Source organism: Anabas testudineus, chromosome 5, assembly GCF_900324465.2.
Source record: "Anabas testudineus chromosome 5, fAnaTes1.2, whole genome shotgun sequence".
NCBI lineage: Eukaryota > Metazoa > Chordata > Actinopteri > Anabantiformes > Anabantidae > Anabas > Anabas testudineus.
Window position 1 is genome coordinate 1,607,384 of NC_046614.1, and position 56,943 is coordinate 1,664,326.

General features: G+C 40.5%; 2 protein-coding genes across 5 annotated transcripts; both read right to left on the reverse strand.

Annotated features, from left to right (window-relative positions):
* Window positions 1-3,672: 3,672 nt before the first annotated feature.
* On the reverse strand, window positions 3,673-35,634 carry phf2 (PHD finger protein 2). 3 transcript variants are annotated; one of them, XM_026344609.1, is made up of 22 exons: window positions 35,282-35,628; window positions 22,261-22,346; window positions 21,981-22,095; window positions 21,579-21,739; window positions 19,509-19,650; window positions 19,200-19,386; window positions 18,887-19,049; window positions 17,969-18,056; window positions 17,522-17,628; window positions 15,330-15,421; window positions 15,150-15,239; window positions 14,435-14,788; window positions 14,220-14,336; window positions 11,958-12,073; window positions 11,564-11,742; window positions 10,793-10,860; window positions 9,604-9,770; window positions 8,424-8,719; window positions 7,485-7,580; window positions 7,287-7,396; window positions 6,885-7,200; window positions 3,673-5,980 (listed from the first exon to the last, which is right to left on the reverse strand). In XM_026344609.1, the coding sequence occupies exons 1-22, from the start codon at window positions 35,377-35,379 to the stop codon at window positions 5,892-5,894; spliced, it is 3,237 nt and encodes a 1,078-aa protein (XP_026200394.1). In that variant the 5' UTR covers window positions 35,380-35,628; the 3' UTR covers window positions 3,673-5,891. The 3 variants fall into 3 exon arrangements, with proteins under 3 accessions (XP_026200394.1, XP_026200393.1, XP_026200395.1); XM_026344608.1 differs by having other exon boundaries at window positions 8,424-8,740; window positions 35,282-35,627; XM_026344610.1 differs by lacking the exons at window positions 3,673-5,980; window positions 6,885-7,200; window positions 7,287-7,396; window positions 7,485-7,580 and adding an exon at window positions 7,616-7,850 and having other exon boundaries at window positions 8,424-8,740; window positions 35,282-35,634.
* A 1,802-nt stretch (window positions 35,635-37,436) lies between these two features.
* Window positions 37,437-54,053, reverse strand: LOC113151718 (constitutive coactivator of PPAR-gamma-like protein 1). Of its 2 annotated transcripts, XM_026344611.1 has the most exons (17): window positions 53,319-54,050; window positions 52,189-52,435; window positions 52,015-52,097; window positions 50,692-50,820; window positions 49,753-49,843; window positions 49,377-49,465; window positions 49,031-49,281; window positions 47,276-47,369; window positions 46,980-47,189; window positions 45,714-45,885; window positions 43,267-43,516; window positions 42,979-43,093; window positions 42,099-42,308; window positions 41,010-41,208; window positions 40,663-40,795; window positions 40,465-40,561; window positions 37,437-38,985 (listed from the first exon to the last, which is right to left on the reverse strand). In XM_026344611.1, exons 1-17 carry the CDS (start codon window positions 53,790-53,792, stop codon window positions 38,674-38,676), a joined length of 3,156 nt encoding a protein of 1,051 aa, XP_026200396.1. In that variant the 5' UTR covers window positions 53,793-54,050; the 3' UTR covers window positions 37,437-38,673. The 2 variants fall into 2 exon arrangements, with proteins under 2 accessions (XP_026200396.1, XP_026200397.1); XM_026344612.1 differs by lacking the exons at window positions 37,437-38,985; window positions 40,465-40,561; window positions 40,663-40,795; ... (2 more) ...; window positions 42,979-43,093; window positions 45,714-45,885 and having other exon boundaries at window positions 43,301-43,516; window positions 53,319-54,053.
* Window positions 54,054-56,943: the final 2,890 nt, after the last annotated feature.

Here is a 56,943-nt window from a genome sequence, read left to right on the forward strand (position 1 = left end):
TTTTAAGTTTTAGCTTCCTCTCTCTCCATTACTGAGGAAACTTTCAAAACCTCCACATTAACCACTTATACACTTGTTGGTGCAGCAGTGTAGCCTGGAAGTTAAGCAGCTTTCCAGGCAGCTGTGACTCTGAGACGCTATCTGCTGACTCCAGTGCAAACATGCACCTTTTAAAGCCTTATGATAAGATTTTACATATATTTCTGTTGATACCTTTTGGAAGGCTCAACAAAACACACAAGAAAGAGTGTGGTTATGTGTGTGTAAGTGTGTCTGTTTATGTCAGCTGAAGCCAAAAGTCTCTCTGCACTTCTACCGTGAAACACCAGCAGAGAAGTTCCTGTCAGCTGACAGAGCAGTTAATCCACACAGAGGGGAGCAGTTCCAAACAACTGCAGAGAAACACAAGCTTCAAGTTTGCCACTTATCATCATCATCGCTCGAAAACAGGCAGCGTAGGACTATTTGTGAGGAGATCGCTTGGGGGGGCCCAGTTACACAGTCACTGCTCCCTGTAGCTTTACCAATCTGTTGGCAGAGGAATCACCACGTATTATTGCTAATGACAGCCCTGAACTTGGAAGAAAGGGACGAATAAAAGGCCAAAGTAATGGGGTTGGGAGGCGCGGGGCGTCTTTTAGCAACTTGCATCATTGCGCGGCCACACAAAGGCAAAGCTTAACCTGACATTCCTGCGTAATTAAGACATCTCTCACATGGCACGTTTCTCTCGAGCCACCTGGGACTTCCATACAGAACCGGAGGGGTTCTCAAAGCAACTGAGGGCAGCCCATTTCACATCTGTGATCACTAAAGTGCGTGCAGCATGGCCATGAATGCAGTTAGACTGTAACACTCTGCAGGCATTGTTTTTCATACACTGACGTTTAAATTGTGATCCCACTTGCCCTTTTGAGGGGACCGACTGCAACGGTGGAACTGACAAAAAAATAAGGAAGGAGGTGAGAAACGTGAGGGTATGAAACTGTAATAAGTAAAAAAAAAAAGTTGTATGTATTTTTCAGAATATTTTGTAAATAAAGCTTACAGCACTAAGCACACTTTCAATTCATGTAAACTTGTTTCAGGAATTTCTAAAGTAAATTCAAACATTTCTTTGACAAATTTAATCTGTATTGACCAGAGATTAAAATGATTATTATTATTGTTGTTGTTGTTGTTGTTGTTGGCCATATTGTGTTTTGGAAATGATTGTTGTCTAAGCCTCAGATATTTTTTCAGCTTTTCTTTAAATAGAACTTTGTTTCTTACAACAAGTTAAAACAACAAGTGCATTAAGAACGTTTGGACATCAGTTCTAGTCAACTTCAATACAGACAAATTAATCTGTATTGAAAAGATCTTAGCACCAGTCTATGTTAGAAAACTATCTCCAAAAAGCAGTGAAAAGGAAAAATATTAGTTTTATTGTAATTATTTTACCCGTAGCTAAGTTGCCTTCCAACATTTAACTGCAAATTCCACTTTTTAAAATGAAAGAAAATCCACTGAACTCTGCAGTGGCTCTGTCCCACCTTCATCCCAGTATAACCTTCATTCCTTTCATGTCAGTTTGTGAAAATGATCCTAAGAGGACAAATTATGTGATTGTTTCATTTGCTGATGTCGGACCACTTTGTGTTCTTGTGTTAACAATTAGCTAACAATAACAGATCACTTTGATGATAACCAGGGTGGAAACGGGGTCATGACCTTTAACAGCCGCATGGCTTCACTGCAGCTGTGGATTTCGTTGGCACACAAACACACACACACACACAGATCTGATGGAAAAATTAAATAAAACATCAGAGTGGGGCAAATGCAGATTCCTATGAAGATCACTGCACACGTTTTATTTTGGTGAAATCAATTGTGTCCAGATGTGTTGTCAGGCCAGGACTAAAACAATGGGGAACAAGGGACATAATGAATGAAGGCTTCATGTCATTTCTTAATTTATGCAATCAGCCTTCAGTTGCCCAAAGTAAGAGCTAATTGATTTGTTTTTATTGGAGACACTCATTTTAAATGTGCTGTAACTAATTTTCTTAAAATCCTACTGATGTTCACATCCTGTCTTCAAAACTAGTTTTCCTTTCTTTTCTTTTTCTTCTAATTATGCTGATCAAATCTGGATGTAATAGACATAGAAAAACAAGACTCTGGACATAAGCTGTATATTAAAAGCTTACTAAATGGTAAAACTGTGGAGGAATTTGTGGTCTGCCTCAACTTTATTCCATTAAGTTGATTTAAAACCATTGAATTAAGTTAATGATTTATGGAGGACAAAAAATGACTGAAGTATAAGTAAATAAATATACAAATGTATTAAATATAAATAAGACAACTCAATAAATAATGTAGAAATAAAATAATTAATAAATAGTTATATATTGAATAAACAAAAATGTTTTTGTCAAATAAATTAATACATGCTGAAAGAAATACATTCAAAAATTAAAAAAATGTGATTTGTTTATTTTTACTATGCAATAGATCTACATTCCTATGTTTCTTTTTTTTTTATTTATCTATTAACTTAAACAATAATTTCTTTATTTCTTTTTTCATTTTTCTGTGCCTGTATCGTAATTGGGCAGGTGGTCCTAAGCCCAATCTAAAGCAATATTGGTCAGTTAGAATTATTTCCTGAATGTAAAGTCAGTCCAGCCTGCTCTCTGAGTGTGGCTGGATATTGTAGAACCTCAATGCTGCTTTAGATGTGTGTTAGAACCTTCTACCAAATTAGAATACACATACAGAAAAACATAAATATAGAATATATATAATATAGAGCAGAATATGGAAATTCACAAATAAATCTATTATTAACAAGGGAATGTTGAAACTAATAAATATAGGTGTGTTTTATTGTAGAAATACAATAAAACACATTTATTTACTTATTTATTTATGAAATCATTTTAGAATATACTTATCTATTTAATTGCATGCATTACTTGTATGCGAGATTGTTTGTGGTAATTATTTTATCCGTATTTATTATTTTATTCTTTGTTATCTGGATGTAACCTTTGCATTATTTTTGCATTATTTACTTACTGTTTTAGCTAAAAAATAATTTTTTATATGACTTTCTATATTTAATTTTAAATCATTTTTACTTAAGTCATTTTTTGTCCTCCATAAATGTTGTACTCCATCTAGTGGCATACATTTGCTGTTGCTTGGATGTCAGACTGGATGCATGAGGGCACGTTTAAGAACAATCTCATGAGACGGTAAACGTAACAAATGTATTTCTGTGTGCATTATGTTTTAAACTTAGCCAACACTGCTCAGGACAGTGAAAGGGCATCCTCAAGTAAAAAGAGTCTGACTACTTAAGAGCACTTTTAAGTTAATTCCTTTTTAATGGTGTTGACTTTGGCTTAGTTTTAATTAATGACTTGGCTGAAGCAGCTGCTAAAAGCTCTGGGAGGCAAGATCCCAAACTTGAGTCCAGAAGCTGAAGTCCGGGCTCGACTCTCTGTTACCAAACCCACAGCCAGATCAGTTTGTGATCAGGTGGTGCTGGATATGACGTATTTTCTTCAAAGCAGGGCAATGGGAAACAAGGAAATTTAACAATTAACAACAACAACAAAAAGTGAGCGCCACAGATGCAGTCACATTTCAAGTGGGAGAGGAACACATTACAAAGTAGGTTTTCCACAGTAACTGTATTGCAAAAGTAAACAAGGCGGACAATCATATCATTCAACAACAATATGTTTGTTCCTCAGAGTTTGCCATTTGTCGATGTCTTAAAAAAGTGAGCCATGATCTCAAACAGAATCGTCTACATACAGAAAAATATAGATTCAGGTCAAAAAGGATTGTAAATACTTACTAGTACTGTAAATAACAGTAAGGGAAGACAGCTACAACAGGTATCATTCACTGTCCTGGCACAGTGGATGCATTTAATAGGCCGGACATAAAAAAATAAATCACAACAAAGCAACACACGTATTGTACAAATAAAAACCTGAAAAAATGTCCCACAGACACAGCTTGATCGTCTCAATTCCGAGAGATGGACGCATGGTTTACATCTGTGACTCAAACACTGCTGCTATAGAGTGTAGCACATGTTTAAAATGTCCTGACCAAAGTAAAAGGACATGAGATAGAGAGGCATGGACACAGCTGCTTAGAACTATAATATTAACAATAATGATAATATGTCCCATTGGAAATGTTCACCATGATGCCACGATAACATTGACATGAAGTGAAGACAGGATGAAGAAAAAGAAACTGTTGCTAATGTCGATGTTTGTGATGCCCCCCCCCCCGACCAAATAAAAAGAATAGAAAAAAAGAAGAAAAGAAAATCATCTGCTAAGGGCAATTTCACAAGTTGATGAAATATTCAAAAAACAAAACCTCTTAAGAATTGTACAAGTATAAAAAAGCTACAAACATTAATAAATTACATCACTGACACATAAACACTTCACAAGGTGCTAGTAAAATAAGTCTGAAACCCTTCAGGATACTAGAACTCGAACAAGAGGCTGGTCATAGAAACTTTAAGTGTCTTTTTTTTTGTTTTGTTTCTTTCTTACTTTTATATAATTTTTCCTCAAAGCTTCGTCTCTTGTTCAAAACAAAATCACGATACAATTAGCTTTGTGTATGTAAGGCCATATGACAATAAAATGTGTTTTTTCTTCAGTTGTTTTCCAGGCAACACCTTTAAATCTAGGGGGAAACTTAGATAAAAGTAATCTCTGCAATTAAAGAAGAAACAAATAAAAAGAAATTCAAAGTTAAAAAATGAGGACTATATTGTATATCCATATATATATATATATATATATATATATATTTATTCAATTATTCATAATTAGCAAAACTGGTAAAAATGTAGAATTAAGCTTTAATGGGAAAAGATACAAAAAGTATTAATTTAAAAGTCTATGTACAAGCTACATTCTACATACTGTACTGTGTCAAGCTGTAAAAATGCAGAGATGAAGATGTTGGTGCTGCCTGTGAAAGCAAAAGAAGAGTGAAAGTATCCCCATGTAACTGCAGACCGGTCATGGATGAGGCTTATCATTAGCTACAGGTCCCACGTAGTGTCAGAAATCCTATGCTTCTCATGTCCAAACACAGCGGGCCTTCGTTACTGTTCAGTCCTACAGTATCTCGTGTTGAACCGAGACATCTGGACACTGCCGCTGTCTGACACACACATCGTTCCATATGATTCATGTTTGTGCTTTACAGTTAGTCCATGAAGTCTTGTTTCCTATCTATGACTCGGCACAAATAAATACACATCAGCGCTGATAGTGCTCTGCAAAGCTAAGTGTTAACATAAAGAGATAAAATGCTCCAATCAACTCATCGTACTCTATGATACATGGAGAATCTTGGCTGGAGAGGGCAGCAAAGAGGTGATTTTTACGTTTCAACTCGCGACCACCAGCGCGGCAATGATAAGCTGCATCCATATAAGTTGGAATTGACATGTAAAAATCCCCAAACCCTAACCCAAGCGCACATGCAACTGTATACATGCAAGGGATACTTTCGAAAATCTTGGAATGACTGCAATGTACTTCTACTTGATGTTTTCGCGACCCCTGATAAACTGACAGCTGTAGTAAAATGAGACATGTTCTCTTAAAAAATATTTATAGTAGGTTCTGTACACTTTAATATCTGAAAGTTATAAAGTATAAGTAGAGGCAAAAACCTATTTGAGTGATGTTCTTCTTAGAAATTGAAAAATGCATGATTTTCTTCTCCCATTTTGTTTCAGTTTTCTTTCCCATTGTTGGCTTTCATCATTGAATGGGGAGAGGGAGGGGGAGATCGGGAGGGGACCCAGCTCATGAATTCCCAGTCCTACAACGGTCCACTGCATGCTACAGGAGAAGCTTTCCATTTCGATGGATCTTTAAAATCTTTCCAAGTCTTTGTTTGGCTGTTGCCATGCCTTTCTTTAGCCGCTTAGCTGTGAAAAGAACAAGAAAAGACAGGAGATAAGACGGGACGTCCAGCTGGAGAGGTAGGTCTCAGTAATGATACAGCGATACAACCCCGCTTCCAAAAAATTTGGGACGCTGCGTAAAATGTAAATAAAATCAGAAAGCAATGATTTGCAAATCATTTCAAAGCTCGACTTGATTGAAAAATTGTACAAAGACAACATATCAAATGTTGAAACAGAGAAATTTGAGAAAGTTGTGTAATACTAAAGAAAACAGTTGGTGGAACATCTCACAGCTAATTAGGTTAATTGGCAATGGGTCAATATCATGACTGAGTATTAAAATAAAGCATCCCAGAGAGGCTGAGGTGAGGTGTATCAAAATCCACTCATAAAAATACTGCTTCAAACTCCACAGTGTACTTTTAAGAAGAAAAATAATCACAGTCATTTGTGTTAATTCCTTTAGTCTAATAGATTATTTAAAATACATTCAATAGAATAGATGAAGTATGTTTAGGTTACTTCATTTCTGCCTGTACAAGTTAAAGGCCATCTATAAATGAAATGAATGTGACTGCACCTTCAAATTAAGGTGAAGGTGGGACACTGGTTCATTTATCTGAAGAGGTAAGTTGTCTGTATATAAACGTAAGAAAGCCAAAGAAAATACAAAGTCTATTCTACTTCACCAATGAAAGCTTATTCAGCAGTTGCCAAATGAATATTTGTCAATGATTAGTACCAAATGTGATTATTATAGTCATGCTGCTAGCGTGGCTAAGAAAAACACCCACAAGGGCTCTAGATGTGATGCTGTTAACCTTAGTCTAACAGAATGAATGTACTGCTTTTTATGCACAGACTAAGACTTATCTATCTTCCAACCAGGCCAACCAGTCTAACTGTTGCTTTCAGGGAGACTCACCTTTGGCGTCCGCTGACCCCACACGGTCCCCCTTCGCCATGCTGCTGCTGTTGGTGCTAGTGGAGTTGGTGCTGTTGTTGGGAGAAGACATGGACGGTCGCCTCTGGCTGAGGAACACCCCTGGTGCCATGGGCTGTGGTCCTGATGGGGACTTAACGGTTCCAGTGTTGAACTCGTGATCTGTCAGACTGCCATCTTGGGAGTCCAGATTGTGCTCCGGCGAGCTACTGTCCTGAGAGATTTTGGGGGGCTCCTCAATTACTATTGCCTTCTTTTTGGTGCTTTTCTTCTTTTTCTTGGTTTTCTGTTGCTCCTCCTATTAACACACATTTCCACTGAGTAATACCTTCCGGGATATGTATTATTATTATTTATTATGTATTGTTAAGTCTATTTACAAACCTGATGAGAAAGCTTTGCTGCTGCTGCAGCCAGTCCAGTTTCTATGGAGGCCACTCGTGCTCCTTCCCTCGATGGCCGCTCCTGTCGAGGAACTGAGGGTCCTACACGAGCTGCAATGAGATTATCGTAAAGGTTTAGAACTCACTGTGAGGTGCACACATAAGAACAATAATGTAAGTATTGTAACAAAGTATGTACCGGTCGGGCTGTATGGAGTGTCGTCACTACTTTTCCGCTTTTTCGATCTAGATTTGAAAACAGGATTATCCTCTTCGGACTCCAGTGAGGGGTAAACTAAAACCGAAAGATGTAACAGATTAGGAACACATCATACATGTAAGGTTTTTAGTGACAACATGTACAAAATCAGATATCACTAGCCAAATTACTGTCACACATAAAGCAGAAAATGTGACTTAAGTGCACTTATTTCTGTTTTCCCTGCAAGTCCAGTGGTGGAAGTTTCCAATGACAGTGTCCAGGACAGCTGGGAGGCAGCTGTTAACTGCTCCATTCTCTCTGCCTGCTCCCAGCGTGGCCATTCCAATCTAGACGTTTTATTATCTGATAATTAGACGATCAAGATAAAAAATGGCCTGTTTACAAAAGAAGAAAAGAATGTGTGCGAGAAATGCTTCTCGCTGGCCTCAGGATTTCAGAGCGAGAATGTTCGTGCTACGAACAACTAATTAGACGCTAATTAGCAGTTCAAAAAGAATGTGAAATAACAATTCAGAACTTGTGTTAATGGCTTATTAACAAGCTGGGAGGGCCCGAACAGCTGCGTTTGGACGGGGTTCACAAAGAAAATGTTTCACAAATTGGAGAGACACAAAAGGGCGAATTTGGAAAGGATGCACGAAAAATAAACACAAACCCTATCATGTGCTCCTAATGAAGAGCTGCAGACCCAATTTAGAATTAAAGACCCACATGTTGATTCATCAGGGGTCAATCTGTTTTAACCAGCACCTGTTAGCAACAGTGAGAACCAGGCATGACAGATAATTATTTTCTCATTCATTTGCTCAAAAAATAACCCCGTGACACCAGCCTGGCCTCCGTGAGCCTCCAGTCATCTGGCATGTTCTGAAATTCGAATAAACACAGGAACAAGAGGAATGAGTTGCCGCTTACCGTAATCGGAGTCCTTGAAACATGCATCCATGTGATCCTGGTCGTCATCGTAATCCAGACTTTCCACGCTGCTGCTCTTCCTGGGTTTTTTTGGGAGCCGCTTGGTGGGCCGCTTGCTGTTATTGCTGCCGCCGCTCCCACCTCCTCCTCTGGCCTTTTTGCCAACCTGCGTGCCGTGCGAGTTGCTCTTTGACTGGCTGTTGTTTTTAGACTGGGTGTTGCTCCACGGCTGCTGCAAGCTGTCTGAAGACGACAGGTTGGCCATGGACAGCATGCCCTGAATGGCCTCCTGTGTGCTGGGAGACGCAGGTGGCTGACTGTAAGTACGTCAATAAGAAATACACAACAACACAGCCATTACACAGAGGAGAAGAGTGACTGAGAGGAATCATTCAAAAAGACTCTGAAGTGGATTTGAATGTCGGCTGTTGTGTTATTAGGCATCATTATCATTTGCCATCTGCAGAATATTACAAACTGTAAATATTCTGCACTGACCTGCGATTACTTTAAGTCACATAAAACGTATTTACTTTAAGAAGCAGTTACAAAAATCATTCCACATACCTATTAAGCTATTAGCTGCTGAGCTGCAACAATAAGCAAAGGAACTATCATACGCTGCTATAATAATCCGCGGTCTCTTCATTTCCTGCTTTCACAAAACTCCTGCTTCAAAGCACCACGACAATTTGAGAAATCAACATATTTTAGCCAATGTTTTCCTTCTTTCTTTCATTGCTCATTTGTAGCTTTCAATGTGGTGGAAATAGACCATCAAGAGCTGAACCAAACAGCAAACAGCATAAGGGAAGAGCCTGGAGCCACGCAGTGTTTGATAGATTTAACGCCGGGTGGAGACAAACATTGACTTAACACAAACTGTTGACAGACTCTGCGTAAATTGTTGCTTCGGTTGCTAGTTGATTTTTCAGCTAGAAGCAAAATTCTAAAATTCAGCTTTTCCATCCAATTATATTGCCGCTTTGCAGGGCCATTTGTTTGTCAGCAGGTCGCCCCATTAGGAGCGTAAGGCCTAAAATTCATTTAGCGAGAGGAAAAAAGGTCCAGTGGGAGCCATTTAGAAAAGTAATGCTGTAACCCGAGCGTGTTTAGATGTGAACGTTTCACTGGAGTTTATGGAAATGGAGTGAAGAAGCAGTAGGAGGGATCAGTCTACCTGTTGGTGCTGTAGTCAATCCCACCCACTTGCTTGCTCGCCTGCAGAAGGTCGAGAATCCCCGCCGAGTTGCTGCTCTTTTTCTTCACCTTGGAGTTGCGACTTTTGACCTCAGGCTTGGCCTCTGTATCTATGTGCAAAGTCTCTTCATCTGAGGAGTCCACACTCTGATATTGGAGAAAGTGGACAGAGTAGCTCTGAATGAATCTGAATGGGATTTCTCCAGAGTTATTTCAGTCTCTGCCTATAAACGCTTAATTTCTGCACACAGTTTTCCTGCAGTTTCATTGTTTTTAATCAAAGACCTTGGCCAGAATAATGCACCTGAGGCACTTCACAAATGATATCCACATTTAGATACTTTCTACACTATCATTCTGATGTTTGGGGTCACTTACAGGTGTCTTTGTTTTTGTATGAAAAATATATTTTATAACCTTAAATTAATCAAAAATACAATGTGGCCATTGTTGTCAATGACTATTGTAGGTGGAAACAGCTGCTTTTTAATGGAACAGCTACATAGGCAAACAGAGGTCCATCATCAGCAAACAAAAGTACAGTGTTCCAGTGGCACAGCATGTTTATTAATGCAAGTTCAATTAAAAAAAAAAAAAATTGATTAATAAAAAATTCTGTTGCAACTATGTTAAGCTAAAAACACGTCTTGATGGACATATGGAAAATAAGGACATTTCTAAGTGAACCCAAGCTTTTTAGCAGTACTCTTTTGTACAATGTATACTTTGACAGCCCCTGAGGATGTAGATCCTTTGGTTAGTTGCCCGCAATACCCATTTAGTAATCCAGCCCTGGATCTGGCTGAAATTAACCATAAGACTCCAGTTTGTTTGAAAATTGATTCAAAGCTTGATGAAAATATCCAGTGAAGCATCAGATCAAGGTTATGATATGGTTTCCAGTGACCTCTCATTAGTCAACATACAAGCATCTGGTATTAGTCTGTTTCTTCCCCTTTTTCTGTTCACACCACAGTTATGTCTCTCATCACTATGTGGTGGTCTTTCTCTGAATTACCCAGAATGCATTTTTCATGTTTCTTTTTTTTTTTTTGAGCTTTAAAGGAGCACTGCAGCATGTTCTGGCCTATGTGGATTTTCTGTGCACAAGCAAGGGGAAGTAGTTTTCTAGGTCAGTAATCAAAAGTAAGTAGTAAACATGTACATACCTTGGTCACCATAGGTTGGAACTTTGTTTTTTTGGCTGGCTGAATGGGTTCTCTGATGTCTGACAAAACTGGAAAAGTATGACAATGACAGTACCAATCACTGAGCAGCAGCAAACTCAAGTTGTTAATCTGAATATTCTTTTATTGTTCATAGTAGTGCTGAAAGATAAAATCATTGGTACTCATAATAAAACAATTACTTAGCTAAAACTACACTATGTGACTTTTTTCTGATATTTTGTTGTAGTAGAAATATTCACCCAAACTGATCTTACTGTAAAAAGGTGATGTCAAAATCTTTTATGACCCAGACTTATGGAAAAGGCTAGCAGGAATATCTTGTGTTATTAGATTGAGGCTCGCCCTTCTAACCAATCATACATGGGGTCATTATTTCTGCCTGAATGGTGTGTTTAGTAGGTTCTTCATTATTCTAATTTCATAAGAATAATACATATTCCCATACATTTCATACTGTAGCTTTAATTAATCAGATGGATTCAAACAGGCATTCAGCAATTTGGTTTATTTGTGTACCAAAATGTGCCAAATGCTTGACACATCGATATTAACAAATTACTTTACACTAAGATATACTTTGAAGTATTTAGACAACAGAATATTGGCTTAGAGAAAAAGTAAGACGACATTAATTATTTGAGCTGTGATTGAATAGCAGTCACACTTTGCAAAACTCAATAGTACTGTCACATTTCAGTCTAGAAATAAATAAAATGGAAACACTAAATGAAATACATCCAAAATACTCACAGGAAAGATCTCTCTTAACTGTGTTCTTTTTCCGTCTGATGGGGAATTCGTCAATCTTCAGCTCCCCCTCATCTGAGACGTACTCATACTCGTCTCTCACTGGCTTGGTTTTGTCCTCCTTTAGGTTTTGTAATGATCCAAAAACACTTGAGTTGGTCTGAGGTTTCAACATCTTGGAGCTGGAGAGGAAACCGCAGGACAATAAAGGGGTGATACGAGGCTCAGCCAGACTCTCACAGTGAGAAGTCCTTGAATTAGCTCTAATGGATATGGTGCCGATAGCTACATAGCTCTATAATCACCATAATACAGCGTATGAGAAGGTTAACATGCTCTCTTCTTGAAAGGCTTTCATTAAACGTTTATATAGCAATCACAGCCATCCCATACATACCCAAGCATTTTCTTGTGGGACATAGTAAAGCTGAATCTGTCTTTATTGCCTGAAAGCGGTGTTCTGTCAAATTTGCACTCCTCCTCCATTTTCAGCAAGGAATCCGGTTTACTATTCTGTAACGTTAGAAAGGAAATGAAGTCAGAAAAGTGATGTTAAACTAGAGATTAATAATGCATTAATAATGGCTGAAGAGGTCACCGACAATTATTAGCCAACAGTGTAGTTTCTCTCAGGTCTGCTACGTATTTTAGCTTCTTTTAGCTCATTGTTTTTGTTGCATAAACAGGACATTATTAAAAATGTGAGGGCCATAACAGATTTCTGAGGTGACAGTATGTCAGCATTGTGTTTACAGCTTCTTTCTGCAGCACCTGAATGTTGTAAGTTGACCCTTCATTATAACGGCTTTGCTTATTTACACTAAACCAAGCAAAGCTGCCAGAATGTCAACGCAGTGTTCTTTTTACACAGCCAGTGGTAGAGGCTTGACGTGCGACACACACCTCGTTCTGCTTTCAAAACAGTTATGGTTAAACTGAATATTGATGTGCTTTTGGTCAGCAGGCACATTTACAACATGGTTCAAACCTTGTGTCACTGTGCGTCGTTACAACATGTTCATGTGAGCTGCACTGTAATGTTCAAAATCAGACATTTTGATTTTAAAAGAAAAGCTGATTTTAAAACTTTTTTGTTATAAATCACTGTGGCCATTGGAGAGGCATGTAAACAGAGATGTAAAGACTTCCATCATCAGCAAAGTTGACCATGAAGGTATTTTAAGAACAACATATCGAATTAAAACATTAAAGCCGTTCATTCATTCATTTCCGTGTTTTTTTGTCCCATAGAGCATACACACTCACAACAACCTCCTGTCATGATTCTCTGTACTCCACACACAACTGAGCATAACATTAAAAACATTTAAAAAACTACAACTCATCATCTAGACTTGCCAAATGATATTGGACTGAATGGATTAAATTCTGCTTTTTGGGACAGCACAGTGCATCACATGATAAGGGTTAGGGTTAGGGTTAGGGTTAGGGTTACAGTAACAAGGTTTGACCACTGTGCCACAGTGAGCAGGTAGACCATGAAATTAGTTATTTTAGTGTAAAAATGTTACATATATATATATATGTTATAAATATATAGTGTAGAAACATTATGGAACTGTCTTCTCAAATCTCTAATCCTCTAATGTCCAATCTGCAGAAAACCAAAAACTATCTCCCTTTTCTTAAAGTCTCTGCAAAATGATATTACCAATTTCTAACCCTGCAAATTTGACGAATGGGAGCTTTAGAGTCAACATAAAACCCTTACTAGAATAAGGAAACATATTTCTCAAATGGCCCGGAATAATTCAAATAAATCCAGTCAAACTAGGTGCTAGTACTTGGTAAATGAGACACATGTTTATTGTCTTTAACACACTAAAATAACAGCTCTGTAAAAACAGAGGGGAGTAATTTGATGAGGATAAAACACCTGACTGTTAAACAGGCCTGGATCATCCTGATGTTAATTTCTACACATCAGATTCAGTTATGACATGTTCTGAACCAATTTAAACCAAATCAGATCTACTGAGAGGAATGCACAACGGCTGCCATGCACATCACCACTGAGCAGACAGGGCAATTAACTGAAATCTAAGAATGTACATTTTCAAATATTCACCCTTCAACAATTTTCTTTCTTAAATTAAAGGCATGTGATACAACAGAAACCTAAAACAAAATTTTCAGTATATGATTTTTCTTCATATTTTTAAATTGACACTAATAAAGCAGCAAAGACCTAACTGCCCTGCGCACTGTGCACAGAGGAACTGTGAACTTGTACAAGAATCAACTGTGATCACGAATGGGGATGTGGTCTCGAGTGACCTTGGTTAAAATCTAACAGGGTCTCTACTGCATCTGCAAATGTTTTGCACAATGTGAAGGAGCAGTTGGATGGAGATCCTTGGAGGGGACTGCAAAACATTCCACAGCAGTTTGGCATTGACTTTTCCACGAAACTAAAGCCATCTAATGTCTTCCGTTCAACAAAATTACTGAGCACTTTTGTTCTGCGAAAGCCTCCCGCTGTTGTTCAGCAATAATGACAACATATGTAAATAGGAGAAATGTGGTGGATATGTAGGCGGCGTAAATCCATTGGCTGAACTCTTAGCAGATTGTAATTCCATTCACTCTAGCATTAGTTTCACATCTTCACAAAACACCTCAGCTGAAATGATCGTACCTTGTATTTCCATTTTGCTTCAGTCTTGTTCTTATTCTGCTCTCTGATTTCAAACTTCTCCACGTTGTTCTGCTTTGATACCTCCTTCTCTGACATACCCAAGACGTTCTTAACAGCCTGAAAATATTTGAACAACGGGTCAAAGTAGGTTACTTGGGTGAAAGTTAAGGTTAAAAACAGTCACTTATGCTACAGCAACATCATCATCCGCTCACCTTTGTCTTTTTTGATTGATCCATTTTACTCAAGATGTCCTTTGCGTGTGACTCGAGAGCTGCAAAGCTAGAGGGTTTGGGAGGTGGTGATGACTCTTTCACCTTCTTCGCTTTTTTCTTTCCACCTTCCTTGACCTTAGGCACCTTCGGAGGCTTGGGGGCCTTGGGCATCTTTGGAGGTTTGGGAGGCTTGGGAGGCTTAGGAGGTTTGGAAGCCTTCTTCCTGGCCTTCTCCCTGCTGGGTGAGGGGACATGGGCCGGGGAAACGGGCTCTTCTGGCTCGGAGTGGGTGGACGGTGCTTCCTCCACTGGCACTTTAATGCTGGGCTCACTCTTGATGGCTTTTGTTGCATTCTGGAAATATGATTTAGTAAACAGCAATGATGAATGAGGTTTCATTCGACTTGAATAGAGAAGACTGACAAATAGATATTATTATTAGATTATTATGAAACTATGGATGAAATAAACTACATAACTTGGTTTTAAAATGTGGTTCAAGTCAGGTCAGCTTCACACAAGTGAACAGCTGAGACACATCACCCTTCACACCTGTACACGTACTGTATGTGATTCTGTTTTCTGTTGATTTTAACATAAATCTTGTCCAATCACTAGTGGACAGTGTTAAGTGTAAATGATTACTAAGATGATTGTGCTCCGACGTGTGAATCGCAACGTGAACAGGCTCTTTGAGACGGGTTGATCAAAATACCTCTGACAGTCTGATCTCTTTGGCAAGATCCTTAATTAGCTGTGATGGTTTCATGTTCTCTGGAAGCTCATCTTCATGTTCCAAGAGGGCCTGTCAGGAGAAGGACAAACTACACTGTCTTTACGTTGAACACATCAGATGGACAAGTCCCACTGGAAACATATCAGAATATGTCCCTACCTGCTTCTTTGTCCAAGCTCTGAAGGCTCCATTGATGATTTTGGCACCATGTATCAGGTATGGAGCTGGTTGCTTATTTGCTTTATGTAAACCTACAGAAGGACAAATTCAAATGTTATAATTGAATGACTTTTAAAGTTTAAGTGGAGTCTGCTAACTTTAACTAACTAAAAGTTTACAGAGAACATGTTTGGTGCAGCAGAGATTTAGAGGATGTCAGTGAATAAGTATCTTACAAACATCAGAACAGATGAGCTGACTCTTCAGTCTGTGTTGTTCTAGCGAGACACCACACAGAGTTATTGCAGTCATCAGGAGGAGGTCTCTGTCAACAGTGTGACTGTGTGTTTAGACAAACTGTCCTGTTACCTCAATTTACCAGAGCTAAGTCCTGAAACAGCCCATGGACGAGTCAAAGGTCTCCACAAACACAATCAACACGATCCTGCTCTGGATCACTATCCATCAGATAAAATGGCAGTTACTCAATAGATGGCAATAGGTTTGAAATCAAACAATCAAGATGTGGTCTTGAGATGTTTTGCCTTGAGTTCTCCCTGCAGCAAGTGAAATTCAGCTCCGTTGGATCCAGGTCAGATGACTGACCTGGCCTCTGCAGCATATTCAACTTCTAGAGTTGCTTTTGCAGTATCCTTCATCTCATTGTCCATCTACACAGTGAAGCAGCACACTGGGTTGAAAACTTTTGGCAAATACTAATCTGGTCTTCCTGGTTTTGAGACTGACCAATGTTTTACATCTTGTGGTAAACCCTTTGCATTTACTGTGGTACAGTCTTCTTTTGATTGTCGACACTCTTACCCACTGGAGGGTCTTCTTGATCTGGCCAAACACTGTGAAAAGGTTTTACTTCACCGGGAAAATGAATTCTCGTGTGTGTTTTTAGTGGTCTTCCAGGCTGTTTGATGTTCCTGGGCTCACCAGGAACAACACGCCAAGTAGCTGATTTGACCACGCCTTGTGTTTATGCGGTCTGATCTGATGGAGTTGCTTTGATTTCGCAGCTCAATGATTGCTTGTTCACTGGCAGTGACAGCTCCTTGGATTTCATATTGACAGTCAACAATGACGAATTCCAAATGCTAATGCAACACTTGTAATCATCTCTAGACCTGGAACTAGGTGACTTTAAGATTTTATTGAAATCCATTGTTTCATGAGACAAATGTAATTTTTAATAAATTATTTTAACTGTCGGTGCCATCTGTCTGACAAACTATGTAACGACACTAATCATTTCTTCCTGAATTTAATTTTTCTTTATTTGTTGACATATGCTGCCATTTGCATCCACAACAAGCTAAAACTGGACCAGCTCAATTGTAAACACATTGATACAGCCCTTTAAATAAACCTAAGTCTGAGTCCTTATAAAATGATTTCCTAGATTGTTCCACCAGACTGCATCTCCTGATGACTTGCTGCGCTCAGCTATTTTAGTTCTAACTTTTGGCAGAGTCTCGTCAGTCTAGATTGAATTGCTGCAACTGCAGCCATGATTTATGTGAAATTATGCAAACTCGGTTTTAATGTAGATTTCCTCTTTAATTTAACTTTAATCTGAGCAGCCCTTTCAAGTGAAGTTGATTTACAACCAAAACAGGACATTTTTAATAAGGCCAAGACAAAACAGCAGCAGCAGCAGTGAACTGAGTCTCTTTCCTGCAACGGAAAAGCTGACCTGGCCTCGCCGTTGAAAAGAATAATGGTATATTTCTGGCAAAGCCTTGTGGCTTAGAAGTAGTATGCACCGCACACAATAGCAATCTGGCTTTAACACTCACACAGAAAATGGTGGAAACATAAACAATTGGCCCAAGCCAGCTGAGGGGAGTTTAAACACAGGCTTGTAATGGAGCAAGTGATTCTAGCTGGGCCAAATCTTTTGAAGCTAATCATCTGTGAACTCGGCGATCCACCGATTTAATGACTGAAATAATATTAGAGCATCCAGCTCCTCATCTGTGCAGCAGACATGCAACCGTACTCTGAGTGTGCGGCACGGGGAAAAAAAAAAGAAAGAGGCATATCTGACAGTGTTTGTGTTTTCTCTGCTTTCGTGCATTCTTCTGGTGCAATGGCGAGTTAAATTAGGAAGTTAGCTTACATTCAAATACCACATAGTAGAGCAAAAGTTAAATGTGTAAACACAAAGTGATCTAAGAGTTCACCTTTGAATCGCTCGAGGAGATGTCGTCCCACATACCAGCACGCCGTCTCAAAGTTGGGGAAGGGGGTGAGAGTTTTAACCTTTAGCCGCTTCTCGATTTCATACGCTCTGAAGGGAATAAACCAAAGTGGTTCAGCTAAACATCATCATGTATTACCAATAGGTTTATGCAATTCACAAGGTATTTCCAAATGTGAAGAATTCATAAACAGATTGGTGGAATTTGGAGCTAAAAACAAGTCCTACAGTAAATGAGGACCCAGTGGAAATCAGAAGAGTAAGATCATCCAAGTCACAGTAAATCCCCCCAAATTAGGACATGACTGTCTGCAGGAGGCAGTGTGCATTACAGCAATGAAAGCAAACAAAAAAAGACCAATTACCAAACCCAATGACGACAAAGCAGCATAAAGCACCAGTGTGTGCGCAATAAGACAGTTGCCCAAACCTCATCTGCATCTCCACGCTCAGGTTGTGAACGAAGTGTCCAGAGAACGCCAGGCAGTCGACCGGGGTCAGTATTGCATTGATCCAACCTGAGGAGACGCCAAACGTCAACCGAGAACCAAACCAGGGATTACAAATAATTAAATTGTTCATTCACAATTTATAATGGGAGATTATAGAAAGGCTCTAGATCCACTAGATCATTGTACAACATCCATGTCTGTCTGCTTTTTGAACATTTAATACTGCCATTGTTTAAAATTTGATTTTGACATTTTTTTGGCTGATTGGTTGGTTGATTGATGAAGGCAGACTGATAATGTGACCATATATAGAATGAGATTATATACAATTCTCTACCATGAAAATGTATACTGCGGTAGCTTTTACACATTCCTGTTATTGGGTATTTTATTTACACCTCAGCTAATCTTTACAAATAATTCTATTTAATATCATGTAATAAAATGTATTTTGCTTAATGGGGTAGAGAATTTTATCTATATGGCCCACTTCAGTTTCACATGCAAATTCCTCAGCATAATCTTTGGCAATAGGAAGAATACACTGTACAAATATTACTGATGAACTAGAGAACACAATTAAAAGGTAATTTCTTTTCAGTTTAGTAGATTTAAAGTTAAAAATGCATTAAGTTAAAATATATTTCAACTGTCAATCAGTTGTTTAATTGAATAGAACTAACTTCATAATTTATAAATAAATTCCAGAAATGCTCATTAACAGTGAAAAGGACTAAACTACTGTCAACTTTCAGTGAAGATGCTGGAATCAGAGGATGTTTATCAGTTTCATGTTTGCCGTCATTTTGCCTGGAAACTGAAAATATAATTCTTCACACACACACACACACACACACACACACACACACAGTGATATCGTCAGTTACAGTTCTGACCTGATGGGATGAACAGAGTCTGGCCTTGCTTCAGAGTGCACTTGTAACACTTGTCCACCTGGTCAGCGAAAAACATCTCGCTGTGATTGGATGATGATCTCCAGCGTTCGTACAGAGACAGGTTGGCAGACGTGGGCTTGATGAGGAAGAAGATCTTTTCTCCCTGAAAACACAAACGCAATCAGATTTCCTGGCATCATCATCATCGAAGACGTAATGTATTCCACATTCACTCTTGAAGGCCTCTTTAGAACGAGTAGCGACTGGAAGAAAACTGGCACAACATGCTGCTCTAACCAGAAGTGTGACAGACCTTTAGGACGTGGTACCACACTGAAGCACCACCGCACTCAATGTGGAAGTCTGTGTAGCTGTCTTTGACACAGATGAGACAGTATTTGGTGACTTTGGGCTTCCCGAGCAGAGCGTCGTCAGGCCAGTAGTTTTCCACCCAAGACAACCGCCGCACAATCTGTGGACTCTCCACTATACTGTTCATCCTGTGGCAGAGAAACAGAAGAAGAAAAGAGCACCGTGAGTTTCCCACACTGGAATCTCCATAAGCCAAATCTGACTTTTTGAAACTTCACTTCACCAACGCCACCCGACACACAGTGTGTACCTTGTGTCGGAGAACTCCAGGTTAATGACGTTTAACACTTTCTTTCTGTTTGTGCTGTAGTAGTAATCGACAAACTCTTTGAGCTTCATCTTGCTGTCTGTCTGTTTGGTGACGTCGACCACGTCCACGCTGACATCAGGACCTGAGACAACAACACGAGACAAAGGAGACACAATAAAAGAAGCTGAAGGAAAACGAACCACTTCCAGGTTGAAACATTTTCTTTAGTGAGGACGCTGTTTAACATAATATGTCTGTTGCAGAATACTGCTGCTACCTAACAAGAGATCCCATCACTGAGCAGCTGAGCAGGGGGGGAACAAAGAACAGAGGCGCCCCCTACTGACAAGCTTTCTCTTGTGATTGTTGTTATGGGGGTGAACATATGCACTGCAAGTCACCAACTAAAAGTAGATGTTAGATACAGTATAATGTCTATCAAACAGACACTGCTTTGAATAAATACACTGAGAATGTACAGAGACACTGCATACAAAGCATGTTAGCATGGACTGGCTGCACCCTGCACTGTTCATGCTCTTAATATGAAAGCACTACCCTATTATGTTTTGATTTGCTTTGTGATGAATGAAAGTGTTTATAATACTATTATTATAGTATAGTAATAGTACTTGTATCGTAGGAGCATTACATTTAGTTGGTGTTAATTTAGAACAGTGAAAGCTGCATTAGAGTACACAGGTAGTTAGTTAGGCTGTATTAGGTAAAAGTAGCAAAATCACTCTGGAAAAATACTAAAGTAAATGCAAAGTATAAATTATTAGTATGTTATGTACTTTAGTACCTGTAACAATTCTTCATGTGTTTTCGACATAAGATTATTATTTGAAAAGTACATAGTAACTACAGCTATTAAACAAATTAGTTAGATTAAGTACAATATTTCCCTAAATCTATACTCTTTGTACTATAATACTATAGTAGGTAAATTTCATTAATGCTTGAGTAGTAGTAAATATTGTGTTATTGTTGTAATTACTGAACATCATACTGTTAGTACAGTAATTAGAGTTAGCAGTAATAGTAGTTCAAGTAGTTTTAGTAAACTCTAATAACAGAAAGTGCAGTAGTACTTACAGTAGTACTAGTACTAGTAGGTACACCAATTATACTGTGTTATAATAGCTATTAACAGCCTGGTTAACATAGTGTAGTGGTAATCGCATCCCTCTACGCAGTAGACTGGGGCATGAATCCCGGCTATTGCCTACCTCCAGTAAGTACCTTGTACCCTTGTAAATCAGTTTGGATTATAGCGTCCGCCAAATCTGTATATAATAAAGTATTTAGTAAAATACTAAGTCATTAGGAGCTGTACTACTGTAATACCATTGTATTAATTCAATTAAATTACATTTTATTTGTATAGCGCCAAATCATAGCAGAAGTTGTTTCAAGGCACTTTACAATGTTTAAGGTTTAGGACCTTACAGAATATAACTGGATTAAGAATTATATAAAAAATCCAACAACCCCATTTGAGCAAGCTTTATGTTTACAGTAGTAGTTATAAATTTCACTAATAATGATAATTACATTATAGTTAATTAGTGGTGGTTGTATAGTAAATAGTAGTAAGTGTATTAGTAGAAGCAGAAGTTCTATTTCTTTAACTAGAACTGCTTACTGCTAAATACCTTTTTCTTTCCTAACAGCAGTGATAGTAGTTGTATTACAAGTTGCAGGACTTTTTATCACATCAGTAAAAATGGCGCTTCCAGCATTAGTACCTGTACTTATTAGTAGTTATGTTAGCAGTGCTTATAAATTAATATAGTGTAAATACAGCAGTACTAGCTATTCTAAAGGTAACAGTCACCAATCCCAGTGAAACGTACTACTTCAGTGATTATAGTGATTATAGTGAAAACAGTAAGAGTAGTAGCAGTTTCTGTGAAGAACATGGTGGAGTGGGCTTCACAGTCTACAGTACTGTTCTGTAAACGGCTTCCTTAACAAATGTCAGCCGCAGTAGTGTAAGTTCACTAAGAGCAGTATAGTAGGAACACCACTAATAGAAGATGTTACAGTATTAGATGAGTTCCTTACCGACGTAGTTCTCCACATCACTGATGTAGAAGGTGGGGGCAGGCATGGACGTGCCCAGACCATCTTTCTTCTGAACCAGGATGGGTTCATTGAAGCCGTTCTCCTCCAGGTAATCCATGGTCAGCTGACTGCCACTCAGCTTCACCACCACATCATCGGCACTGTGCACCACACACACGCACACACACACACACACACACACACACACACAGTGAGCAGCGCGATGACTGAGACCTGATTACCGTGTGAACAATGTGTAAATGCATGAGAGCAGATCTGGAAAAGTGATAAGACAGTGCCCTCTAGTGGGATTATCAAGAAAGGTAGGACTAACCATGCAGCGTATGGGACTAACTGACAGGAGGAAATCAATCAAGTCAAATGTGTCAAAAATGTCTTTACCTTGGAAATGTCCTACTGCGAAGCTCCTTTATGAAAACCTGGCTGCCATTCTGAACAGCTTTGATATCTGTGCTTTGCCCCGTGTCATGTTTGCTCCAGTTCTTTTTCTTTTTCACTGAAGATCAGAAAAAGACAGCACACAAACAAGAAGACACAGACTTTAATTACATTTTACATTCAGACATAACATCTACAAACACTATTTGATCCTCTTTCACATGTTTTGTCACAGGCACAACATTGACAAGAGGTGACATGATCACATCTCTTTGCTGCTCACATGTGGATTTGCCGTGGGTCTTCTCACAGTTTGGACAGTGATATATGTCGATATCTGGAGCTTCATCTTCATCCACCCCAACACAGCTGAGAGAGGAAAAACACAGGCCGCTGTTATTGTTAATGCGTGTGACACATTTTCCAAAACGATTAGTTGGTTGTTGGTTTTTTCAACATGTTTTCCACACAGCACCGTAACCGTCAACCTGCCTCAAACTGACGTGAAACTGGAGTTTCGTAATCAGTCACAGCGACGTCTGCTTGTTCGGTTATTTACATAAATCAGTGCTGCTAGTACTGATCCTTTTTATCAGTCAGTCTGAGAATTATTTTCTTGACTTATCAGTTTATAGGGAAAACTGCCAAGATCCCAACACACAGTCAAAAGTGCTAGTTGTTTCTGATCAATAGTATAATAAAGTTTTTTTAATACAGCTTACTGTAATGACGTAGTAGTAAAGAAGTAAAAACACATATAAAATCCCCTGTAAAACACTGTGAAAATGTGATTGTGTCAAATTGTAGTAGAATGGAACATAAAAAAATGAATAAAGTGATTGTTGGTCTACATAAAAAGACAGCATGAAAGCATCAGGCTCTTATATACAGTGCAGAACAGACAGGACAATGGAGGACAGCGCAATACATAAAGTAAACAGCACACTATAAATATCCATCCACAAACTGTACATCAGCAGGCTATAATGCAGCACTGTGGTTTAGAGCACGGCTGCTGTGAAAGGAAGTGATGCTTGAATTGACATGAGCCAGTTTCCATCAGTTTGCCTTTCATGTTTTCATCCTTTCTACCTTAACAGTTTACACCACTGTAGTGAAATCAGAAACATTAATGCAAAGTTTAACTACTACAGCTTTTTATAACTTTTATGTACAAAATGTTATTAATTTGAATCTTTAACTATATCTTATTTGTTTATTCTATTAAATTACAAAGAAAAGAATTTCAGTGTTTTTACCATGGAAATGTGTTGTGTGGTCAGAGGAGTGTGGTGAGAACGTTTCTGCACAGAATTAATATGTGGCCTCATTCATACTAGAGTTTCAGAATGCAGCCGCCAATACTTCCAAGCCCACGTGGTTATATTTATCAAAACAGCATGACAGTTTGCACACAATGCCACATGAGGGTTCAAAGGTCACACACATACACTGCCACTGAGATTTCCCTGGAATTACTGAATCAGTTCGCAACAATATCAACTGTAGAAGGTCCAGTCATCCACACATTATCCAAACAGCTTGTCCTGTCCTGGGGATTTAGTTTAGTGAGTTTAGAGTCACCAATTTCAGAGGTAGGCAACCCTGGTCCTAGAGAGGCACAGCCCTGCTTGTTTTCCAACCATCTCTGCACTTACAGCTTCTGATTGGTTGAGCACACCTGATCCAGGGAATCAGTGAGAAGAGCAGAAACGAGAAGAGCAGAAACATCTGGAAAACAAACAGGGCTGTGGCTCTCTAGGACCAGGGTTGCCTTGTCCTGACCTAACTGCATGTCTTTGTGCTGTGGGTGCAGAGTTTAATGAGAGATCTGAATTAAAACTAGAATCCCTAAAGTGAAGAAACAATCTGCATCCAGAAGCACGATGTATTACACATGTAGGTGGTAAAAGTTGTAACAGTATCCAGAGGCTTCATAAGTGATTAAAAGTGACAGAAGTGAAGTGGCAGAAATGGAAAAGTCGGCCAGCGTATTGATTTGAAAACTGCATTTGCCAATATCTTCCCTCTGTTCCACACAGCAGCTGTCACAGTCTTCTGCATGAGCAAATTCCTCCCATTAGGAGCCGCTGCTCCCAAACTCAACCAGCAGGGAGTTTCCCAGAATGTTTCCTTTCTTCCCCTGGGAACTCCACAGCTTTACTACCCAGCCTACTGGCTTTCATTGAAGCCAAATACAAGAGTGGGTGGGTGTGTGGACATAGTAGGAATGCCTGTTCATGGCATCCTTAACTTAGAGTCTAAGAGTCCTGTCAAAGAACTAAAGAATTTAACAAGCAGCTGTGTGGTCACATTTTGTCTTCTTTTTTTTTTTATTTTTTGGCTATGGAACAGATTAGAAGTGTTGGACTAGAGTTGACTTGAGATCTACTGCTGTTCTAAATCCTATTTATGTTTTGAATCTGGTCTAATTCTCTGGAGTCTTTCATCAGTTTGTCAGTTTTTGAGTTGTAGTGCAGCGTCCTCTTTCCACAGTTCTGAAATTGACTTTGAACCTCTGCCTTCCTGTGTAGGGTGCCGGAGACTTCTCTCCAGACACTGACAGAGCATCATGCAGTATGTCCACCTCTGTTATTTCACCTGTGATTTCTGCGTGCCTTGCAAACTTTGCTGCTGTGCGCACAATCATAGGGAAAGGGCAGGTTTGACAAAGGTAAATTTCTGTCACACCTACTTGTTTTTTACAGAAAGACAATTTCTCTGTGAATGTTGTTTGGACATATTTCTATCATCTACACCCATTCCTGTCAGCGTAGCATTGGCTGCAGTTGGAAAGGCAGGTTTTACCAGCATGTCAGGCTCTAATGAAAACATTAGTGAAAAGCATTCTGGGAAGTGTAGTATCCCTCAACTCTTACAATTCCTCTAACTTTGTGAAAATGTGAGAATAAAACACCCGTTTAAATGCTTTACTGACATGCGCTGCTCAGTAATTATGAAAAGGTTGAGCTACAGAAACATAAAGCAGGTGCAGTTATAACATTCTGATGCTGAAATCATACATTAAACTGAGCAAAGAGCCAAAACAGATGGACAAGAGCCCAACCTCTAATCAGGAAGTCGTGTCTATTTAATGTTATTAGTTTATCATTTATGTCCCTGTTATTATCTCATATATATATATAAAATTGCCCTCTCGCTCCTTCCTTGGAGCAGTCTTATTCCTTCAAGCTCGGGTCCTCTACCAGTGGCCTGGGAGTTTGAGGGTCCTGCACAGTATCTTAGCTGTTCCTAGGACTGCACTCTTCTGGACAGAGATCTCAGATGTTATTCCTGGGATCTGCTGGAGCCACTCTCCCAGTTTGGGAGTTACAGCCCCCAGTGTTCCTATTACCACGGGTACCACTTGTGCCTTCACCTTCCACATCTTTTTCAGCTCTACTTTCAGCCCTTGGTACTTGTTCTCGTGCTCCGTCTTCCTGATGTAGCTATCACTCGGAACTGCTACTGTACATCTATTATTACAGCCTTGTTCTCCTGTCCACCACTACTATGTCGGGTTGGTTGGCCATTACCAGTTTGTTAGTCTTAGAGCTAAGTTAACTTTAGCTCTGTCATTCTCGACCACCTTTGGAGGTGTGTCCCATTTTGACTTTGGGACTTCCAGTCTGTACTCGGCACAGATGTTCCTGTACACTATGTCGGCCACTTGGTTATGGCGATCCATGTATGCCCTGCCTGCTAGCATCTTGCATCCGGTTGTTATGTGCTGGATTGTTTCAGGGGCATCTTTGCACAGCTTGCACCTGGGGTCCTGCCTGTTATGGTAGATCCGAGCCCCTATCGATTTTGTACTCAGAGCCTGCTCCTGTGCTGCTAGGATAAGTGCCTCTGTGCTGTCTTTCAATCCAGCTTTGTCCAGCCACTGGTAGGATTTGTTGACATCAGCCACTTCTTCTATCTGCCGGTGGTACATACCATGCAGGGGTTTGTCCTTCCATGAGGGTTCCTCCTCCTCCTTCCCTTGTTCCTCTGGAGCCTCCGGCCTGAGGTATTCAATAAGCACGCCATCAGTAGGGGCCATCTTCCTGATGTATTCATGGAGCTTAGTTGTTTCATCCCGGATAGTGGCTTTGCTCCTGTGCTGCTCCTCGGCAGCACCACTAATCCTCGGCCTCCTTCCTTAGCGTACACTCTCAGGGTGCTGGATTTGGGGTGAAACCCTCCGTGCATTGTAAGGAGCTTCCTTGTCTTGATGTCAGTGGCTTCCATCTCCTCTTTTGACCAGTTTATTATGCTAGCGGGATACCTGATGACCGGGAGGGCGTAGGTGTTGAGCACCTGGACTTTGTTCTTCCCATTCAGCTGACTTCTCAGGACTTGCCTCACCATTTGGAGGTACTTAGTTGTTGCTGTTTTCTTTGCGGCCTCTTCGTGGCTACCATTTGCCTGTGAGAGTCCAAGGTATTTGTAGCTATCCTCAACATCTGCTATCTTGCCTTCTGGTAGTTCTATCCTCTCAGTTCTGACTACCTTTCCTCTCCTTGCTACCACACTTCCGACCACACTTATTCAGTCCGAATGACATTCCAATGTCTTGGCTGTATATCCTGGTGGTACGTATCAGCGAGTCAATGTCTCGTTCGCTCTTACAGCTTGATGTCATCCATGTAGAGGAGGTGGCTGATCGTTGTGGCATTTCGTAGTCGGTATCCGTAGCCAGCCTTGGTGATGATCTGGCTGAGGGGGGTCAGGCCTATGCAGAACAGCAGTGGGCACAGAGCATCTCCTTGGTATATGCGCCACTTGATGTTGACTTGGGCAATCAGCTTGAAGTTGGCCTCTAGGGTTGTTTTCCACTTTCCCATTGAGTTCTGGACGAAGGTTCTTAAAAGTCCTGTTGATCTTGTGTGTGTGTGTATATATATAAAATAAGATAACAGTCAATTCTGTTTTCATCTAACATGTTCATTTATGAGTGTTACTGGACACTAATTGTACAGTGTACATGTATATCAGGTCAATGAATGAAATGAAACCATTTTAATTTCTGTTTACAGTTTCATTTAATCTTGTTGTTGTTTGTGGTTGTTGGTTCTACAGTATACTGCTGACAGTATATCTGTCTGTCTGAAAATACATTTCTCTCCAGCCTTTCACTGGTTAGGGGATACTGCATCCTATTTTATTTTGAATCAAAATGATTTTATAAGTTCAGAACTAACTGGGTCACAGTAAAACTACAAAACTAAAAAGAATGAAGAAGAAGTGGTCACAGTGCTCCACTCATTCATTTAGTAGTGACAGGATAAAATCGCCCTCTGAGTAAACCTTGTTTAGACATAGTCAACAAGACTCACATTATAGTACCAACTGTGACTGCTATTGCTGTTACCCCTTCTCTTTCCCTGCCCATTCTTTCATTGCTCCTGATGAATCCTAAATGCACCATTTGAATAAATAAATAAATCAGGAAAACATGTCTCCCTTTATTCTTCCATTGGTTTAAATATTTTAATGAAGAATGATAAACTTGATTCAGTCGCTGGCTTTTGCCTCCTGATCAAACTAAGCAACACAATAAGAATAATAATGAATAGTAATGCACATCCTACACTGGTGAATCACATCATGACCAGATAAGGAGAGCACGGCTCCATCAATGACCCAAGCCATACAGAGAAAAACTGCTGAGAGGCTTGTATTGGTCACATTTACAGAAACAAAGGTAATAACTGTATCCCACATGCACATTACATATTAGTTGTACTACATATATTCTTCATATTTATAAGATGTTTTTTTTTTTGTTTTAAAAGATCAGGAGATTAAATATTTCAAAAATTATTTGTGCCTGCTTTATGCTTTAGATCTACAAAGAACATCTAGGTATCTTGCGAAATTTTAAAATAAAATATTGCTATTTTGTTAAATAAAAAACATATGACAGTACCATAGATAATCTCGAGCAATAAACTGGTTGACAACATGGCTGATGTCAATAGTTGTGGGTTTGAAAATAAATTAGACTGATTTTTTAATTTTCCACAGATAAATCTTATAATATATAATAATATAATAATTCTGGTCACGATAATTGTGTAGTGAACATCAGCCCTAGTTTGGACATATCTGAATACAGCACAGTTTGAATCCACAGGTCAGGGGTCGTACAAGGTGAAATTTATGCAACAGAGGCAGCTGAAGCCATCATAGTTTGGCTATTCGTAGCTTAATCACTAGTCCTTCCAACCTATCAGAGATGACCAATTATTTCTGCACCACTGTCACAATGACTTTTATGAATTGACTTTAAGTGTCATACTATCACTAGATGATGCCCAAATGTTGTGTAAAGACTAGAGAGTATCATTTGTCTCCTTTCACCTGCCATTTAGTGTTTTACACGTGTTTTATTCTAGCTTATCTTTGCTGGCCGGCTGCTGTTTATTTCGTTGAGCGCAAATTGTGTCGTGTACGGTAACAAAGCTGCCAGTGCTCAACTGCCAGTGTGCATCAGTGCAGGACATCATTCATATCGTCATTCAGTGTGCTGAGGTGACAGACAGCAGCTTGTTTATTTATTATCAAGGATTTGTAAATTAATAATAAGATGTCATACAGGACTATAAGACATCACATAATTGCAGCTCTTTACGCCATACACTAGAAACTATGGTTAGCATGGAACAAGCTGTAATGAAATAAAATCAATGAGGCATGTGAGGGAAATAATGTGTCACTGATCTAAACAACTGATACATAAGACAAGTCTGTACTGAGTACAGTAACAGGGTGGGATCGATACTGTTCAGACAGCTGATATGTACAATACTCAGCTGCTCACAGCTATTGTTGCTATGTCTGCAATGTCCAGTTTTGCTAAGTAGAGACGTTACATCTCCAAAAAGTACTAAAACAAAAGCCCCACAGGAATGAGTGTTATATGCATTACATTACATTAGACAGTAACAGACAAATATTCTGGGAACATTTACTGTAATTCTTTTGAAATGTTCATTTTAAATACTGTGACTACTACCAATAAAATTTAATTTTAAGGTCACTGAATTTGGGATGGCAACATAGATCTCAAAACCAAAACTGAAACTCTGCGGCACCATAGTATTGGGCTGGGGCTAGAACCTTAATGAAGTGCAGTAGGAGAAAAACAACACTGGGATGTTTATGTGGTGAAAACTTGAAACAATGAGGCTTTGTAACAGATTTACCTACAAGTGCTTCTGAAAACCAGAATTATAGATATGAACTTGCAGGTGCAGGGATGTCTATTCAGGGGAGTTAGACTGCAGTGAAGTGAGAAAATGGCCACGTCTAAATGGTACGGTGAGAGTACAGGTAGGTCTGAGTTGAGCATTACATCAGTATGGAGCTCAATGACAGATGTACCAAAAGTGGGACCCATGGCCCAAAGCTGGACAATGATAATTGAACACAACATGAACAGATTTATACAAAATAAGTCGAGACAAAAAAAGTCAAGAAATACAAGACTTGGCTTTAACTAAGCAAATAGGTAAGAGACTCCTTTTGGATAATTACTGCATGGATGATTATGTTTCAGCTGCCAACCAGTTATTTAACCCCAACTGATGCAGTGAGTACTCATTTCTTTAACAACTATGTCAGAAGACAATATGTGGTCGTGGAAAAGATGGAAATGTGTTTCAGAAGAGTCAAATTATTGGCATGCATCAAGCAAAGAAAACATCTAAGGAGATTGTTGAAACTACTAAAATTGGGTTAAGAACTTTCATTAAACGCATTACTAAAAAATGGAATAGTGTGCTGTGGGTGGATAGTGGGGAACTATCATCTTGTGTATCATCAGTGGTCGAAAAGAAATCATGAATGGTTGTGTTGTTTAATAGTGAAAGTAAGAACATTTCCACACACACAATGTAAAGGGAACTTAAGAAACTGGGACTAAACAGCTGTGTAACCTTAATAAACACTAGTCAGTGAGGCTAATCTAAAAAAAAACTCTTCAATTTGCGAGGGAGCATAAAGATTGGACTCTGGGGCAATCGAAGACGGTCATGTGGTCTGATGAGTCCAGATTTACCCTGTTCCAAAGTGATGGAAGAAGAAGAGAGGTAGGTGAAGTGATGCACTCATCATGCCTAGTGCCTACCGTACAAGCCTGTGGTGGCAGTGCTATGATCTGGGGTTGCTGCTGTTGGTCAGGTCTAGGTTCAGCAACATTATGTGCCCAAAGTATGAGGTCAGAAGCAGACATATTATTTTGACATGACTTCGCGCAGTGGTCCAAATCTTTTTCTAACCATGGAGATAAGGAGTTACATGATGACATTAATATTATTGTAGATTCCATTGATAAAGCATGTTGTTCTCCCACATGTACACCTTGATGTAAACTATGTAAATAGTGTAATTCACTGTAGGCCAGTGGACCAGATTATTTCACTACACTAGCGGTTAAAGGAGTCGATGGGGGAAGTACATCCTTGAGATTAAAGTGCGCCAACATCTTACCAACATGGCAGCAGGAAAAATAACTTCTCACATGAAATCTAGAGGAGGGCACATATCTATTAATAGTTCTTTGAGACTGTTTCATGACCAGTTCTTCTATTGCAAAGTCTTTATGCACACTCATGCATTTCATGGGGTTCCCTTTTCCAGTCAACTATCCAAAGGCTTTTATTGTTAAGCAGCTGCATGAAGTCCTGGACTTCTTTGAAGCTAAGTAGCTCAACAATAGTTACATAAAAGTAACAAATATACTCCGTGCATTTAAGGACTTTGCATCCAACTGTGCAGAATGTCTTCCCCTTTGTTATCTTGTTGTTTTGGTTTTACTGCACATTTACTGGTCAGTTCAGTTGGTTCAGTGTCGATGGTCTCATCAGTCTTGCAGAAGGCAGCTGCAGGCTCTGAGGTTAAACTGGGTCTGCCCATGTGGCCAATGTGGGAAAAACACCCAACCCAGCTTGTAAGCAATCACTAAGGCCAACAGTATCTGCAAAATGCAGCACTACAAAAATATATCTGGACAATACATTCATGCTTCATTGGAACCATTTCCAATCAACATGTGTTACTTTTACAGGAGAAAAGAATCAGGACTAATTCAGTTTTGCACAGGCGCATTGAGCAAACTCCCACCCCTGCAAGCCACAGCAGTACACGGGTGGATTTGTAAATGTTACAGTGTCTTTCACAAACTGGCTTAGACTAATGGTTGTTACTGGAGACCAAAACAAAATACTGCATATTGATTATTGAGTTCTGGTAGCCACAAAATCTTGCTTTGCTACTGCTGGGTAAAAACGTCATGTGGAAAATGTGAATCACTTTTTTTAGCCACTGCAGCTTTATGCTGTAATAATAAAGACAGTTAAGTGCTATAAATGGCCGTGTCACCGTGTCTACAATGTTTAGGTTTCAATCTGAATATGGGCCAAATAGTTTCAGAATTTTTAGTAATATAACAAAAGAAATGTGTTAAAAGAAAAAGAAACTGTCATCCATTAAGTTCATCCTCTTATTCTCATCAACTGCCACTGCTTCAAGAGTAGGTTAAAGAGCCTACAGAAATATGTGTATTTATATTTTACCTTATATACAAACTGTAGGTGCAGTTTGCAGAGCTGAACAACATTCTCGCCTTAATAGTACACAAAATAAAGAAAACTACAGTTACTATGTGCTAATTGTGCTTTCAGAAGCTTGTGTAAGTGACATGACCTAATGGTCAGGACAAACTAATCCTTCTTGTTTTTGCCAATAAGCCACATTGAGTGCTGTTTAACCCAGAGCAGATTGCTGTAGGCCAGGCAAGACGCAACTAAGAGTCCAGGGCTAAGACCTGCTTTCCTGGTTTTTTCTCTTTCTGACTGAAAGTGGAGGTAGACAGTGGTTATTTGTTGTGTACAAGGCATTTATACTGTGCACTTGTAATCACTAAGTTAATATTTGTGTTATTCATGACAAAAAAGTACTACAACTAATAAAGTATGTTCTTATTTACACCAGCTACCATCCACCCAGCACCAGGTTTAGCAATAATACAGCCATGGTGATCAAAAGGAAATCATTACATATATTGCCTGAGTAGACGATGACAGTGTTTCAGTAGCACTGGAACAGATTTTTTCCATAACATGAGCTCACAGTTAAAAGATGGATGATCTCCCTATACATGTGGATGCGTGCTCACAGAATGTGTCTACTTAGAGTTTGTGATTTGAACTAATCTGGATCAACAGTTTTAACAGGAGTTTAACACAGGTGGAACTAGCAGGTTAGACATACTGCATACTGCAAATAGGAAATACTCCAAAAGGGACGGTCTGCATAAGGTCAACAGAGAGCCAAGGTCAAGTCCGGGCGAGCATCTTTTCCATTAGAATCAGGAACCTAATGCAATGCGTCAAGTGGTTATTCTCTCATTATTCTTTGTGCTCTGGAAAAAAGGCCAACCACTACTCATACTGAAACCTACTATATGTTCGTAAAGTTAAACTGCAATTTTGTTTTGATCATTTGAAAAACTACAGCTCCCATGAAACTAAACCACAGGTGCGACAGAGCAGGTACTTAAGCCACTGTAACATGGTTTTGTGCACATCTATAAAACCCATCATTGCCCTAACGTGTAATCTCTGCTGTCTACAAACGTCTGTCCTGATGTTATTACATCTGAAAACTGAAATAACTACATGTAAAATCGAATCAAATTGAAATTTTCTCTACTGTTTTCTAATAAAGACAAGTCTGTAACATGGTTGCCAGGACACATCCAGCTGTGATGAAAACACTAATGTGAATGTGCCTCAACGTGGAAGCAAACCCAGAGGCCAGAAAAGAAAACTCTTGGTTTAGGGGCCAGGCGGACAGTTATGCAACTACAGCATGTTACTGATATCATTTCTGATTCACTGCAACCGTATCCTTAAAATATCCGCACAGCCATTGTTGTTCCATATTAGCCATATATTTGCTCATACTGAAGCATCTATTTAGCTGCCACTTGCTGGCTAAAAACAACTGTTAGCTGCTTTTGTAAAAATGGTGAGTGCATTAAATCAAAATAAAGAGCTGAAAAGGACAAAAAGCTCACTGAAGCTGCAGAGTTGGGTAATCGCCCTCCGCATTTGTGGGTACAAGTCAGAATATATACATTCACTTAACCCAGTGTTCACATCAAAATATTGTGTTGCTGTATGCACCAGCTGACACGTGCATACTTGGCCTTGTTCATACAACGTGGGATAAACGACAAATGCTGAGTAAAAACAAGTCATTGTGGTTTTAGGAGCAGTTCGTGTTTGAGCCATTTCCTGATCAACAACAGCTGGACACAATAACGGCAAGCAGCATCCTACAAGTCCTCTCCTTGACGCTGCCTTGACTCACACAGGAACCAAAACCGAGGTGAGTCGAGCTTAGAACTTAATGAGAAAGTGTGGTAGTTCAGCGGGGATGGAGGTGGTTCTTTGTCCTGCTGTGGGTCTTTAGCCGCACACGATCAGTGACTGCACATCAACAAGTTTCTCCAAACGTCGGACTTTGAATGAACACGACTGGCACACACACCTGTTCTGTTAACAGTGTTATTACCTCCTGTTACAAACATACACCAACACCAGCCTGACAATATAATTACCAGTAATTACTTTGTGTCGCCACTTGAACATGTACAACACCTCAGATAAGAGTACATAATAAACTGCTACCGCTTCCCTCCTCCAAGGTAAACACGCTGCATCTCATTGCAAACAGTCTTACATAGCTGTGCAAGGCTGTGCTGAAGTGCTTCATCCCCAGGGTTCAACGGTGGCTTCGCTGGTTACCATCTCATTCATGCTGCTGCTTAGGACACATCATCTGGTGACACGGTGCAGCATAAATGCAGCGATGACACATGGGACAAATACAACTATGACATAGTCTAGGACACAGCACAGAAGTCAGGAGAACAGGTCCACACAACACAACATGATGCAGGGACATGAAACCATTCGTTTGTTTGTTGCTATTATTTATCAGACGCTTTAACACAAAGTCAGACTCATAACTTAGTCCTGAATTTATGAAACTTGCAGCTGTCAATGACTGAACTCAGTCTGTTATACTGTTATAAGCAGGGATCTGCAGCACAGTGTCCCATCATCTGTCTGGTCTGACTTATGGACAGGTGACTACACATGCTACAGTAAAGCTCTCATGCTTCTCTATGTGTATTTTTGCATGTACTGCTTGTTTGGCTTGTGCTGATGCATGAGCAGAGGTCATGGCTCATCCCAAGCCTTCATTCACTGCTGCACACCGAGGTCCGGCTCCACGCAGCCCCGGACCATCAAAGGGTTAAAACGTTCAGGCGCGTAAATACTGGCCGTGGCTGAAAAGCCTGGTTCACCAAACGAAACACGATTAAGAAACGATCTGTTCCCACTAAGACACCCGGAGTGCAGCCGAACAGCGTGAACCACGGCGAACACAAAGGCGGCTGCGGGGACAGACTCGTGTAGCGACGACTGCAGCAGCAGGAGGGAAATCTAGCGGAAGATGACGGAGGTCTGGCGGAGACGTCGGAGCTCGGAGCGCGGCGAGCGCTCTCCGTGCAATCACACTGTACTACACTGAACAACAGCCCCTCCAGCCCCGAGCAGTGACACCCCAGCTCCGTTAACACCCAGATCGGTGTCCTCTCCCCTCTCAGCCGAGGCTCACAGACATCCACCGCGGACCTTTGTCAGCCATCGCTGCTGCCCGGCAGGAAGCTGCGAGGCTCAGACCGGGGATGTGATTTTGAACCGCGCTCTGTAAAAAACACCCGCTCGGAGCCGGAGAACCGTTCAAACGGGGCAACATGAGCCTAACACGGGCCTGAGCGCGGCTGGGAGGACGGGGAGGACGGGACACGGGGACACGGGGACACGGGGACACGGGGAGACGGGGAGACGGGAGACAAAATGAGCGGCGAGTCAGCCGAGGCTTCTCCCGCTGCCGACCGCTCGTTCCAGCGACGAGTTTGCGGCTCTGCGGGGACGTTAAAGCCCCACGAAGTGCATTTAATACACGGATCCCGGCCTGAAATCCCTCTATAAAGCTCCGTATTTTGGAGAAGGGGATTCTGTTTTGTGTTATTCGCGAAAAAATGTCACAACCCCGCTCGGATCCGTCTAACTCCGCCTTCTTGTTCTTCTCCGAGCGGCCTCTCTTCAGATGTCGACGGGCGACCGAGAGCCACAAAGCTGTCAAACGCACCGAGAGCTCGCCATTTTTGTTTGTTTTCCACAAATGCAAACCAGTCAGCCAAAAAACAAGCCCGCCACGGCGAACAGTGGCCTTACCTGCCGTGGAACCAGTCCTTGCAAGCATCGCACTCGATCATAAACTGGGTTACGTCGTAAGGTAATCTGCAGATGCAATATACTGGTACAGTCGCCATGTTCAATTCACAACTACGTCGGGATAGACTGGGGGGGCTGCAGGAGGAACAACGTCCTGCAAACAATATGATCCAATATGATCTTCCCCAGGAAAAAAAAGAGCCAGGGGCAGTCCCGCCGGACACATGAGCCTAAACGCACATCTCCATCACAGCATGGCCGTGTTTGCGTTGGTGCGGAGCGGCGGAACCGACGGAGCCTCGTCGTAGCAGGCTTTTGGTGAAATGCATTATTATTATTATTACTATGTGCATGCCCCCTGGTGCCTGCACGGCACCCAGGCGCTCATGTCAGGGGCCGGGACAAGATGTAGCCGCCGACGTCGGTGCGAAATAATCAAAGAAAGAAATAGAAAGTTAGGTCGGGGAGCAGGTTTAACTGAGCCCAGCTCAAATCAGATGAATGAATGGATCAATCAGCATTCCGGCTATTAGCGTGTGTGTGTGTGTGTGTGTGTGTGTGTTTCCCTCCAGCCTCCATACTACACTAAAGGAAAGGCTGCAGCAGCTTATTGTTGGTGCTGATGAATCCACACATTAACACATCATTCTGCGAGCCGCCATGAGCTCATTCTTTTATTACATAATTCCTTCACAGGCGTGGTAAACAGTATGGATCCAAATGAAAGTCTATTTATAGGACGCCTTCCATTTCAGTTCAGTGGAACACCTCAATATTATCATTTGTCCCTTTATGACATGTCTGTAAATATATATATATATATATATATATATATATATATATATATATATATATATATATATATATATATATATATATACATAATGTAACAAAATAGTTAATAAAAACACTACTAATACTAACATACTAATACATATATAAAACTACTTATGTATTATATAGAATTTGAGCCGAGCATTGTTAATTTTCAAAGACGGGAGCACTGGATTGAGAGATTGTTAGTAGAAACTAGTGTACATGTATATGTCATGTCACATCCATTGTTGTTTCATTGATTGGACTCCAGGTTTGCTTACAGCTGACTCCACCTGACATTTACCAGCAGCAGAAGTCTAGTGTTTCACCATCACTCTGTACTTGTTCAATAAAGTACTCTGTTCAGTAAACACATGAAAGATCATGAAGGCATTTTATCAGCTGATATTTGTGACTTTGGTGAAGATCACATCACATTTCATGACCTATTTATGGAGAAAAGTCAGGAAATCTTGTATAAATATGTATAAATATGCACACATACAGATTTATATACTGTATATAAGAGGCTGTGTTTTGATGTTGTTTCAAATATAAGTAATAATATTTGCAAGGTCCATAGATTTTAATAAATCCTCTAGAATGACAACATTCTTTAGACATAACCCAGTGACTAATTGACTAATTCAAGAAATCGAAGAAATGTTTCCTCTCAAAAAAGTCCCAGACATGTTCAATAGATGAGTTTCAAGAAAAACATTTTGAAAAATCTTTCAATTACAAATGTTTTTATGTCAACTGTGGGTCAAAACAACCTGTTATTTTCAATTCAATTTTTGTTTTCTTTTAGAATATATGCAATAGTATTACTGCAAATCTATGTGAACAAATATATAGATTCTATCACACACACACAATAATATACTTGGCGTGCGTGTGTATCTCTACATATACTGTATGTATATATCTTGGTATACAGTTACATTAGCTTTGTAGCAGTTAAATTTTTCCTTTGTTATTATTCGCATTGGTTTGATATTGCATGTTATTACATACACTATGTACGTAATTCAGTGTAATAGGTAATAACTTGACACCAGTTCAACTTACTATCATTTTTCCAGAGCTTTCAACGCCATCTTGATCTTCATGGAGACGGAGCAACTGATAACTGTGCTCAGCAGCTGATACAATTTTACCCACACAACAGCTCAAACTACATTTGCTAAAAAACCACCATGTAATATTGCTGAAAGCTCTGGGGAAAAGCTGAAATTTTTAATAGTTTAGTTAAAAATTTAACTTTCATAAAACTGTAGGTATTAAATCATAAGTGATGGACATCAACCTTTTTACTGTTCTAATAAAAGGTGAAATGCTAAAGTCTACATGTTGGTCCAGTATCATGGGAGACAAATCAGCAATCAGCAATGTATACTAAAAGAATATAGTTTTATTAAGCATTGTAGCTAAGTTGCCTTCAAATACACCACGTCACAATCCATCGCCATTCAAGCAAACCCCACAGCAATTCATTCTTATACAATCCATGAGAGAAGAGATTGATCAACTTACACAGAAGGTAACCCATTTAGCTTTTGCAGGGGGTGGGGGGGTTGTTACACCATTTCTCTGATTACTAATGAAAGAGTGAAAGTGAAAATGTTAAATGACCATTGCGGTGTAGAAGTAGTATGAGTGCAAAACCAACGCTAAAGGAAATCTCAAAAGTGATTACTGGCTGACGGCTAAACTCGTAATTAGGGGTGATTTGGATCAAAGCTTTTTATATGAGGTTTTCCTTTGTGTGTTTGACTATTGCAGAAAACGTCAACAGAGAACTATATAGTACGAATACACTATTTCAAAGTGGCTAAATAACTTCTTGTTTTTCTTTAATTAAATGCAACAGAGCTCAATATCACAAAAAAGGTCAATGCCAGAACAAATCTGTTACTAACGGTTAACATCATTTATGGGCTATCGCTGATATTAGCCTTTTCTTCAAATTTGCTAATGGGCACGGTACTTGCAAAGATGGAATAAAAAAAGGACAACATGCATAATACCTACACACCTCTTAAACTGCCAACCATGCACAAAGGTTTTTGTTAAAGCGGGAATACTACGACTGATTTCAGAGGCGTTTCTTCAACACTACAGCCGAACAGCGAAGTTGCTTAAATATGAACCAAACTCAAAGCGGATAAGCAGAGGGGGAAGTGTTTGCTTTTCGCTTGGCTTTCATCAAGCAGTTACCATGACAACAGCAAACTGATAAACTGTCCTTTGGCAAGTGCATGGTGCTGCGTAATCAAGGAGCATAAACATGTTAGAACAAAAATGTTTCCAAATTAAAGCTTTTTAAAAGCTTTAAAGGTTTCTAATGCAAAGGAAATGCCAACAATACAAGAAACGATCTTGGTGATGCAGGAGTCAACGGCTCCGTATACTAATAGTGTGTCATGTATCTCATGTTTTTACTAAGAGGGATCTAAATTTCCTTGTCTGTTCTTTGTCTGAGAGCAAAAATGTCCACCGACTGTTTTCCAGATTTCCAGAATTCCCTAACCCTGCTCCATATCTTATCCCTCACCCTCTCTAGAAAAATAGGCTTAAATGTCTTTTTTGCAGACAGTGGCCTCCAGACCTTCATCTCTATGGCAGCCGCTTTCTGCATTTAGTGCATTTAAGTGAGGATTAGTATTGCACATGGAGTCACTGCTAAAGGCACTTTCAGGTTGGATGATAGCCCCGCGTTCCTCGTCGCCTTCTTTAGCATTAGCTTTGTCCTCCACGCCATTCTCCGTGGCTGAGCCATCGCACGGTGCTGGGTAGGATTTTTTCTTCTCCTCCAGCTTGGGCTTTGTTTTCTCCCTTGCCACATCATGTCCAGATGTGTGAGCGGGCTTATGAGCAGGCTTACTCTAATACAAAAAAACAATAAGAACAAGCAGAATTATTTTAAACTGAAGTCCTGGAGACAAACACTGAATAATAACAACAACAACAATAATAACAATAATAATAACACTAACAACAACAACAACAACAACAACAACAACTATTTATAGAGCACTTTTCTAAACATATGTTACAAAGTGCTTCACAAAAGAGACAGAAACATATGTAGCTCAACAAGATCAACTTGAGCAGCACTAGGCAAACAGTGGAGAGGAGAAACCTCCAGCAGAACCAGGCTCAAGTTAGACGGCCATCTGCCTCGACCAGTTGGGGAGCAGGAAACAATAAACAATAATACAAACAAAACTTACACCAACTACAACATCAGTCCTTAAGAACACCAGATCCAAAGGATAGACATTTATCTAAGTTAATGTGAAGTCGTCCTAAATGAAGAGTCGTCTCTGTTTAAGGAAGATCAGAAAAGGCTCGCTGGTAGAGGTATGTTTTAAGGAGAGATTTAAAAGATGTTACTGAGTCAGCTGATCTTATTTCTTCAGGTAAGTTGTTCCAGAGTTTGGAGGCTCCAACTGAAAAAGCTCTGTCATCTCTAATTGTCATCCTAACATCAGGGACATACAGAGGATCTCTACCAGAGGATCTCAGGCTACGTGCAGACTCATAAGGCTTTAAAAGCTGCGATATATAGCTGGGGGAAGACTGAAGAGTCATTTAGATATAGGGGGGGTTTAAACAGCACAAAGACCTGCTGAGGGGCTGTTTAGTTCCCACTCACCCAACACTGAAAGCTCACACAATGAGTGTGTATGTTGCACTGTAATTAACTGAAAAGAGCAACAGCTGTATTTTGATCTTTGGAAAGGCAACAAGTTAATGGCGAGGTCTTACAACAAACACAATGGATACTAAAGCTTGATGAAGCAGTTGAGGAATTTATATTCTCCTGGCTCATATGTATGTTTAATGATACCACAAACAACAACATATGTCCATATGAAACAAAGTGTCCAACATATTAATAGATGACGCCTACTTTTCATTGATGAAACATGTTTTATTCACTCACACTCACACTGCATTATTTTAAATATTAACACGAACAATATCGCCACATTGCAAATTAATATTTTAGTCCCACCCCTTTTCAGACCAAATTTCAATTATATTCTCATAGCAATAACCATAAGAACATCAAGATGTCTACATGAGTAACTCACTGTTGGAACTCCAGGATGGGTTGTCATCATACTGTAATTCATTTTATGTAACAAGGGACAACATGCACACACATCTCCACTGTCCGTTTTAGTATTCAATTTTCTTAAAACCTGTTTCAGAGTTCATTTTCTTGAACAACTGAACACACCCAACAGTGAGTTGTGAGTCTTCATGTGTGTTAATGTAAATAAAAATCTATGTTAATGTGGGACAGACACTGATGTACATTTATCAATTAGAACAATGATTTATGACTGACTTACCAGGTACACTCCCTGGGTCTTGTAGGCTCGGGTGTGGTACCTGCCTCCTCGACCAAACGTCCTGATGACAGGTGTGGAAATCACTCCTCTCGGACGACTACAGGAGACAGACAGTCGGGTGGTTTACAAAGAAATAACAACTGATGCAATTCATGATGAAATACTTGAGACATCTCATGATCCCATTTCTGTTCTCACCCTCGATTTGGTCCACCAACAGACACCACCTGGACAGGGAAACCTCCTCTTCTGCGTCGGGTTCCAGCCCACTGACCCACCACAGTGCCAGCGATCTCCAGCTTCCCACCCTGTGTTGAGATACCTTGAAGTCCTTAAAGGAAGAAGAAAAAAACAAAACCAAAAAAAAAAACAGTGTTAGTCTGTGTCAAAGTAATTTACTGAAGAATTTGATGCAGCACATGATGGTTTAAGCTGGAAATCTAAAATTGAAGAATTTTCAAATGATTTTGAAATATTAACTTTTTTTAATTAACTTTTTTTTTTTTAATACTTCACACAGTATCACAGTTTTTTGTTTTACTTACCAGGCATCCCCCTGCCTCTCCCCTGAGAAGGAATCGTAGGAGGTGGGGGGTAGAAGGAACCAGCAGTGGGGTAGAAAGGCATCCCATGAGCAAGAGGAAGTGGTGGTGGAGGAAATGGAGGAGGATGAGGTGGACGAGTGAAACTGAGACCTTCCAAGATGCTTTGACGCATCTTCTCCACCTTGGCCACCAGTTCAGACTGAAGACAGAAAAATTAACCACTTGCATTAGGATCAGACTCCACTCCCCAAACTTACATTTTATACAGGACCAATGGGTTCTACTGTAGAAAGGAAAATTGATTATATCAGCTGGAATGTTTGGCTAGTGCTTCTTACCTCTATTTTAAGTGTTTTTCTTTTTTGTGATGACCACTTGTTTTCATGCAAGTGAAAAAATCTATGTAATTCACTTCTAATTATTCAATATGGAGTTTAATCGTGAGTTACTTTGTGATTGTTGTTATGTGAAAGCTAACTACAGAAAAAAGGCAACATCAGTATCAACCCAACATCCACATTTTATCCACCCTCACAGAGCTATGTAATAGGGGGAAAATCCTGTTATTGCTGCTGTACAGTTAATTTGGGAGACGGCAGACCTCTTCACCTTTTCTAGGTTTTATAAATATATCCAAAGAGATATATATTTGTACATGGAAGGTGGGATGCCGTTGGCAGCAGGTTGGTGATTGTGGGGCTAAAGTGGTGTTGTGAGACCATGCATGTTTTGCCATGGTTCATGTTTGAGTTAGGTCTTAAAACAATGGTCAGATGATAATATGAACACTGAAACAGGTTTGACCTGGTATAACCTACTGTTCAACTATCACAATATGTCTTCCTAAAGTCTTTTAAATTGATGTGATAGGTGCCAAACTCAACAGTCCATGTTCTGTGTAAAATGTATTTCAATGTGTATCTACAGCACAAAATGTGCAAAAACTGGACACTGTCTAAAACCACTGTCAATATGCAGAGAGGCCAGGAGGAGGCTATGATGGAAGGCTTAGTGAAGTGGAGCTACTCAGAACAGGTATAAACACCCAACTAGATGAAGGCGTTTTAGTGGTGTTGTGGATGAAGTTACCTGACCATCACAGAGGTCAATGAGCTGGGCCTTCTCTCTGTTGGCCCTGATGAGTTTACTCTGAAGCAGCTTGCCGTCAAAGTACATCCACGGACAGCAGTGCTCCCATGGTATAGGCTGTCCGCATGCGTCGTTGGCAAACAGAGCCATGTCCACTCCACTCATGAACAGTGCGGCCAGCTGGACTCCTCGAGGGTCCAGGTTGTCAATCTGCAGAAGGCAAACATCAAGACTTGAACACGTCCAAACAAAAGGAAAAGACAGTGTAGTGCTCTAACAGCTCCCCCAAGCATTCAGATTAATGAAGTGCGAAGCGAAGCACGGAGCAAGCGGAAGCCCATTCACTCGCGGCTGCCGGAATATGACAGCGAACAACCTAATCCAGCCAACACAGAAAGCCAGCAGACACAACCTACTTATTCTGACACAGCACAGGGCAGACAGGTTGACAGAGTTACACACAGAGACCACAAGGAACAAAGCACACAAACTGGTGTGGATGGTTTACGTTAACGGTTCATCAATTGAGAACAGAGCTCCAGCTTCTTTAAGACTCAGCAGTTGATAAACCATCCACACATGACACAAGAACGCCTCAAAGCTCTAGAAATGCATCTTTAAGTGCAAAGCTATGTCATCAGGAACGTGCTCGGACGAAGCCCTCTTCACTCCAAGCATGTTGCTTTGTCTGCAGCATATGAGGAGTGTCCAAAAAAAACAACACAACATGAATCCTAACGGGAGTTCAGCCAATTCTCTCATCAACCTTAGGCTTTCAGAGCAGATAAGTACAAAGCACCTGGGCGATTTGACAGCCAGTCATTCAAGCATTGCATGTGTTTCTCGGACACTCCTTACATCATAAATGCTACAAAGTCACCTTCAGTTCCTGCAGCTGGCCAGGCTCATAAAGTTTAGGAGAAAGTGCTTGGGCTAGGAAAGCGTCAAGTTCGTTACGACGCAAAATTCTTACTCCTGGCCAATGTAACATAAACCTGAAGCAAAACACAGAAGGTTGACAGTGTTACAAACACCAGGAACTGATCTTAATGAATCTTCACTCCCTTTTCAGTTCACTTCACCCTGGCCTCTCTCCACCTTGACATCTACATACTGTGCATCTGTGTGTAATGCTCCAGTTTGTCCTGGACTTCAGCGCCCTGCTCACCTCAACACACAACAGAGCACCAAGAGGGGGGTGGGGACGTTGGCAGGGTTCAGCATAGCCGGAGTGTCGGAGCGCATACAGGCCAGGAACGCCCTCATCCTGCGGTTCTTGTCCTCCACAGCCTTCCCCAGCCAGAGCTTCTTCAGGTTTGGACAAGTCCACTCCCTAAAGGGCAGAGCCTCCACCAGCTCTGGAGTGTGGGGAGACTTGCCCTTGTAGGCGGCCCACTCTTTGACCATGACATGTGTGTCTGGGGAAGAGAAAGAAAAAGAGAACTTGTTTCTATCAGGCATCTTAAAATAACTGATAGACCTCACATTTGAATTTTATCTAGGACTAAATACATCATTGTCTCTGATTAGCACTTGAGCTAACGACTATTTACTTCTCAGATGTAGAGTAAGACCAGCCATCAGCTTCATAAGTTATCTGATTAAGCTCACAAATATCTATATGAGCATTGCTCTCAAAAATTCTATTCATAGTTTTAACTGGACTCACGTCCTTAGAGGACCACCCAACTGAAGGGTCAAATTAAGTTCACCTTTGTTTTTACAAAGTATTTCTTGTCCTTCACCTAAACAGCAGCAGAAAGTGTAGGAAAATATTGTTAAACTAAAGTATCACAAAACTGTGTTGTGATCAATCACAGGATCTCAAAAACACGACCGATTCAAATTAATAGTTCACATGAAAACATTTGAGGCAGTGGTCCATTTTTGTGTTTAAATCTCTGACTAATAGATTTTCTAATAGATAGAAAAAAAAAAAAAAAACTAAAAAATTTCCAATTAAATTTTATATTAGTTTATACTACACATTTTTTACATTTTTTGCAATCGCAATATCTTGCCTTTTTACAGTACTATAATATCCTGTCTATGCTACGTACGCATCATCCACCATCCACATCAATTAAAAATGACATCTGTCTGTACTGCTTTCATCCTGCCAACAAAATAAAGACCCTCAGATTTTGAGTTAGTGTTGTAAAACGCCTGTGTTATACGTCTATGTTAGAAAATGATTTGCATGCACTGCTTTTTAGGGTCTCTGGAGAGTCAGAATTGTGAAATGAATATATGTAAAAGACAAGGCACACACTTGGTTATACGTCTATGGGGTGCCCTGTGTTGAGTGCTGGTTAGTGTAGTGGTAACATCACCGCCTCCCATGTGGGAGGCTGTGGCCTACCTCCAAGAGGCGGTCTTAAGGCAAGACCTCCTTGTAAGTCGCTAAATGACCAAATGTTAATGAGCGACATGTTGCAAGCTTTATCTGGCCCACCAGGTCTCCATCAGTCACATGACTGAAAACTATGAATGGACAGTTACTTACTGGGTGAATGTGACATTGCTGTCATTGAAAGCAACAAAGAATGTTTTCTGCAGTACAGTAGTGTAGCTTTTAAGACAGCTGTGGTTTAGTGTTAACACAATCTTCCATTATTTCTTTCTGTGCCTAAGAAATCAGCTGTCACCTGCCCTAAAGATTACCGCCCTGTTGCACTGACCCCAGTATTGAAGCTGAAGCACATAGACAAATTCCTGTTGGTCTAGACAGCCATCAGTTTGCCTACAGGAGCAACAGATCCACTGGAGATGCAGTCTCCACTGCACTCCACTCATCCCTGTCCCACTTGGAGCATCCCAACACTTACGTTGGAAAGCTAATTATTGATTTCAGCTCAGCATTTAATATAGTAATCCCCCACAAACTGGTTTGGAAGATCCACACTTTAGGATTCTCCACATCACTGTGCTCCTGGATTCAGGACTTTCTGACCAACAGGCTTCTCAATAATCATCTGGACGATCTGAACACAGTCACATCACAGGGCTGTGTGCTCAGCCCAGTCCTCTTTACCCTGGTCACACACGACTGCGCTGCCCTCCACACCTCAAACATTTTTGTGAAGTTTGCAAAAGATATCACCATAGTGGGTCTCATATCAGACAATGATGAGATCTACTATAGAGATTAGATCAAAGAGGTCATTGCGGACTACGGGAGATCCAGGAAGATGGTTCATACATCCCTCCTTATACATGAGACGGAGGTAGAGTAAGCTGAGAACATCAAGTTGCTGGGCATCCACATCACCGTTGCCCTCACATGGACAAGTATGAGTCCTAATAAGTCATAAGTAATACACCCTATTGACTGTATCTTAATGTTTACTTTAAGCTAAAATTACAGAATTTCATTATGTAACTGGTGAACACTGATTCTTGACTGGAAAAGCCTCACTGGGGGATTTGTATTCAAGGGCAAATAATCAAACCTCTAATTTATCCAATGCATGTTAAAAGATGTGCAAATAATAGAATGGCAAAATGAAGACTAAGAATAATAACTGAATAAATAAAGAAAGTTTCTAACAGTAGCAGTGAAATGGAGCAACACTGGCCTCATCCTAAATGTCTCCTGGCAACCACAGCACTCACATTCAGGGAGGCAGTTCTTCCTCATAGCGAGTCTCTCAGCCTTCTTCCTGGCCTCTGCCAGGCTGAAGAGCACTCCGTAAACATACTGACGGATTGGCCGAAACAGCTGCACCGCGGAAGGCAGGTCTTTGTTAGCTTCATCTTCAATGGTGACAGATAGTTTAACCTCACCCTGCAAAGACACACTGTTACCTACAGTAACAAACAGTAAGTGTGGACATGATTCCTTTCCTATTATTCTAAATGTTTTATACTAAGACTGAAAACATCAAAGCTATGAAATAACACATATGTAGTAAGCAAAATAAGTTTCATACTTTAGATGCCTCAAAGTAGCAAGTTATTTTCTTGATGACACCTGTGAATGCTGTTGGTAATACCTTAACTAGCTTCATTCACCTGACAGATCTCAGTTAACAGGTGTTTCTAGTCAGAAGTTAGGTTGACTTTCTTGAGCCATTTTCACAAATGATTTCCAGGCAAAGTCAGAAAATATTTGCATTCTAACATGCAGCTGTTTTAAGTCTAGAGAAGTTTATGACAAGAACCACTCTGCTTTAAAAAAAAACAAAACAAAAAACAAAACACACATTACATCTTCAGTCATCAGTGTCATCATTACAATCAGCCTGAATTATCTTGAAAATTTCCATAAAAGTGCAGCGAAAAAACCTATCAAACGTCAGGAAAGAAAGAGCAAGAGTCACCTGAGCTACAGCGTATAGGTTCATTAGAGACGCCAAGCTCAGAAACTGACAGAGCTCAATATGGCTAACATTACTAATCACTCAATATGGCTGCTGCAGCATTTTGTTGTGACAAGCCATCTCATCTGGTTTGACCTTGGTAGGAGCATCATTCGTTTTTTTTCTGCAGAACAACAAAGACTCTGCAAACCCTACATCTGATAAACTGACCTTTACAATTACGCGAACTAAACTCAACTGAGGTGGTTTGTGACGACTTAGACCACAGTGTGAAGAGTAAAGGAAAAGCAGCATACAAGTGCTCAGCATATGTGGAAAAAGCATTCCAGGTGTAACCTCATGAGGCTGACTGAAAGAATGCCAACAATGTGCAAAGCTGTTATCAAAGAAAAACGTGGCTACTTTGAGGAATCACATTTAGCTCCAACATATTTTTGTCCCACTGTTATTTCTCAGTTGTGATGTCTTCAGAATTCACCTACAAAAATACAGAAACTCTTTACTCTAAATGCTGCACAATGACACAAACAGCTCACAACAGAGATCCAGACCATCTAACCTTGGTGAGAACATGGTAGATGTATGGGTACATAAGGCCCTTCTTGTGTCTGTGCTCGGCCACCCGCAAGACTTCGGGGGCAATGGTGGGGAGAGGTGGGATGGTGATGTCCATGTGGTTCCTGGTAGGCATCGAGAGCAGCGAGGGGATCTGGGCGTTAATGTTGTGGAGACCTTCAGCTTGTGGGCCTGGGTTCACAGCAGAGTCACCCTGAGGACAGATGATGCATTTACTTTTGTTAGCCGCTGACGGTTGTCATCATGTTCAATGTGCAGTATTCCTGTTGTCAAACTCACTTTTGTTTGCTCTCCCAGGTCTCCCTCTGGTGTGTTTTCAGAGTGTTGAGCATGTCCATTTTTCTCCCATCCTCCCTTCTCATCACTAATATGACTAAAAAATACAGAAAAATACAGTTCACGCATTCATTCACACAGTAGTAATGGGTTAATATTTGATTATCTGGCTCGCAATATACCAAAAATGAAAGATGAAGCTCAGGTTTAACAGTGTCTGTAGGAAAATAAAAATGCTCAGCAATATTTCTCTAATTTTAGACAGAACTACCAAACAGAACCCATAGAGGAGCCATGAATACACAGCAGTGTGGGGAACTCCAGGAACATAGTCATTGTGGATGTTTTGTACACAGATACATTATCTGTCACAGCAGCTAGGAAAAGATTCAATTTAATGTTTGCTGGTTCTGTCAGCCTACTTCATGGTTGGAAAACATTTTAGACATGCTAGCTTACCTCGTCTGGCTGTCCAATCACAATACAGTTCAATAAATAAATGATACAATGATCCAATAGCAGTTCTTGTTGCTCACAGTAATCCTAACCCCACGGTTCTTATGATGTGAATCACCGGCTCTGAAACAGCCCTGGAACCGTTTCCGTGGAATGGGTATGCGAGTTGTATTAGGCCTCGTACAGGTAGAGTTTCACTGGGCATGAAAGACGTAGTCATTTGAATGGATGTGCGACTTTGCAAAAAAGATCGGAACATTGCGTCCGGTGTATTGTGTGCTTTCTGTATCAGCTGCATTCAGGTACAGTACACAGCTTAGGTCAGGGACAATACAGAGTGCAGGTCATCCAAGTACCAATCCCACAAATGAGCACAGGTATAAACTGAAATATTGTTTACTATGACAACCATGTTTGATTAGCATGCCAACAGATTCTGATTTGTAGTAAAAGCAACAAGATGAGTTTGACAGTTTTGTATCTGTTCAACCAAAGTATTGGATAAACTGAAATACTGGCCTGACAGAAAGTCAGCTCAGCAATTTATAAATATCTGTACTAAATGTCAGGATAATTCATCTAATTGTTGTAGAGTCATTTGCTGGATTGTCATTGTCCTCAGTGTCACCTAGTGCATCTTTTTCATCTCTACATTACAAAAGCCGATTACATCTGCCCGAGGTTGATTGGTGGACGTTCATCTCAAATGAGTCAGACTTGTTGCAGAGTATAAACACATTGAAGATGAAGGCACTCAAGTCTCTGCAGCAGCTTGTCCTGCACTGCTGTTTGAGAGGTGTCATCTGGGTTTTATTCAGCCAAACTCCTGATGACCTCAGTAATTCTACTGCTATCAGCTGCTCATTCTTCGACACCATCTGCACTTCATTTCTGCTCTTCAGCAGAAACATAAGTCACAGACACTGTTGTACAGCTACAAGTCCAAAGAACTAGATCATAGCCATTGTTTTAATGGCACACAGAGCTTCTCCTTTTGTTGTAAAGTCTTCTAGTATATACTAATGTTAGAAACAAAACAAGCTACCACCCTGTGCAGCCAACTGTCAACTCATTTGATCCAGAAGCAGCAAGTATAGTCCATTGTCATGTTAGGGATGGTAATTACAAATTGTCTGAAACTGATGTAGTAAAGCAGATATTGTGGTCTGAATTAAAGCATGATAATATAATATGACAGACAATCTACATAACCGACTGATAATCTGTAGAAGTGTGAGAACAGTAGCAAGCTTCTCCGTGAATTGAGATGGTAACAGAGAAGACTGCTTGTGCTGAACTCACTTGGCAGTTGAGCCCGAGCTCTCGTCATTCTCAGAGGAGGAGGATGTGGAGGAGGCGTTGAAGAAAGCAGCCTCTGTGTGGTTGGGGCTGCCGGCCAGACCTGGGTTGATGGGAGAGGACCTCTCGTACAGCGGTGTGTGCTTCCCTTCGTGAGGAATGTTGCTGAAGTTGTTCTGCTCCGGCAGATCTTTTTCCGTCGTGTCCAAAGCCAGGCTGTGCTCCGCCACCGGCCCTGGGTGTGTGTGCTGGACCTGAGGACAGAGAGACGAAAAACACAGTTACTGTCATTCTCATGAAGTTTAGTGACCTTTAGTAGTATTGCCTTCAGTGTATTTGAAGGTCTTACCCCAGGCTTTACAGGCAGCAGAACCTGTGGAATGTTGAATAATTTTGGAGATGGCACTGCAGCAGGCACACCCATGTGTTTTGGTCTGACTGTGGAACACAAACAAACAGCTTCAGCATATAGACACAAGAGAAAGAGTGTAATAGTTCAGGAGGTCACCAGAAAGATGATAAGTCCATCGTAAGGACAACACTGAACAACAATTGTGTTTATTCACAGAGCAGACCAAGGAGCAAAAAAATGTATGTATAGTGATCTGATCTAAATATATAACATGTATATATTAAAGCTACCAAGACTATAGCTGAGACTTCAAACTGAGTCAAAAATAGCAAGAGTAGACAGTGCAACAGAATGATGAGAGATGGAAACCCACCTAGCAGTGGAGGGAAATATGGGGGTTTGCTGGCCAGTGAGTAGAACTCCACTGCTTTCTGAAAGCGGATGATTTTGTCATCAGTGCACGACTGAAAGAAAAACAAGGCATAAGATTTACTGTACACTAGCAGACATTGAGTTCATTTTCTATCTACAGAAAACAAAAATATATATATTTTCAGTGGTTACAACATTCAAAAGGTAACAAGAAATGACTCTGGCACAATGCAACATTACACACTTGATACTGTTATAAGATCAACTCTTTTCAGATTATTCCTAATTATGCACCATTTCAGTTTGTGATAATCAATTTTTTACTTCTACGACACATTTGGATACTTGTGAATATGTGTCCAAAATAAAATGTTACAAAGGCTGTTGTCACAGTTCATTTCAGCTGGGTGAAGCCTTAATATTTGCTATAGCTAACAATGACTTTCAATGTGAAATTGAAAAGCTTAGCTCAAAATGAATAGTATAACAATGTCCTTGTTCACTTATCAAGACAATGGTCGAATGTCAATTTGTAAACATGTCTAACGACAGAGCTGTTACAGGATTTTAGTGTTTTTAGTAAAGTTCTCCTTTCAACAAGCAGCAATATACAGGTCAGCTCACTTTCCATCTGCTACAACAGTTTTCAGCTAAGGGCTGGGGGGGGAAGGTGGGGGTGCCACAGTTATTTCCCATGCCTGGTCACTGAGAAACAGTCATTGAATGCATTAGAATCTGTGGAAATGTTTTTTGTTTTTCCAATTAAACTTACAACTAACTGCTAGGAAACCATTTAAAAACTCATAAGACAAAAGTAAGAAGTCTGAGAACCCCTACAATACACAACCAGCCTGGATTAATTCTATGCAGCTGCCCCTCATCCATGGTCATTGACTGTGCAGCGTTTCCTAAGGAGCCAGTGACATCTTGATGTCCCTACCTGTGAATGCTTGAAGATGTCCTTAGCAATGGCTTCCAGGTCGGTGACATCTGGAATGTTGCGGACGTAGTCAGCCACACTCTTGATTACAACATCACACGGAGGGAGCACGAGCTGGTGCGCACGCACCTGAGGAAAAACAGATCAGCCAGTCAAATTGCAGATATAATATTAAAATCACGATGTTTTTACATCAGCAACAGCACAGTGCTGCTTTAAATGCTGCAATTTAGCACATCATACATGACTATGAGTTTGTGGTCACTTTTTAACATCAACTTGATCAGAAATACAGTGTAGATATTGCCAATCTTGAACAAGACTAATAGCGTTTTTTGGAAATGGAATATCTACATAACCTAGAGAAGCCCATCATCAGCACGAGTCATGTGCTCCAAAGGCATGTTGTGTTGGCTAAAGCAGGTTTTTCCCTTTAAGAGGCTAGCTAATCATTAGAAAACCCTTTTGTAATTATGTTGGCATACATGAGCTGCTGTGCTGATTAAATAAACAAGAAAGCTTGCATTCTCAGTCTGGTTGAGAATGTGGAGCATCAACATCTGTGGGTTTAATCACAGACTAAAAATAAACAGCCTGTAACTCTTGTCTTTCAGTTAGGAAACCGTTAACCTATCTGCCAAAATGGACACCCACATTCAGGGAGGGTAGAATACACAGAATAGCAAAGAGAATAAAAAAGAAAAACATTTTAAAGTTGGATCTTTTTTTTTTTTTTATTGACATGTCCTGCATTTTCATTTTTATTTTAAGTAAAAATTACTTTTAATAAATTTTGATAGTTTGATAGTTGATCATTTTATGGGGGATGTAATGTCAGACAGGGGGGAAAAAGCCCCCCTAAAAAGGGTCTAGAAGCACCCCTGTTATATACTGCATAGACAGTACAGGCAAGAAATGTCCAACTACTGTGCATGAATCAGTCTGTGCTGATTTAAATGTGTAAAGCCATCTTAGTTTTGATCAGATGATATTAAATCTACTCAAGCAGGTAAAAAGGTGTCTGCAATACCACTGAGCCTCTGCCACAGACATGAAGCCAATTAGAGGTTCAAATCAGAGTGGACTTGTTGCAGTAAGGAAACCACTGCCATGGTTACTGAATTGACAACACAGAATTTAAGCATTCATTATTTAAGCAGCAGACTGTAAAATAGTCATGGCTTCACCTCCACTGCAGGAACAATACAATAAGCTGTGACAATATTTTAGCATAGTATGGTGTATGATGTAAGATCATCTCACCATGATCACACTGAACTCTAATTCTGTGTTTGTAACAAAATGAACAAAAGTACTGTTTACCTTCAAAGATGCTAACGGGTGCTCTGGACCAAGTAAGCTCCAGTGAAAGGCAGCCAAGTCTTCATCAGGCAGTATGTGATTTCCTGTAAAACATGTTAACATGAGGTCATGTGAGCCAGCCTCATCTGAGCTATCACGTTCATTCATACTCTGCCAGGTAGAATCACAGCCAACCTAAAAGTGATGCGAAGATGACGAAGCGATTTGGGTTGAGATCAAGCTGCCGTGCCACTTCGTGCATCAGGTACTGGTTGGTGGTGAGGCTTTTGCCGTTACGGCTTAGTTTGAGGGCGTGGGCACTGAAGTAGTATGGGATGTTACACATAGCATAGTCCGAGTCATAAGCCACCAGGCCATGGAAGCCGTTCTCCCGGCATAAGGCTATCACTTCCAGGTGGTGGTCCTCTATGCTCTGGACAACCTAAGCCGTGGCCAAGACAAGAGTAACACATTAGCTGCTAAATCTTCAAAATAAACCTCTTTCACAGACATTGTAGAATTAATTGACCATGGTACACAAGGTTAATTTATGCATGGGATGCAGCAATCCATCTTTATCTCCTTTGATACCTCAAACTTAGGGGTGGATCATGATCCCTGACTGGATTCCCTTATTTCAAATCTGTATACCACAATACATGGAATCAGGTTCATTTTTACACAATGCAATATGGGAGGTTAGCCTAATCCAACAAATCCAACTGGCTGCAAAAGCTACATTTAACTGAAATGAGTTACCAGTATGAACATATTGTTGGCACCACAATATGAGTCAACTGCTGCATGCAGCTTCTGCCATTCAAAAAGGGGTGACAGGAAACCTTAACGGTGCTACTACTAACAATTACTGAAATTAATCTGGCAATTTCTAGATTTATTGGGATTTTGAGAATTTAACAATGATGTTTTGTCAAACCAACAATCCAGAAACCAGAATTCATTTTATGGCATTTGCTTTACTGAACATTCATTAAATAGCTGCTGATTAATTTTCTGCCAACTGACAAATCAAGTGTTCCTGGTTTCTGTTTCCAGTCCTCAGGTGTTCCTGATCTGCTGGGACTAACACCTGGCCTTGTATTAAAGACCTCAGTGCTGATCACATGTGTCCATCCTCTGAGGTAATGAGCTGAACGAGTTCAGGATTAGAAAGCAGCTCGGTGTTTGTGTGATGGGTGAAGTTGGCCGTGCCGTCATGGTGGGCAGCTCGGGCAGCTAGGCTAAACCCGGAGCCTGCTAATGTCTGCCGGCAGCGGTCCGCGCCGGCTCCGCTCAACAGGCATTCAGGCCGGGTTTCCACTCACCCCGACGCGGAACCTGAGCAGCGCCAGTCGGATACAGTGGGCCATGCACACGGGAGGAAGGAACCAGACTTTGGGCGGCGGGGTTCCCTTGTTCTGGACGTGGCTGATGATCTGCTGGGCCGTCTGCCGCTCGTTCACCTGCCGCTTGACCCACTCGTGAAGGCGGCCTTTCTCCAGGGCGCCATTGAAGCACACCAGGAGCTCGATGTTGCCGTTGAAGCAGGCCTTGGAGAGGGCGGCCAGGTAGCCCAGCATGTGGTTCCACTGGCCCCCACTCACCCAGTCCGTGTAGAAGCCTCCGTAGAGCCGGTGGAGGCAGTTCTCGGCGTCCACCAGCAGCCTCAGCGGACTCTGAGGGAGCCTCTGCCGTCCACCTCCAACCAGACTCCCCCGGGCCAGCTTCTGGAGCTCCACCGGCACCACAGCGCTGGGACAGTGCTTCTCGATGTACTCTTGGAAACCTTGAACTCCCATGTTGAGCTTGTGGTGGAGAGGAACCTAAACCGGCGGAGGCTGAAGTGCGGCTCTGCCTCCGACTATGGCTGACAACCGGGGGATCTCTGCGTATGTTGCAAGAGCTGAGGACACTTGGAAAGAAACGACAGTCGGCTGTTATTTACGCATGGCCAGGCTTCGGTGAGTTGTTTTTGGGGTCATGGCTGCTAGATGCCATGTGTCGATTCACGGAGCCATGTCTGAGGTTGTGAATCTCTCCGGCGTGAGAGGGAGCGACACGGGAACACACGACGACATGACGCACGGGCACGTACAAGACGCACGACGTGCACGACGTACACGACACACGCAAGAGGATGACCATCCGCCCACCTCGGAGAGTTCTCACGCGTCATGTCACAGTGTAAACATCGTTCTGTCAGTTGAGAAATAATCATTTCGTTATAATGTGCATATAGTAAATATTTGTCTCGAGTCTATACTAAGGAATCCCACAGGCAGCCTTAGCTCACTAAACAGTGCACACGACTATATACACATTAGCAACCAGCGCAAACGCTTAGCTAACAATACTACGTACTGCAAAGCGGGAACGTTAAAGTCACGGTGTGAATTATCTTGACCAATTTGTATCTTTGGGTTTTATGCGTCCGTTTCCTGGTTTGTGCTGAGGTCAAAGTGGATTCACGTGTGTCCTTAGCTCCAGTGTGCAGTGAAGACCCCCACATTCCCCAAAGATGAAAATATCCCAAACAACAAGGATACAAGGTGCTTTGTTCTTATATACCTTCACCCCACCATAACATGAGTGCAACCATTGTAGGAGCTGGCAATTAGCAGAATCTGTTTTCTGTGAATTAGGGGCCATATTCACGAAGCCTCCTGAGCCTAAAACTTTCTCCTAGTGGTGACATTTTAGGAAAATTCTTAGAGTGATGTTTTTTTAATAGTTTTTGCTTGAAGTTAAGTCTAAATCCTAGTAAAGATAAAAATGATTCACAAAGCATCTTAGCACTTCAAAGAGCTCCTAGAGGAGGACAGTGTAGGTCATGTAGGGATGATGTGTTGACATCCCCCGACACAGTAACACTGTAACACCAGAAACTAAAATATGATAACAGCATGAAAGAGAGCAGCAGTGATGACTAGAACCTTCAACCAGCAGTGATCAGAAAAATAAATGATTGCAGCACTTCCACTGCTTCATATTGTGATGTACATGTATCTCTTTTATTTTCACTTGACGTTCAGAACACACGGAGCACACTTCCCCAACGTTCTTGATATAATTGAGGCGACACAAACTACAGAATCACACCACCAGATAATGAAGATATTTTGGTCGAACATAACATCTTTCATTTTAAGAGAATAACAGTTTTCAGTGTGGGCTACATGTTAGTCCATTCTACTACTAACATAAAGATAAAGAAACTTTATTGTCATTGCAACATCGTACAACGAGATTAAGGTGCCAACCAGTCTGTGCCATATATATATAGAATGAAAAGGAATAAAAAAAACAGAATAAATAATCAGAGACAGTCAAAAGACAAAATAAGACACAAACAACCCTTCAAGTAATCAAAGAACATCACATTGTGCTCCGGACCAGCTCTCACTCCCACAAGTGAGCATACTGTCACAGTTACAGTACTAGTTTCTATAGTCCGTTCTTTACAGTGTTTAATGTAGTTATTGCTACTGGATAAAAGCTTTTCTTAAATCTGTCAGTCCTAGTTTTGATGGACCTGAACCTTCTCCCTGATGGCAACAGTTCAAAGAGAGAGTGTCCAGGGTGTGTAGTATCCCTGAGAATGGTTTGAGCTTTTTTGAGGCAGCGGGAACTGTGAAGTTCTTCTAGAGGGAGGAGAGGGGAACCGGTGATCCTCTGTGCTGTTTTGATCACTCTCTGGAGAGCTTTCCTCTGAGCCACTGTACATCTGCTGAACCACACAGAAACACAGTATGTAAGGATGCTCTCAATAGAGCATCGATAAAAGGACACCAGCAGTCTCTGGGAGATGTTGTTCTTCCTAAGTACCCTTAGGAAGTGCAGTCTCTGCTGGGCCTTTCTTATCAGCTCAGAGGTGTGTACTTCCCAGGTTAAATCCTCCTCTATGTGGACCCCCAAGAAGCGGAAGTCTGACACCCTCTTAACACAGTCCCCACCAATGTACAGTGGAGGGACCTCAGTTTTCGTCCTCCGGAAGTCAATGACAACCTAACTGGCCAGTGACCAGTATCAGCTCATAATATAATCTGGAAAGAGAATTCTTCACATCCAGCTGCATTAATATTTATAGAAGGTATTTACAGTGCTTAAATTTTTCGAATTTTGTCACATCATAGCATTATTCCAAAATGGAGTCCTCAAAATTCTACAAAATATACCCCATAATGTCAAAAAGAAAGAAGTTTGTTTGAAATCTTTGCAAATTTATCAAAAATAAAAAAAGGAAAAGAATCGCATGTACATAACTACTCACAGCCTTTGCTCACCTTTAGCAGCAATTACAAGTTTATATCTTTCTGAGTATGATGCTACAAGCTTGGCACACCTATTTTAAAGCTGCTTCTCCCACTTTTCATTGCAGTACCTCTCAAGCTATCAGGTCGGATGGGGAGTGTCGGTGCACAGCCATTTTCAGATCTCTCCAGAGATGTTCAGTTAGGTTCAAGTCTGGGCTCTGGCTGGACCACTCAAGTTCATGTTTTTTCTTTTCTTTTGAAATGTGATCTGATCTTCATCTAAGTCAAGAGTATTAACAAATATAATGTGTTATAATGTCTTTATTCAGAACAATCATATAAAGCTCTTAGTGCTACTGGAAAAATATGTGAACCCTTTAAACAATGACCTCAAAAAGCAAATTGGAGTCAGCATTGGTGTTTGTGTTAGCATAAGTTACAGTCATTATTTCTTCTTCATTTTGCACAATGTATTGTGTAATAGATTTAATGATAAAGTAATAGATTAAATTATAAATATAATCATTTACTTCAAACAATCAATCACTCGTAGGATCTGTAGTTTGCTTTCCGGCTCCTCCTGTCATATGTTGAAGTGTCCTTGGCCAAGATACTGAACCTCAAGTGCCTCCAGTGACTCAGGTCAGCTGCATAGCAGCACTTTTGTCAATTATTGTGAAATGATAAAAGCTCTGAA

Coding starts and splice junctions, on each gene's coding strand:
- phf2 (XM_026344608.1), bottom strand. CDS start 35,379: ATGGCGACTGTACCAGTATATTGCATCTGCAGATTACCTTACGACGTA. Junction 19,387..19,508: donor CTGGAGTTCTCCGACACAAG/GTACACACTGTG, acceptor TCTCTGCCACAG/GATGAACAGTATAGTGGAGA. Junction 15,240..15,329: donor GAGCTTGGACAAAGAAGCAG/GTAGGGACATAT, acceptor TTCTCCTGACAG/GCCCTCTTGGAACATGAAGA.
- LOC113151718 (XM_026344611.1), bottom strand. CDS start 53,792: ATGGGAGTTCAAGGTTTCCAAGAGTACATCGAGAAGCACTGTCCCAGC. Junction 47,190..47,275: donor ACCTGGGAGAGCAAACAAAA/GTGAGTTTGACA, acceptor ATCTGTCCTCAG/GGTGACTCTGCTGTGAACCC. Junction 43,094..43,266: donor GTGCTCTGTTGTGTGTTGAG/GTGAGCAGGGCG, acceptor GTTTTGCTTCAG/GTTTATGTTACATTGGCCAG.